This window comes from Schistocerca cancellata, chromosome 2 (genome assembly GCF_023864275.1).
Source record: "Schistocerca cancellata isolate TAMUIC-IGC-003103 chromosome 2, iqSchCanc2.1, whole genome shotgun sequence".
Taxonomy (NCBI): Eukaryota; Metazoa; Arthropoda; class Insecta; order Orthoptera; family Acrididae; genus Schistocerca; species Schistocerca cancellata.
In genome coordinates, this window is record NC_064627.1 from 33262499 (window position 1) to 33334587 (window position 72089).

Consider the following 72089-nt stretch of genomic DNA (forward strand, 5'->3'; position numbering starts at 1 on the left):
TCGGCACACGAACGATGAGATACAGCATCTCCGAGGCAGCGTGTACCGTGGTATCACGAATCCGGTAAAACATCAAATCTCCGACATCGCTGCGGGCGAAAAAAGGTCCTGCAGTTCAGCTTTTTCTTTGGTTAAGCCCAGATACCCAACCAAATCGTTAAGCTCGATCTGAGTAAACAATTTTGGCTCTGAGAGTTTCTGTATTACAATGGAATTCGTCATCATCATCTGGTTCATCTAAATAAGATTGTACATCAGAAAATACTTCTGTTGGAAGTTCATGGATGTTCATGAACCGGCAAATCTACACCATGCCCTATTGTTCAGATGGCAGATGGAAAGTTAGGGTAGCTTAATACCCTCTTGTTTTTCGAATTGTGACCAGTAATATCAACACTGCAAAAGTTGCAGTTTTTGGAATGATGTCTTGGCTCCCTCTTTATCATAGGAACAGCAAATATAAAAGCTTTTTCCTGCTTTTTCGACCATTTTCTCAGATCTTCAACACATACATAACATACCTTACGCAGCGCCCAAGATTTATCTTGATCACCAAGTTTAGATCCAAAGTGTGATAGACAAAGCTTTTTCACAAAGTCTGTAATGTTTCTTTGGTGTTTTTGTAATCACAAATTCACCACAAATATAACAAAACCTGTCAGCAGAGTTTTTACAAACACGATTAGACATTGTACTGAGCACATGTACAGGAAACGGGAAAGTGAGGTTAGGTTGACAGTAAACAAAGCACCATCTGTTAACACAAAAATAGAATCGACCTTATTTCGCCAGCAAATGTTTTTCGGCAGTGCTGCCAACATCATCTACATTCATTACACCTCCTTTTTAAATTATTTTAAGTATATAAAAGCTGTTAAATTCTTTAAAACATCGCTTAATTTAATAAATTTAACTGTAAAATTTGAAGAAATGGTGGATGATACAGTTTTTTAAGTATCATATCTGGATTTCCCACCCTAAGAAACATAATAATAAGGTATTTTCAGCAAAAAAGTTTTTCCATCATTGGCCTGTGATAATTTTCACCCTGCAAGAGATCCTGCATTCTCTCCATCTCGACTAGGGATTCCCATAGCTTTAGCTGAAGATCTAACAGTCTGTTCGGTTCAATAGTCTGAAGGAATCTACTGTTGGTTTCGAAGCCAATGTACCAGCCGCTGAAACATGGTGCTTGTATCTGTCCGTTATACTTCACAGCTACAAAGCCTTACCCGACCTATCCGTCCTCCCCTTACGCCGCTTTCGACGGGGCTTACACTCCACAAAACTGCTGTCAGGCACCCCCCACCAACCCCCCCCCCCCCAAAAAAAGAAGACACGAACGCCATACCCTCTGCCTAGCTTTCCATATCCGTCCATCCTCTTCCACTCGAATGCAGTATGAGTTTATTAATTCGCTCTCTCTTCTCTCCCACACTCAACACTTTTCTATTTTCCAGCCTTATCACAAACTTGACACCAAATAGTGAATAACTGTATCACTCATCACCGTCCCTCCTTCTCTGGCTCGCTTGTACCAACTTATCGCTCCTCAAGCTTACATCTACACCCTTTCTGTATCTTGTCCCAACGATACCCTAAGCGAGTGCAGAAAAGCGCAAGTGACTCCTGTATATAAGAATAGTAAAAGAACGGACCCGCAAAATGACAGACTACTGTGTTTAACATCGGTTTGGTGCAGAATACTTGAATATACTCTCAGTTCGAATTTAACAAATTTTCCTGAGAGGGGAAAGCTTCTCTCCACAAAACAGCACCGTTTTAGAAAGGATCGCTCCTGTGAAACTCTGACTGCCGTTTTCTCTCATGAGGGCCTGCAAAACACGGATGAATGGCAACAGGTGGACTCTATATTCCTGGATTTCCGTAAACCGTTTGACACGGAGCCACACCGCGGACTGTTAACGAAGGTACAAGCATACGGAAAAGGTTCTCAGGTATATGAGTGGCTCGGAGACATCTTAAGATGTGTTGTCCTCGATGAAGAGTGTTCATCTGAGACAAGGGTATTGTCAGAAATGCCCGATCGAAGCGTGACAGGACTCCTGTTATTTCCTAAACACATAAACGGTACAGTGCACAGGGCAGGCAGCAGTCTCTGGATGTTTGCTGATTCTGCTGTGGTTTATGGGAAAGTGTCGCCGCTGAGTCACAGTCGGAGGATGCAAGATGCAAGATGACATAGAGAAAATTTCTAGTTGGTGTGATGAATGGCAGCTCTTAATGTTATTAATGCGGATAAGCAGGAAAAACAATCCAAAATTGTCGAATACAGTATTGGTAGTATGGTCCTTGACACAGTTACGTTGATTAAACAACTAGGTGTAACGTTACAAAGCAACATGAAGTGGAATGAGCATGTAAGGATTATAGTAGGGGAGGTGAACGGTCGACTTCCGGTTTATTGGGAGAATTACAGGAAAGTTTGATTAATCTGTAGAGGAGGCGCATATAGGACACTAGTACAGCCCATTGTTGAGTACTGTTCGGGTGTTTGAGATTCGCAGCAGGTTGGATTAAGGAGGACATCGAAGCAGTTCAGAGGCGGGCTGCTAGATTTGTTGCCAGTGGGTGCGAACAAAACGCTTGTATTTTGGAAACCCTTCGCGAAATAAAATGGGAATCTTTGGAGGTAAGGCGACATTAATTTGGAGGAGCACTGCTGGGAAAATTTAGAGAACCGGATTTTGAACCTGACTGATGAACGATTCGTCTCCCGCCAACGTACGTTTCGCATAAGGACCATGAACTTGAGATTAGAGAGATGAGGGCTCATACGGTGGCATACAGACGGTCGTTTTTCCCTCGCTGTGTTTTCTAATGGAACAGAGAAGGATGTGAGCAGTAGTGGTACAGGGTACCCTCCGCCTCGCACCAGACGATATATTGCGGAGTATGTGTGTAGATGCAGACGTAGATGTCGCCATATCTGATCACGAAATCCGTTCAGAGATCTACGTATCGCTCTAGCTCCAACACAATATAAATTATCCTCTCAATTCTTCCCTTTCTTCTTCTTCCTTTTCCATCAGCTGCCTTCCCGCTCTCCCACAAAATCTTCTGCCACTAGTTTTCTTGTGCCTTTCTCAAATCAACTTTTCTTTCTTTCTTTTGCTCGTGCCTGTTTTCCTGCAGAGACGCAGGGGTCGGAATGGTTAATCTGATGTGGCAGTGTTAGTGTAAGGGCTGGCTGGATGCCCTTCCTGCCGCCACCCCTTACCCCCCGGGAAGGAATTAGTGTAGCCAACTGTCTGCGACTAGTGTAATCCATGGAATAGTGCGAAAGTGTTCAGATGTCTGAGAGCAGTGTATCTGCGGTGGAACGTGGGGATCGGCCCGGTATTCACCCAGGGAGATTAGGAAAACCGCCTAAAAACCACATCCCGGCTGGCCGGCACACTGTCCCTCGTCGTTAAACCTCTGGGCGGATTCGATCTGGGGCCGACGCGCCTACCCGAGTCCAGGAAGCAGCGAGTTAGCGCTGTCGGCTAACCTGGCGGGTTCCTTTCTCAAATCAACTAATACCCTTTTTTTTCATCGATCCCTAATGCCTAACAAACCCCTGTCCCGTATCAAGTAGTGTACGAGCACTATTAATGTCGAACACCAATGGAAACTTTATTTGTGTAAAGGTGTAGATAAAGATCCGCTTTTTGGCTATAGACCGGCTATCGGGGACCGACCGATCGCCGTGTCGTCCTCTGCCAGTAATGTCACTGGATACGCTATGGAAAGGCACGTGGTCTTCACTCTGCTCCCCCGGTCTTTGTCGGTTTTCTTGACCTCGTAACAGCTACTTCTCAGGTAGCTCCTCAATTGAGATCACGAGGCCGAGTGCACAATGTGCCAGTCCTCCCACGAGGAAAAATCTCTGGCATTACTGGGGATCGATCCCGGGTCCCCCGCATGGCAGCCAGCCATACTGACCACTCAGCCACAGAAGCGGACTTCCATTACGTGCCCATGAAAAAAATCTACTTTTATCTCTCAACAGAAAAGCAAAAGACGTCTCAAAATTTTTAGTAGTAAGTCAGACGTACGAGGGCAGTTCAATAAGTAATGCAACACATTTTTTTTCTCGGCCAATTTTGGTTGAAAAAATCGGAAATTTCTTGTGGAATATTTTCAAACATTCCCGCTTCGTCTCGTATAGTTTCATTGACTTCCGACAGGTGGCAGCGCTGTACGGAGCTGTTAAAATGGCGTCTGTAACGGATGTGCGTTGCAAACAACGGGCAGTGATCGAGTTTCTTTTGGCGGAAAACCAGGGCATCTCAGATATTCATAGGCGCTTGCAGAATGTCTACGGTGATCTGGCAGTGGACAAAAGCACGGTGAGTCATTGGGCAAAGCGTGTGTCATCGTCGCCGCAAGGTCAAGCAAGACTGTCTGATCTCCCGCGTGCGGGCCGGCCGTGCACAGCTGTGACTCCTGCAATGGCGGAGCGTGCGAACACACTCGTTCGAGATGATTGACGGATCACCATCAAACAACTCAGTGCTCAACTGGATATCTCTGTTCGTAGTGCTGTCACAATTGTTCACCAGTTGGGATATTCAAAGGTTTGTTCCCGCTGGGTCCCTCGTTGTCTAACCGAACACCATAAAGAGCAAAGGAGAACCATCTGTGCGGAATTGCTTGCTCGTCATGTGGCTGAAGGTGACAATTTCTTGTCAAAGATTCTTACAGGCGATGAAACATGGGTTCATCACTTCGAACCTGAAACAAAACGGCAATCAATGGAGTGGCGCCACACCCACTCCCCTACCAAAAAAAAGTTTAAAGCCATACCCTCAGCCGGTAAAGTCATGGTTACAGTCTTCTGGGACGCTGAAGGGGTTATTCTGTTCGATGTCCTTCCCCATGGTCAAACGATCATCTCTGAAGGGTATTGTGCTACTCTTCAGAAATTGAAGAAACGACTTCAGCGTGTTCGTAGGCACAAAAATCTGAACGAACTTCTCCTTCTTCATGACAACGCAAGACCTCACACAAGTCTTCGCACCCGAGAGGAGCTCACAAAACTTCAGTGGACTGTTCTTCCTCATGCACCCTACAGCCCCGATCTCGCACCGTCGGATTTCCATATGTTTGGCCCAATGAAGGACGCAATCCGTGGGAGGCACTACGCGGATGATGAAGAAGTTATTGATGCAGTACGACGTTGGCTCCGACATCGACCAGTGGAATGGTACCGTGGAGGCATACAGGCCCTCATTTCAAGGTGGCGTAAGGCCGTAGCATTGAATGGAGATTACGTTGAAAAATAGTGTTGTGTAGCTAAAAGATTGGGGAATAACCTGGTGTATTTCAATGCTGAATAAAACAACCCCTGTTTCAGAAAAATAGTGTTGCATTACTTATTGAACTGCCCTCGTATTTTAGCACATTTATCTTTAAACTTCCTGTCACTCGAACATGTAACCTTGCCTTCTGCAGGCATCTCAGAGTCTGCCGCACATATCACGTGTGCCAGAATGTTTCAAAGCAATGCACACTCCACTGCTAAGTGGAAAACCCATTCGGGCACTTATTTATATTTTAAATCTTGCTGGCTGAAAAGCAAGTGTTACCGCTGACAGCCCCCTCCCCCTGACGTGTGTGCTGCGAAGACGGTGAAATAACAATTCACGAACAAAATGATGATGCCAGCTTTTTTGTTATAAAATACCTTCTCCTAAAAATTGTTGTCTGCTGAACTTAGAGTTAGATGTCTGAGGGCGACTGATCTGCAGAAAATGCGAGATGTGCTTCGTCATTTTAACCAAGCTTCTTCACAACTTTTGCTTTGCCTTAGTGGCGTGCGTGTGCGCTTCTCCGTATTGCAGAAGATCCAAAATATGTCCTCAGGGTCCTTTATCTTCAGTGACAAGCATCAGTCTTGGTAGCTTTAGAAGTATCACTCCCTTTAAATAGCCAGTAGGTACTGCACGACGTGTTACTTGTTTCTCTGGGCGCAAACATTCCTTTTATTCTTGATTTAGATGTCTCTCTCTCTCTCTCTCTTCTTTGCCACAGAAGTAATGTATATAGCTGGCAAGCCGACAGCTACAATCTCAAATAATTTTTCACTCATTATAAATATGTAAATATAATCATTTTTCACCGAGCGGGGTGGCGCAGTGGTTAGACACTGGACTTGCATTCGGGAGGACAACGGTTCAATCCCGCGTCCGGCCATCCTGATTTAGGTTTTCCGTGATTTCCCTAAATCACTCCAGGTAAATGCTGGGATGGTTCCTCTGAAAGGGCACGGCCGACTTCCTTCCCACTCCTTCCCTAATCCGATGAGACCGATGACCACGCTGTCTGGTCTCCTTCCCCAAACCAACCAACCTATAATCATTTTTCACTTGCACGAGTAGTGAATGGTCGCAGTTCTTTAATTACCGAGATACAGCTAGCAACATTTTTGTGATGGAACTCTGGTACCTTTTGCGCCTATATGTGCTGATCTACAAGAGAGAAATTATTCAATGTAATAGAATGACTGGGGACTTCTGTGCTGTTGATACGGCCGTTAGAGCAGCGAGCTTCAGCGAACTTCATTCCACTCTACGTACAGCGTGACTTCAATGTCACACATCGCTTGAGTCGGTGGCACCAGTTTCCGCACAGACTGAAGAAAAGGATCACTACACACTTGACTGCCATATGATTCATAAATGATCTCTGGTAATCGAATTCAAGTTATAAAATGCCCTTGTTGTTCTAATTAGAAAAAAAATACACGAAAGACCCAGAAAGGGAGGAAGAAACCAAATAAAACTTCACAGTTAGAGAGGGTACGTAGTGTTAATTCTCTGATTACAAAATTCTATAAAATTTACAATGAGCTTGCCAGTATGAGCACAGTACGACTTTGCAACTGCTATGGTCTGGATACACGCATTGATTCGCTGGGGAGGGGTGTCAGAAAATCGGTGTTTCCTCTCCTGAGGCAACCTGGGACACGGCTATTGTCTGTCGTAACTGGTCCTTGTCATCTTGGGACGGAGTTGACTACTACACGCATGTTCTATCGGGGGCAGATCTTGGGATCTTATTGGCCACGGGGTATCTCAATATCACGCAGATATTTCATGGAGAGACGTGCCATTCGTGGACGAGCATTGTTGTCTTGAAAACTAGCATCACGATACCGTCACGTAAGAGCTAACACATGGCTACCAGCTGTAACCTGAAGTCACACCCGATGGCGACCCACACCTTGATGCAAGGAGTAACAGCACTGTCTTCTCTAAAAGATTTCACGAATTAGATCTCTCTGATCACCGCCATGCTCACCGACGATGGACTATGAGGTCGTGCAAAAGCGCGATTCGCCGCTGAACACAATGCGACGTCACGCAACAGCAGTCCGAGCTTCACGGTCGTGGCACCACTCGAAACGCACCTGTTTTCGTTGTGGTACAAACGACAGTAATTCCCTATTCCGACTGCTGCTAGTCTCCGACCACTGATGCTCAATGACACAGAATGTTGCACAAAACCTGTTACTTGTTCTGGGATGGCTGGTGTGACGGTACGTCACATAAATATTGACATTTTTATCGGTTGTAAACCGTAATTAAGTGTTTTATGAATATAATTAGTGTAAAAGATATAGGTAATGTTCTTGAAACAACTGATATACAGCGATAACATTTTTATTTAATGTCTATGAAAATAAAAAAGGATCGAAAGAGACGCGATTGTACGGCCGAGGAGGAAGGACGTATTTTGTGGTACGCACACTGTTTTGTTTCGCTATACGGAAGGCAGCCATTGAGCGGCTACACATATTTTATGTAAGTTATTCGTACTTCTGCTTAAATAAACTTGTTATTATTATTATAAAATGAATTTCTTTGTAATAGTTACCACCTCAAATGCTCGCAGTGGCTAACTATTTTTAATAAGCATTTTTTCAGTAATTTGCGCTGCGAGAAGCTCATCTTCCTCCGAAGTATTAATTTATTTTTCAATGTTAACAGTAACTGTAAATGCGAGAGATTTCGTTATGAGAACCTTTTTAAATTGCAACAGATAATTAATTTACGTTAAAGTTAATGTTTTTAAATTATACAGATTCCATGAGTTCAGTAAGTTTTATCTTGGCCGCTCCACGGCAACAATCGAAATTCTCTCAAGCCTTGCTTTGCAGTCAATAAATAGAAATTAACAAGATTACATTGAAGTCAGTTAATGGCAGCTATATTTTAGTCATCGCGTTCAAAATCTAAAATTGGTACATGAATAACTGAGGCCCTTCAAGAACCCGTTTCATATTTACTTATGCACGTAAGTATAAGTGATAAGAGAAGACAATATCCCTGAGAGAATGAATCATGCTGATAAATTAAAAATAAAAATATATAAAATATATATGTAATAATTTCCTTTGTATGTGACGTAATGAAGCCCAGAGGGACGTCACACTGGCGCAGATGCGAAGGGGTTACAATGTGCTATATAACAACATGCAAAGCTATCTTGTTGCGATCGGCTGGTTGACTGAAACCTTACAAACGAGTATTGCCTGCTCTCTCGTACCTATGAGGTCCAATATCGGGCCGTAATTACATAGGATTACGCCACAAATCTAGATACTGCAGGATTCGACTATGCGGGCAAATAGAGACTCAGAATGAGCCACATTTCGAACTGACTGGTGTTCATAACCCTGTTTCACACAGTTACACAGCATTTTCATATCCTTCGCAGGGATAAGTCAACGTCTGACGCTCTTCTCGTTCCTTATATACGCCACTGCGCCCTTTAAGGGCACGAGATAAAAGTACTATCATTCTACCTGTCACAGATAATTGCTACTCCAGTTATTTTTACATCTGCTGATGATGTGTACGTGTATGAAGGTACCACCCGTTCACGTCTTGTAAGTCAATGTATAATTCATCTGTTCATACCTCTCGACATTGCTGGACTGAAATACCGAATTATCACTGAACCTGCTGATGCCTGGTGCACGAACTGTACGAGGGTTGCCCACGAAATAATGCACCGCACTTTTTTTCAGCCGAAAACAATGCTACAAATGCGAAACTTAACGTATGTATTATTTGAAGTCGCCTGAGTGAGCGCGACAAGTTTCTGTCACTTCCGACAGATAGCGTAGCTGCAGGACAGTTTCAAAATGGCGTCAGTAGGTAATGTAAGTTACAGGCAACATGCCGTCATTGAATTTCTCACTCCAGACAAAGAAACTGTGGGGAATATTCGCAAACGCTTGTGCAAAGTCTATGAAGCATCTGCTGTCGACAGAAGTACAGTTGGTCGCTAGCCATGGAGGGTGAGGTTATCAGAAGGCGGTTCGGCGGAGCTCCACGATTTGCAGCGGTCAGGGAGACCACCCACGGCTGTCACACTTCACATGTTGCTGCGAGCTGACGTTGTCATTCGCCATTAAAGGACGCCATTCGTGGAAGACATTTTGAGGACAATGAGGAGGTGATTCACACAGTGAAGCACTGGCTCTGACACCAGGCAGGGATTGCTACCGACGGGGCATACACGCTCTTGTTTCGCGCTGAAGGAAGGCCATAGAACGGGATGGAGATTACGTGGAAAAATATGGTGTGTAGATAAATCACCGTTCTTTCGTATGTGTAGTTCCCATTATGTTCAATTTAGAACTGTTGAAGAAAAAAATGCGGCGGATTACTTCCAAGACAACCCTCGTGTGCCAGCAATACCATCAGGAAAATTTACTGAGAATCCCTGTCACAACCGAGTGTGTAATTTGATAAAACAAATTTTGTGCTACGATGTAAAAGACAAACATACAAATTTCAGTTAGGGAACATTGGTCCAAAAAGGACAAAATCGAAGGTTATGAACATAAATGAGAACATTTCAAAAACAAGCGTTCGCTGAACACTCACCAAAGCAGACACAGAGGGGCAGCAGTGATCCAGAGTAGGATCAAGAATGAAACACCTCAGCTACCTGGGTCGTCTTGTTTCATTACTGCACTACCGCCCCACTCGCCGGCCTTCTGTTTCCTTCCAAAGTGTAGCACTTACAACAGGCTACACTGCTTAGCTCACTGCCGTATATATATATATATATATATATATATATATATACGTGTAGCCATATGTGGTACGCCTGGAGGAGCTGAAGGACTCTGTCCTGAGAGAGCCAATCGGGGGCTTATCACGAATTTCAGTTAGCGAGGGCACTGACTGCCGGAAGTGACACGACTGTGGATTTAGGTTTGACGTAGAACGGACGCAGATACGCCGTTTCATCATGCTCCGACACTTATTTGCACGAGATTGCCATACGCTCTTGAGATAAACCACGTCTCCACGAATGGTTCACTTAACGTTTCTTCCAGGATCTGCTACTTGTTATTTACTTCGGAGTTAATTTCTCACGTTACCTGCTTATTTAGACTGTACAGAAACAAGGAATTCCTTTGTGGTAGGCTCGGAAACACTGGTCCGCGTGAATAAAGATATCCATGCCCGAGGCAGGATTCGAAACTGCGACCGTAGCGGTCGCGCGGTTCCAGACTGTAGCGCCTACAACCGCTCGGCCACTTTAGTCTATACGCCGTATTAAAATTTTCTTTTGTGTACGCTTTTGCTACAAGTAATGCACACACTTTCTACCGCCTTGCTCTATTTCGAATAATATTTTCAGCTCCACAGTAAGTTGCAGTTGGTCGCTGAATGCAGTTCCGCCAGCAACCAAGCTACACTGGAGCGCCTAAGAAACTGCCACAGGCATGCGTATTCAAGTACAGATATACGGGGTTATTACAAATGATTGAAGCGATTTCACAGCTCTACAATAACTTTATTATTTGAGACATTTTCACAATGCTTTGCACACACATACAAAAACTCAAAAAGTTTTTTTAGGCTTTCACAAATGTTCGATATGTGCCCCTTTAGTGATTCGGCAGACATCAAGCCGATAATCAAGTTCCTCCCATATTCGGCGTAGCATGTCCCCATCAATGAGTTCGAAAGCATCGCTGATGCGAGCTCGAAGTTCTGGCACGTTTCTTGGTAGAGGAGGTTTAAACACTGAATCTTTCACATAACCCCACAGAAAGAAATCGCATGGGGTTAAGTCGGGAGAGCGTGGAGGCCATGACATGAATTGCTGATCATGATCTCCACCACGACCGATCCATCGGTTTTCCAATCTCCTGTTTAAGAAATGCCGAACACCATGATGGAAGTGCGGTAGAGCACCATCCTGTTGAAAGATGAAGTCGGCGCTGTCGGTCTCCAGTTCTGGCATTAGCCAATTTTCCGCGGGCTACGCGTGAAACTTGCCCGCACGCGATCAACCGTTTCTTCGCTCACTGGAGGCCGACCCGTTGATTTCCCCTTACAGAGGCATCCAGAAGCTTTAAACTGCGTATACCATCGCCGAATGGAGTTAGCAGTTGGTGGATCTTTGTTGAACTTCGTCCTGAAGTGTCGTTGCACTGTTATTACTGACTGATGTGAGTGCATTTCAAGCACGACATACGCTTTCTCGGCTCCTGTCGCCATTTTGTCTCACTGTGCTCTCGAGCGCTCTGACGATAGAAACCTGAAGTGCGGCTTCAGCCGAACAAAACTTTATGAGTTTTCTACGTATCTGTAGTGTGTCGTGACCATATGTCAATGAATGGAGCTACAGTGAATTTATGAAATCACTTCAATCATTTGTAATAGCCCTATATAAACAGGTAGAATACGTTGCTGCGGTCGGCAACGCCTATATAAGACAACAAATGTCTGGTGCAGTTGTTAGATAGGTTACTGTTGCTACAATGGCAGGTTATCAAGATTTACGTGAGTTTGAACGTGGTGTTACAGTCGGCGCACGAGCGATGGTTCACAGCATTTCGGAAGTAGCGATGAAGTGGGGATTTTGCCGCAAGACCATTTCACGAGTGGATAGCGAATATCAGGAATTCGGTACAACACCAAATCTCCGACATCGATGTGGCCAGAAAAATATCGTGCAAGAAAGGGACCAACGACGACTGAAGAGAATTGTTCAACGTCACAGAAGCGCAACCCTTCCGCAAATTAATGCACATTTCAATGCTGTACCAACAAAAAGTGTCAGCGTGCGAACCATTCAACGAAACATAATCGATATGGGCTTTCGGAGCCGAGTGGCCACACGTGTACCCTCGATGACTGCATGGCACAAAGCTTTACGCCTGGCCTGGGCACATAAATACCAAATTGGATAGTTGATGACTGGAAACATGTTGCCTGGTCGGACGAGTCTCGTTTCAAATTGTATCGAGCGGACGGACATGCACGGGTATGGAGACAACCTCATGAATCCATGGACCCTGCATGTCAGCAAGGGACTGTTCAGGCTAGTGGGGGCTCTTTAATAGTGTGGGGCGTGTGCAGTTGAATTGATAAGGGACCCCTGGTACGTCTAGATACGACTCTGACAGGTAACACGTACGTAAGCATCCTGTCTGATCACCTGCATCCATTCAGGTCCAGGTCAATTGTGCATTCCGATGGACTTGGGCAATTACAGCAGGACAATGCGGTACCCCACACGCTCAGGGTTGCTACATGGTGGCTCCAGGAACACTCGTCTGAGTTTAATCCCTTATGTTGGCTACTAAACTCCCCAGACATGAGCATTATTGAGCATATCTTTGATGCCTTGCAACATGCTGTTTAGAAGAGATCGCCAGTCCCTCGTATTCTTACGGATTGGTGAACAGCCCTGCAGGATTCATAGTGTCATTTCCCTTAAGCACTACTTCAGACAATAGCCAAGTCCATGCCACGTCGTCTTGCGGCACTTTTGTGTGCTCGCGGGGCCCTACTCGATGTTAGCAATAGAGATGGGGGATCCGCTCTTGAACTGATTCATAAGTTGAATCTTTCAAAGGACTGAACAATCAGTGATTCAGAAAAAAAGAACGGTAGCTCCAAACGTTTCCCACGGCAGAGAGAGAGAGAGAGAGAGAGAGAGAGAGAGAGAGAGAGAGAGACGGAGCATATCAGCAGCGCCTCTGCTGGTCACAGCACAGTGCACGCCACACAACACAGCCAGCGCCGGCCTCTGCCCTGCTTCTACCTTGGCTGCCTGCATTGTGCAGTGCCCCATTGGATTTTGTGTTTCACATATGCCGTGCCGTCTCTGTGCGTCGTCGTCTGCCACGTGCAGTGTCTGGTGCAGCTTAACTTCGCATCGCACTCTGTCGGCGATCGTTTCAGTCGCACGTCCTGCCCTCTGGGCAGTTGATGCGAGCAACAGGACAGAGAGCCACCTAGCGGATAACATAGGAACTACTTGCAAGAACCTGCTCGCAAGGGAATGGACGATTTGTCTCGGAGCGGGTGAGTTCACCGCTCCCCCCACCCTCGGAACTCGCCCGCTCTACGCTCACCCCACCGTTCTCGACTCTAGCCAGAGCGTCAAGCAAAGCAACTCAGGTGTCACTCTGGTCTCTGCCGTCTTAGCTCACGCAGTAATACAGCTCGCGGCTCGACCTGCTCGACTCAGTGCTTCTGCATCGGAGTTCGTCTCTACTGGATATTGTTCTTCATAGTAATACCGCTATGTATATTACAATATTATGTTATGTATACATCATTTGTTTTTATTTTATTTTTATTTGTTTAAACTGATCAGATTAGGTTCCTGACGACTCCTCTTACTATAGGATTTTTATTATGGACACTCGAATTTACGCTTTAATTACGAGCGAACCGATAAACGTATCGCAAAATGTGATACACCAATATTTTCCTTGTTTTATTCTGGGTAAGGCTATATGCAGCACTTTCGTTTTACAGTCAAATTTATATTTTTTTTCTTATTCTGGTACGGATTTTTCGATTTTAGGCGTCTTCGGAAGGAAACGTTCACTTTAAAAATATATGCCTTGCGATGTATTTGTATGAGGTTAATGAAATTTTAATACATTATAGCCAAATATATTGTTAATGTAAATCTCAAGTTACAACATTTTCCGATCACCCAAAAAACCACAATAGTGCAAAATAAATCAATAATCAAAAACTTTGTCACATCGTGGAAATTTCAATAAACAATACAAAATTCTTACTCATTATCTGTGTTACTTCAAAATAGGATCAAATAAGATCAAAATACAGGTATAGTACAGGAATAAACCAAGTTTAAAGGGCAATGTGTCTTCCATTTATTTTCTATTGTAAATGAGTGGTGAGTCATGAAAAAGAGCTAATTCATTTCAGGGACTGAACAGTTCTGATCTGATCTCTGAAAAGAACAGTTTTGCCCATCTCTAGTTAGCAAGGAGTACCAGTTCCTTTGGCTCTCTAGAGCAAAAGGAGGTGGGAGTATTGTCAGTAACAGCAGGATAGGACGGTCAGGAACATTCTGTGACGTCGAAACTGGACCAGTCATCGGATATGACCTGAGCAACAAACGTATGAGGGACATTTAAATCCTTCGACAGTTCCCTAAGTCGACTGGCCGTGATGGAATTGTCTACTGGAAATGCGAAGGGACAATCACAGCTAAACAAAGACCAGGAAGACCTCATATACTGACGGACTGGGATTGTCGAGCATTGCGCACAGTCGTCGCAAAAAAGTGAATTAATTCATCTCAAGGAGGACTCGTGAGTTCCAGTGTGACAACAACAGTTCGGTTAGCACAATGACTATGCGTATGGAGTTAAAAAGGATGGGATAGAATGGCCGACCAGCTGTAGTCGGTGCTAACTGACCCCTGATGTAATGTAAAGAGTGACACCACTGGACAGCGGATCACTGGAAGCGAGAGTTTTGGAATGATGAATCAAGCTATCGTTGTGGTAACCTGTTTGAAAGGTTTGCTTTTGACGAACGACTGGAGAAGGTTACTTTCTGTCATGTACAGTGACAACTCTGCTGTAGAGAGGAGGTGGTGTGCTTCATAAAACGCTGAATACGAAAGGATGTCAACACATTTTCCGACATTGTGTACAGTCCGCAGTAGAGGAACAGTTCGGGGATATGACTGTCTCAGCAGGAAAATGCACTCTGTCATAAAGCAGCATCTTCGAGGCATTGCTCTGGGGACAATAACATTCCTGACATGGACTGGCCTGACCAGTAACTCGACATCAACCGAATGGAACGAATTTGGGATGAATCAGAACGTCGACTTCTGGTTTCGGATATTGAGGAAGAATGGGCTCCCATTACTCCACAGGTATACAGAAACCTCATTGAAAGGGTCCCCAGTAGAGTTTAAGCTGAACATAAAGGGTGGACACAAGCCGTGCTGACGTCCCCTAATAGTTGTGCGGATACCTTTGGACACATACTGTACGTGTATATGCGGGGTATAAGAAATCGGTTGCGTCAAACTTTGAGAAATTGTAGAGTGTCTCGGGAAAGAAATGGGGATAGGAATCTGTCTTCAGGAATGTCATCTATCCTCGCTACGGGATGTGGAAGCTAAAGGGGTTTAATCTTTATAGACCACTCCTTCGACAGAAAATGTGACTTTTTACACTGGCAGATCGGAGCGTCTCACAATGGGCCTACGATCGCTGATAGCGACTGACTGTCAAAATCTCCACTGCAGAAGATTAGGATAGCCGTCGCTTAGGCAGGTGTACGTCGCTGCAGTTTCTACACTCTTCACAACGTGGTTGGATGACATTTCTGCACATACCACTGTCGTTTTCTTATTCTCTGTTTATCTAAAATGTGTATAATTTTCGGCAAATATTCCAGAATAATTCCTGAAAAAGTAATGGTATTGCGAACTACTAGCTGGAAGTATGGAATGAAGATTTGACATCGTTGTCATTGGTAAACGAAAAACAGTAATGAGAGAAGCCTCTAGGCACTCACCTAAATAAGACAGTATTAATTCCGAAATACTTACGCCATAGCAACAGTATATTAATGTTCGTAGCTAATTTGAACATAAAAATGTCCGCTTTTATAAGGTTGGTTGGTTGGTTTGGGGAAGGAGACCAGACAGCGTGGTCATCGGTCTCATCGGATTAGGGAAGGATGGGGAAGGAAAGCGGCCGTGCCCTTTCAGAGGAACCATCCCGGCATTTGCCTGGAGTGATTTAGAGAAATCACGGAAAACCTAAATCAGGATGGCCGGACGCGGGATTGAACCGTCGTCCTCCCGAATGCGAGTCCAGTGTCTAACCACTGCCCCACCCCGCTCGGTTTTTATAAGGGTTCCCTGGATACTGGAGGGGGTTGCTCTATTTGACAGCCCGGAAATCTACTCCAAACATAATTAGTATTTCTATGACCAGATACAGTGTGGGACAACTTATACCAAATGAGTATTTCTAGGAAAAGTTACAGAGCGTGTGAAAACCTAGGTCATAAGATAAAAAAAAAGTTATGCAACAGATTGTCATGTTACTTGAGGTCCTACGTATTGGCTGTACAGGCTGCAGATTAGGAAAGATATGTTACTCTTTGTATTTATTTGATGCAATCACATGGGTATATAACGCGGTAACGTGTTTTGAGTTTCCTGTAATCATCTCCAGACTGCCAATAGTTAGAAAAAGGAGACAAAAGGTGATTATAGAATGTATGAAATACACTGGAGTCCAAAATTAAAGCAAAAAAAGGCTTTTTCTCCGTACTGTGTCTATTTCACGATATAATCATACCAACTGTCAACCAGATGTCCGGACGATCGTGTTTTGCACGGAAGATGCCATTCTGGTCAACGGACAACTATGCCAACGATGACGACATGGTATATATGAAACGATGTAGTGTTTGGTGGGTTGCGCCACAATCTTTATGTGCACATCACAGATGGTGCAGTATCGCACTCAGAAGATTCCTACCAGATTCTCTGCGGTGGAGAGCCATAGAAAGAAAGGAATCAGGACACTTGCAAACTGATTTGGCCCCTCTGGTTTAATGTGAATTGTGTTGTTTCTCGCATGTGGGGACAGTTTATAGAAACCGATACTGCTTCCAGAAGACCAGGGAAGGGCCGACCACGTGTGACTTCAGAAGAGAGGACCGATATTTGACTGTAAGGGTACAACAATAACGCCTTAGTACCGCACAGCAACTGCAATATGAGCTCGCAATATCCACTGGACGTGTTGTATCGAGACAGACGGTGTGCAGAAGGCTTTCGCAGAGTGGCGACTACCGTTGGGGACATGCTGCATGTCTACCTCTGACGCGTCTTCACAGCAGGGAACGTCTAGAGTAGAGTCATCAACAAGCCACCTAGACGGCCGAAGAGTAGGCCTATGCTGTTTTCACGTAGGAGTCCCGATTTGGTCTGGAGAGTGAAATCGCATCTGGAGTCGACGTGGAACACGATATCGGGAACCAAACATTGTGGAAAGAGACCGATATCGAGGTGGATCCCTAGTGATGCTGGCGGGGATTGTGTTGACAACTCGAACACGTCTTCGTGAAACTGTACGGCTGAATCGGAAAAGTTTAACTGCTGTCAGATATCGTGACGAGATCTTGGGACCTCATTTGCGGTTGTGCGAGGCGATATGGGCCCGGACTTCGTATTGGTGGACGGTAATGCTCCACCTCATAGTGCACGGGTGGTCGATGTTTTCCTGGAAACGGAAGGTACTGCACGCATGGCGTGGCCTGGTCGCTCTCCTGATCTGAATACCATCGAGCATGGCAGTGATGCACTATGCCGGCGGCTTGCATCACGTCAGCAACCGCCAAACCCTCTCCAAGACAGCGAGCAGTTCTGCACGGAGAATGGGCGTTATTGCCTTAACATGAGATTGATGACATCATCCACAGCATGCCCCGTAGTTGTCAGGCCCGTATTGCTGCCAGAGGTGGTCACACATCACACTGAGCAACATTAACCAGTTGTCGGACTGTGTGTGCAAATACGTTAAGTAAGAAAAAACGAAGAACATCTTCGTTTACCGTTATGCATGTTGCAGTCGTTTACGTTCTGTATTCTTTACATCGTTTCCACTTTGCGATCAACTGTTTACGCTGTTTTGTGGCAACATTAACACAAACATTCAAGATTTCCGTTGGTTACTTTAATTTTGGACACCAGTGTATGACAATAACTATCTACGTAGGGATGGAAAAGAATAGAACCATACCTAATGGAACATACTGCGAACCGCATCCGTTGCATTGTCAACAATACTGGAGGTGACAGGAGGTAGAGGTCGAAATTTTGTAGGCGGAATGAATTTGTCTTTATCACATGTATCTATTCACAAAAGGAATAGCTACTTCCGCAACTTGTTTCGTTGGAGCATCAAGGCACGAGTTTTTACAATTTGTAAAATTCAAAGAAAAGTTAAAAAAATTGTTTTAAATATGTGCGTTTGTAAAGATGGGGGATTAGGCATAGTGGAACGGTGGAAGTGGTTCATAGATAGCTGACGATGTCGGTGCATTAAACGAGGATAGTGTAGGAGTAATAATTATGTATACAAAGCTGTTTCACAGAGGAGGACTGCACTGTAGTTCTCTCTCTAGATTGTCGCACAAGTGACAAAATGGTAGATATCGAAATAGACGAGAGAGGGATAGAGAAACAATTAAAATCACTCAAAAGAGGAAAGTCTGCTGAACCTGATGGGATACCAGTTCGATTTTACACAGAGTACGCGAAGGAACTTGCCCCCCTTCTTGCAGCGGTGTACCGTAGGTCTCTAGAAGAGCGTAGCGTTCCAAAAGATTGGAAAAGGGCACATGTCATCTCCATTTTCAAGAAGGGACGTCGAGCAGATGTGCAGAACTATAGACCTGTATCTCTAACGTCGATCTGTTGTAGAATTTTGGAACACGTATTATGTTCGAGTATAATGACTTTTTTGGAGACTAGAAATCTACTCTGTAGGAATCAGCATGGGTTTCGAAAAAGACGATCGTGTGAAACCCAGCTCGCGCTATTCGTCCACGAGACTCAGAGGGCCATAGACACGGGTTACCAGGTAGATGCCGTGTTTCTTGACTTCTTCAAGGCATTCGATACAGTTCCCCACAGTCGTTTAATGAACAAAGTAAGAGCATATGGACTATCAGACCAATTGTATGATTGGATTGAAGAGTTCCTAGATAACAGAACGCAGCATGTCATTCTCAATGGAGAGAAGTCTTCCGAAGTAAGAGTGATTTCAGGTGTGCCAGAGGGGAGTGTCGTAGGACCGTTGCTATTCACAATATACATAAATGACCTTGTGGATAACAGCGGAAGTTCACTGAGGCTTTTTGAAGATAATACTGTGGTATATCGACAGGTTGTAACAATGGAAACTTGTACTGGAATGCAGGAGGATCTGCATCGAATTGACGCATTGTGCAGGGAATGCCAGTTGAATCTCAATGCAGACATGTGTAATGTGCTGCGAATACATAGAAAGGAAGATCCTTTATCATTTAGCTACAATGTAGCAGGTCAGTAACTGGAAGCAGTTAATTCCTAAGTTATCTGTGAGTAGGCATTAGGAGTGATTTAAAATGGAATGATCATACAAAGTTGGTCGTCGGTAAAGCAGATGCCAGACTGAGATTCATTGGAAGAATCCTAAGGAAATGCAATTCGAAAACAAAGGATGTAGGTTACAGTACACTTGTTGGCCCACTGCATGAATATTGCTCACCAGTGTGGGTTCCGTACCAGATACGGTTGACAGAAGGGATAGAGAAGATCCAACGGAGAGCAACGCACTTCGTTACAGGATCATTTAGTAATCGCGAAATCGTACAGAGATGATAGATAAACTCCAGTGGAAGACTTTGCAGGAGAGACTCTCAGTAGCTCGGTACGGGCTTTTGTTGAAGTTTCGAGAACATACCTTCACCGAGGAGTCAAACAGTATATTGCTCCCTCCTACGTATATCTCGCGAAGAGACCATGAGGATAAAATCATAGAAATTAGAGCCCACACAGAGGCACACCGACAATCTTTCTTTCCACGAACAATACGAGAGCCGATAGAGGTACTCAAAGTACCCTCCGACACACATTGTCAGGTGGCTTGCGGAGTATGGATGCAAATGTAGAAGTGTAGTAAAGAGGAAAAATACGTAGTTGCATATAAATTCGTTGGTAGAAATGAAGACGAGACGCACGCTACTGTCGGTTACCAGTCATAACTACCAGCGCACCATTTCGTCACACCAGGAAACACGCCGGCAAATACACTCCTGGAAATGGAAAAAAGAACACATTGACACCGGTGTGTCAGACCCACCATACTTGCTCCGGACACTGCGAGAGGGCTGTACAAGCAATGATCACACGCACGGCACAGCGGACACACCAGGAACCGCGGTGTTGGCCGTCGAATGGCGCTAGCTGCGCAGCATTTGTGCACCGCCGCCGTCAGTGTCAGCCAGTTTGCCGTGGCATACGGAGCTCCATCGCAGTCTTTAACACTGGTAGCATGCCGCGACAGCGTGGACGTGAACCTTATGTGCAGTTGACGGACTTTGAGCGAGGGCGTATAGTGGGCATGCGGGAGGCCGGGTGGACGTACCGCCGAATTGCTCAACACGTGGGGCGTGAGGTCTCCACAGTACAATCGATGTTGTCGCCAGTGGTCGGCGGAAGGTGCACGTGCCCGTCGACCTGGGACCGGACCGCAGCGACGCACGGATGCACGCCAAGACCGTAGGATCCTACGCAGTGCCGTAGGGGACCACACCGTCACTTCCCAGCAAATTAGGGACACTGTTGCTCCTGGGGTATCGGCGAGGACCATTCGCAACCGTCTCCATGAAGCTGGGCTACGGTCCCGCACACTGTTAGGCCGTCTTCCGCTCACGCCCCAACATCGTGCAGTCCGCCTCCAGTGGTGTCGCGACAGGCGTGAATGGAGGGACGAATGGAGACGTGTCGTCTTCAGCGATGAGAGTCGCTTCTGCCTTGGTACCAATGATGGTCGTATGCGTGTTTGGCGCCGTGCAGGTGAGCGTCACAATCAGGACTGCGTACGACCGAGGCACACAGGGCCAACAACCGGCATCATGGTGTGGGGAGCGATCTCCTACACTGGCCGTACACCACTGGTGATCGTCGAGGGGACACTGAATAGTGCATGGTACATCCAAACCGTCATCGAACCCATCGTTCTACCATTTCTAGACCGGCAAGGGAACTTGCTGTTCCAACAGGACAATGCACGTCCGCATGTATCCCGTGCCACCCAACGTGCTCTAGAAGGTGAAAGGTCAACTACCCTGGCCAGCAAGATCTCCGGATCTGTCCCCCATTGAGCATGTTTGGGACTGGATGAAGCGTCGTCTCACGCGGTCTGCACGTCCAGCACGAACGCTGGTCCAACTGAGGCGCCAGGTGGAAATGGCATGGCAAGCCGTTCCACAGGACTACATCCAGCATCTCTACGATCGTCTCCATGGGAGAATAGCAGCCTGCATTGCTGGGAAAGGTGGATATACACTGTACTAGTGTCGACATTGTGCATGCTCTGTTGCCTGTGTCTATGTGCCTGTGGTTCTGTCAGTGTGATCATGTGATGTATCTGACCCCAGGAATGTGTCAATAAAGTTTCCCCTTCCTGGGACAATGAATTCACGGTGTTCTTATTTCAATTTTCAGGAGTGTAGTAAGTTAAGAAAATTCCAGAAAGACAATCACTCACTCGCTCTGTGGGACAGAAGGATGTCCTCGGCCAGCTGCGTGGTTCTCTTCGCCTGGGACACTGCTGATTCGCAGGCTGTGGCCATGCAGACGAGCCTCGCCACGGCGAACACGATGAACGACTGGTCGACAAGTGCCTCGACTTGTAGCGCGGCTGCCGAGGAGACGGTAATGAGCAGGTAGAACGCAAGTCCAGTTATCAACAGGAAGTCCTGGACAACAATGGCGACGATGGAGACAGCGTACATGTCATTCACCGAAGAAGCTGCGTGCGTGAGCACCTTGTATATAATTTCGAAACGTAGGCATTGTCGATGAAGCGTATGGTGGCCGATTACGGACGCGTGTCGTTGTGTCACCGTCCGTTTAGTGGCACAGAACGGCCACGATTCGTTCGGTTCTTCCCAGATATCGGAACCGGCACCAAATGTGCTAATCAGCGCTTCGTTCAGTAAGCAAAATCTTTGACTTAGCAGCGCCACCAGTGTCGCAAACTGCGCCGCAGTCACCGTCGCCACGACACTGGCGAGACTGAAGAGCACATAATCGTCCTTGAACGTCTTGTAGACGGCGAGCGAGCCGTGGTACAGCGCCGCTAGGGACGTGGCCAGCGCGGAGTAGAAGAGAGTGCTGCGGTGGAGGTGGGGGCGGTCCGCGCCGAGCAGCTGGTCGACCACCTCGAGGGCGGCGAGGGCGCGCGAGAAGGCGTCGCGACGCCCGAGCAGGGCGGCCAGCAGGCAGGCGACGCCCCCGCAGGAGCAGGCGACCGCGCCGACCAGCGCTGGGGCGAAGAAGGACTGGCACGCCGCCCCCCGCATGATGCGCCAAAACCCGCAGATCGCCGCCCCCGCCTGCCAAGCCAGCAGCGCGAGGAACGCCGAGCAGTAGCCGCGGGAGGCGGCCCGCAGCCAGCGCCGCCCCCGGGGGTGGGCCGGCGCCGCCCCGACCGCCAGCGACAGCACCCGCAGCGGCCACAGCGCCGCCCCCAGCGCGCCGTCCGCACGGACCGCCCCCTGCCACCTGCCGGTATACGCCCAGTCCATGACGGCTATCAGCACTGCCGCACTACTGCTTGTCACGCCGCCTCCATGCCCGCGGGCAGTCCTAGATAAGATCGTCATATTTGCTATCCTTATCTTCCGCGAAATCGCTTCGGGCGTCCCGTGACTTTGCTGTAGTTACACGGTTCATTGCTGTAGATACAGGCTGATAAGCGTAATTATTAAAGACCGTTCCAGTTGCTGATAAGAACTTCATGGTATATTTCCGCCTCCACACACGGCACATTTTGATCTGAAACTGTCATTGTTAATATTTAATATCATGAAAACAGTCCGCGGCTCGGTGGTTAAAAAAAAAAAAAAACTGGATAGAACGTTGCCATGTAAGCAGGAGATCCAGGGTTCGAGTCCCGGTCGGTGCACACATTTTCACCTCTCCCCGATGATTTAAAAAAAAAAAAGTGGTCTTGCGGTAGCGTTCTCGCTTCCCGCGCACGTGGTCCCGGATTCGATTCCCAGCGGGGTCAGGTATTTTCTCTGCCTCGAGATGACTGGGTGTTGTGTGTCTTTCATCATCATTTCATTCTCATTCACTCGCAAGTCGCCGTAGTGGCGTTAAAGAACTTGTGGAGCGGTAGCCGAACCGCCCCGCGAGGGGTCTCCCGCCCACCAATGCCATACGCTCATTATTATGAATACATACAAATTTTAGATGACAATAAATGAACAAAAATGTACATCTTACACTCTGCTTTTGTGAAGCAACGTTAAATATTCTAAAGGTCTGGTGGATTTAAGAGTTATACGCTCAACGATACCTTGAGAAAAATAAGCGTGTCATAATTATAAAAACTGTATAATTCGACACATTAAAAGTACTGGTATGTTACCAATAGTGAGGTAAAAGTAATTATTAGATGTAATAAAAATCTAAAGTAGTTACAGTGGACCTTGCGACCAGATAGAGACTAAAGTTAAGTCCTCCAAACCTGACAGAAAACGAATCGCTCAGTACTCGAGGTAGTTAAGCTTACCTCTCTGTTCGTCTACACAACCTCACAGCTCCTCAAAAATTTTAAGACTTGCACCGAAATATTTATTTCATTTATATATCTAATCAGACCTCATTACGGTCATTATGCCCTCTCTTCAATCGCACCAGGTTTTCTCACATACAGTATATTTTTAATATCATAACTTCCGAAAAAATAATTTTAAGACGACAGATAGTATTAGAATGATCTGGGTGTCTGAAGTGGCTATGTGAGTAAATAATGCAGACCATGAACTAAGAAAGTTAATGCTGATAGTACTTGTACTACCTCAGTTGTTGCCACTAATACTAATAATACACTCCTGGAAATGGAAAAAAGAACACATTGACACCGGTGTGTCAGACCCACCATACTTGCTCCGGACACTGCGAGAGGGCTGTACAAGCAATGATCACACGCACGGCACAGCGGACACACCAGGAACCGCGGTGTTGGCCGTCGAATGGCGCTAGCTGCGCAGCATTTGTGCACCGCCGCCGTCAGTGTCAGCCAGTTTGCCGTGGCATACGGAGCTCCATCGCAGTCTTTAACACTGGTAGCATGCCGCGACAGCGTGGACGTGAACCGTATGTGCAGTTGACGGACTTTGAGCGAGGGCGTATAGTGGGCATGCGGGAGGCCGGGTGGACGTACCGCCGAATTGCTCAACACGTGGGGCGTGAGGTCTCCACAGTACATCGATGTTGTCGCCAGTGGTCGGCCGAAGGTGCACGTGCCCGTCGACCTGGGACCGGAACGCAGCGACGCACGGATGCACGCCAAGACCGTAGGATCCTACGCAGTGCCGTAGGGGACCGCACCGCCACTTCCCAGCAAATTAGGGACACTGTTGCTCTTGGGGTATCGGCGAGGACCATTCGCAACCGTCTCCATGAAGCTGGGCTACGGTCCCGCACACCGTTAGGCCGTCTTCCGCTCACGCCCCAACATCGTGCAGCCCGCCTCCAGTGGTGTCGCGACAGGCGTGAATGGAGGGACGAATGGAGACGTGTCGTCTTCAGCGATGAGAGTCGCTTCTGCCTTGGTGCCAATGATGGTCGTATGCGTGTTTGGCGCCGTGCAGGTGAGCGCCACAATCAGGACTGCATACAACCGAGGCACACAGGGCCAACACCCGGCATCATGGTGTGGGGAGCGATCTCCTACACTGGCCGTACACCACTAGTGATCGTCGAGGGGACACTGAATAGTGTACGGTACATCCAAACCATCATCGAACCCATCGTTCTACCATTCCTAGACCGACAAGGGAACTTGCTGTTCCAACATGACAATGCACGTCCGCATGTATCCCGTGCCACCCAATGTGCTCTAGAAGGTGTAAGTCAACTACCCTGGCCAGCAAGATCTCCGGATCTGTCCCCCATTGAGCATGTTTGGGACTGGATGAAGCGTCGTCTCACGCGGTTTGCACGTCCAGCACGAACGCTGGTCCAACTGAGGCGCCAGGTGGAAATGGCATGGCAAGCCGTTCCACAGGACTACATCCAGCATCTCTACGATCGTCTCCATGGCAGAATAGCAGCCTGCATTGCTGCGAAAGGTGGATATACACTGTACTAGTGCCGATATTGTGCATGCTCTGTTGCCTGTGGTTCTGTCAGTGTGATCATGTGATGTATCTGACCCCAGGGATGTGTCAATAAAGTTTCCCCTTCCTGGGACAATGAATTCACGGTGTTCTTATTTCAATTTCCAGGAGTGGAGTAACAATAAAAATGACAGACGGCCGGTGTGGCCGTGCGGTTCTAGGCGCTTCAGTTTGGAACCGCGTGACCGCTACGGTCGCAGGTTCGAATCCTGCCTCGGGCATGGATGTGTGTGATGTCCTTAGGTTAGTTGGGTTTAAGTAGTTCTAAGTTCTAGGGACTGATGACCGTCGCAGTTAAGTCCCATAGTGCTCAGAGCCAAGCCAACAACAATAATTATAGTGGCAGATATGAAAAGAATTTAAAGATGAGAAAGATAAATGTTTTGTGATAGAGCGAGTTCTGGGGAAACGAAATTTATGGAGATTGCACCAAATAAGAATTCTGGGTAAACAGGAAGATCTGGTTGGGAACAGAAAAGGGGTAACGAGTGCCCACAGTAACAATGGTAATTTTTATTGTTGTTCTGGTAGACATAGCACTAACTTATGAAGCTGGAGATGTTATTCAGTTCTCCAATGTGATGCGGGGGGTTATTGCAGAGTCGGTTTCCTGCTCCTGAGAAGGACTTCGGGAAATTGGTTTAACGATGGAGTGGGACAGGAAGGATTTTGCTCTGAGGGTAACGGGTGTTTCTGCCATATTGTCCAGACAAGAGAATTAAGGCAGAGGAGACATATGAGGGACATTGTCCGTTGATAAGACATAGGTTGTGGAAATCTCTATGTTTCTCCGCACGCAGCCAGGATAGCTGTGCATATGATGGTGAAATAAGATCAAAGAATCGAACATCACAGATGTAAAGAACACGGCATTCATAACTAGTTGCAGGCGCCGTCAGTTTTACTGAGGAAGGCTTTGTACGATAACATCGCTGTAATCAATAATTGGAAGTGTAAGCACTTTTACAAGTTCCTTTTTCAGGCCAAGAGGGAATAGCTTTTTATATTTTTGTAAAGCATGGCGAGATGCTGAAGCATTCTTGCACATTGTGGTTATATACTCAGTCAAAGTTAGATTTTCATGTATTATTACTCCTAGGCTCTTGGCTAAAGTTGATATTTGTCCAGTTTAGGGTTAAACATGGTAGGGATTCCTGATATTTCTGGATAATGGGCGTAGAGCGATGGGTTGAGATTTAACCGTATATCCTGAGCCCGGTTTGACAATGCACACAGGTCGTTAACGAGACTCTCCATAGCTGTCTGCAAGTTTACTAGATTCGCACTGGAGGTCATCAGCATACATATGGTATTTGTAGCGGGACAGAACTGCTTACACATTACTTACGTACAATAAAAAGAGTGTAGGACGTAATACCGTGTATTGGGGGCACCTGATACTCCTTGCATGCACTATGACTTTATGGGACAGGACAGGATGAATTGCTGGCGAGACGTCAAGTACGAGTGAAACCACTGGACTGCACTTGGAGGGATATTTAGGCTGGTAGATTTGCCAAGTAAAATGTCGAAGTCGACAGTCCAGAGACTTTGCTGAAATCTAAGAAGCACATGGCAGTGGCCTCTTGTGCATCCATGGCAAGCTTCAGGTCATCTGTTACCTTCCTTAAGGCAAAAGTTGTGCAGTGATGTTTATGGGAAGCTGGTTACATGCATCTTGTAGGTTGTTTGTGGTTAGATAGTTTGTTACACTCATGCTCATAAATTAAGGATAATTGCAGAATGTGGTGCCACACAATGTGGCACTACACAAAACAGGTGCTAACAGCATAGGCACATATGGAACACACGCAACACAGATCTGTAAGTCCACGGTATTGGTGCTAAGTTGAGAAAACCGTACCGAAACACATATGCTACAAAACGCCACTGTTTCCTGCGCATGTACCCCGACTTCAATATGGGATATGATCACCATGCATACGTACACAGGCCGCACAACAGGTTGGCATACTCTGGATCAAGTGATCGAGCAGCTGCTGGGGTGTAGCCTCCCATTCTTGCACCAATGCCTGTCAGAGCTCTTGAAGTGTCGTAGGGGTTTGAAGACGTGCAGCGATACGCCGACCGAGAGCATCCCACACGTGCTCGATCGGGTTTAGGTCTGGAGAACAGGCAGACCACTCCATTCGCCTGATATCTTCTGTTTCAAGGTACTCCTCCACGATGGCAGCCTTGTGGGGCAGTGCGTTATCATCCATCAGGAGGAAGGTGGGACCCACTGCACCCCTGAAAAGGCGGACATACTGGTGCAAAATGTCGTCCCGATACACCTGACCTCTTACAGCTCCTCTGTCAAAGACATGCAGTGGTTTACGTGCACCAATCATAATCCCACTCCACACCATCCAACCACGACCTCTATACAGGTCTCTTTCAAGGACATTAAGGTGTTGGTATCTGGTTACTGACTCAAGCCAGATGAAACCCGGCGAGAATCACTGTTCAGACTATACCTGGACTCGTCTGTGAACATAACCTGGTGCCACTGTTCCAATGACCATGTATCGTGTTCTTGAACCAGGCTTTACGGGCTGTCCTGTCACAAGGGTTCAGTGGAATGCACCTTGCAGGTCTCCGGGCGAGTAAACCATGTCTGTTCAGTCGTCTGTAGACTGTGTGTCTGGAGACAACTATTCCAGTGGCTGAGGTAAGGTCCCGAGTAAGGCTACCTGCAGTACTCTGTGGCCGTCTGCGGGCACTGATGGTGAGATGTCGGTCTTCTTGTGGTGTTGTACACTATGGACGTCCCGTACTGTAGCACCTGGATATGTTTCCTGTCTGCTGGAATCGTTGCCATAATCTTGAGATCACACTTTGTGGCACACGGAGGGCACATGTTACGACCTGCTGTGTTTGACCAGCCTCCAGGCGCTCTAGTATTCTACCCCTCATAACGTCAATATGTGTTCTTTGAGCCATTTCAACACACAGTCACCATTAGCTCGTCTGAAAACGTCTGCACACTTACTCGCCGCACCGTACTCTGACATGCACCAACACACCTCTGCTTATGTGGACTGCTGCCAGCGCCACCGTGCGACGACCGCAGGTCAAATGCACCGCATGGTCATACCCCGAGGTGATTTGAACCCGCAAACCGCCCAATAGAGCGTTGTTTCACCATGTATCAGCATTATCCTTAATTTATGAGCATGAGTGTAGATGGCTATCAGCTACATACTCTACGGCCTTGGACAGTTCAGGAAGAGTGCATATGGGTCAGTAATCACTGGGAGTTGTGGCAACGTCCTTACGTGGTAGTGGTTTAGCTAATCCATGTTTCCACGACTCAAGGAAAACATTTGTGGCCAAGGAGTGGCTGAAGATGTCTATTATAGTGGACAATAATGGTTCAACAAGTTTCACCATTTGGACTGTGATGCGTCGTGTCCAGTAGATGCTTATCTGATACGCATTACAGCCTTTTTAGGATATTGCAATTAACATGCTTTAGATTGAATGCTTGGTGGCTACAGTTGCTTCCTATGAAACAAAGATAAGGAATAAAAAACACTGATGTGTCTCACACATGTGATTAGCTTTCTGGTGGGAACAGGCTAGCAGAGGAAATGGTACCATTTCTCGCTAAATGATTAGTAATACTAAACATAGGCTCGCTTTTGACAAAGAAATGTCTGAGACTGAACTTCTAGAGTACAGCGCTGGTTGGAAGTGAATAGTGTACTGTAGGAAAATAAACTTATCAAAAAAAGTTTTGCATCACCTCGGTTCCGAGAGTGTTGGAACCTGAACAGAAAATTTGAATAGAGATCAACATAAACATCATTTTCCATTTTTATTACTCAGGAAAACCATACATTGCATGTTGTACCATCAGACTGCGAGACCTTCAGAGTGGTGATACAGATTGCTGTACACACCGGTACCTCTAATACCCAGTAGCACGTCCTCTTTCATTGATGCATGCCCCTATTCGTTGTGGCATACTATTCACAAGTTCGTCAAGGCACTATTGGCCCAGATTGTTCCAGTCCTCAACGATGATTCGGCGTAGATCCCTCAGAGTGGTTGGTGGGTCACGTCGTCAATAACCAGCCCTTTTCAATCTATCCCAGGCATGTTCAGTAGGGTTCATGTCTGGAGAATCTGCTGGCAACTCTAGTCGAGTGATGTCGTTATCCTGAAGGAAGTGATTCACAAGATGTGCGCGATGAGGGCGCGAATTGTCGTCCATTGAGACGTATGCCTTGCCAATATTCTGCCGATATGGTTTCACTATCGGTCGGAGGATGGCATTCACGTATCCTACAGCCGTTACGGCGCCTTCCATGTCCACCAGCAGCATAAGTCGGCCCCACATAGTGCTACCCCAAAACAACGGGGAACCTTCACCTTGCTGCACTAGCTGGACAGTGTGTCTAAGGCGTTCAGCCTGACCAGGTTGCCTCCAAACATGTCTCCGACGGTTGTCTGGTTGGAGGCATATGCAACACGCATCGGTGAAAAGAAAGTGATGCCAGTCCTGAGCGGTCCATTCGGCATGTTGTTGGGCCCATCTGTACCGCGCTGCATGGTGTCGTGGTTGCAAAGATTGACCTCGCCATGGACGTAGGGAGTGAAGTCGCGCATCATGCAGCCTACTGCGCACAGTTTGAGTCGTAACACGAGGTCCTGCGGCTGCACGAAAAGCATTATTCAACATGGTGGCGTTGCTGTCAGGGATCCTCAGAGCCATAATCCGTAGGTAGCGGTCATCCACTGCAGTAGTAACCCTTGGGCACCTTAACTTTTCCCGGCGAATCGAATGTTCAAATAATTTACTGGTTTGAAAAGAACATATGGTAAACACTGACAAGAAGAAGGGACGGGATGATAGGAAATGTGTTAAGACATCAGAGAATAACCTCCATGGTACTACACGGAGCTGTAGAGTGTAAAAGATGTAGAAGAAGACAGAGAGTGGAATATATCCACCACAAAATTTAGGATGTAGGGGGCAATGTGCTAAACCAGATCCCTTCACCCCCACCTACCTACACCCCCACACGTGGGAAATCTGTCCCCATTACTGTATAAAATCTAGACGAACACGAACTAATTGCTGTATGTACAAAATCTTTCTTCTACACATGTGACATAGGACATTCTGCACAGTTTAAAACACGTAAGAAGGCGCAGATGAGCTGATGAACAGCGCATAAAGACTTGAAAAAATATTACCATGTTAAACTCGTGAATGTCAATGTTGTACAAACACAAAGCTCTGCACATAACCTGAGAAGCAGAAAATCTTAATTTAGAGCGAAGAGATCATTTTCTGTCTTACTGTAACGTACATATGTACCTGCGAGTGAAGCTTGACTGTTAAAATGAAGTTAAAGTGTGTTTGTTTGGAAAAACGTCACCTGCACATGACCCGTTTTTTGTGTTTCTGTGCAAAAGAATGCACAGCATCTGACTGGAGAAATTATAGAACCTCCTCTGAACGGACCGTGGCGAATTCTGACAGGTACTTACGACAACTGACATTCAGCAATATAAAGGGTGACTCAGCTGCCCCTATCGTTGTCGTTTTATGCAACACGCTATGCTACATCTGGCCTTCACAAACCGTGCGTGAAATTTTCATATTCTCTCGCACGCGCACGCTATGCTCAAGCTACACCCCTGCAAATGGAAAAAAGAACACATTGACACCGGTGTGTCAGACCCACCATACTTGCTCCGGACACTGCGAGAGGGCTGTACAAGCAATGATCACACGCACGGCACAGCGGACACACCAGGAACCGCGGTGTTGGCCGTCGAATGGCGCTAGCTGCGCAGCATTTGTGCACCGCCGCCGTCAGTGTCAGCCAGTTTGCCGTGGCATACGGAGCTCCATCGCAGTCTTTAACACTGGTAGCATGCCGCGACAGCGTGGACGTGAACCGTATGTGCAGTTGACGGACTTTGAGCGAGGGCGTATAGTGGACATGCGGGAGGCCGGGTGGACGTACCGCCGAATTGCTCAACACGTGGGGCTTGAGGTCTCCACAGTACATCGATGTTGTCGCCAGTGGTCGGCGGAAGGTGCACGTGCCCGTCGACCTGGGACCAGACCGCAGCGACGCACGGATGCACGCCAAGACCGTAGGATCCTACGCAGTGTCGTAGGGGACCGCACCGACACTTCCCAGCAAATTAGGGACACTGATGCTCCTGGGGCATCGGCGAGGACCATTCGCAACCGTCTCCATGAAGCTGGGCTACGGTCCCGCACACCGTTAGGCCGTCTTCCGCTCACGCCCCAACATCGTGCAGCCCGCCTCCAGTGGTGTCGCGACAGGCGTGAATGGAGGGACGAATGGAGACGTGTCGTCTTCGGCGATGAGAGTCGCTTCTGCCTTGGTGCCAATGATGGTCGTATGCGTGTTTGGCGCCGTGCAGGTGAGCGCCACAATCAGGACTGCCTACGACCGAGGCACACAGGGCCAACACCCGGCATTATGGTGTGGGGAGCGATCTCCTACACTGGCCGTACACCACTGGTGATCGTCGAGGGGACACTGAATAGTGCACGGTACATCCAAACCGTCATCGAACCCATCGTTCTACCATTCCTAGACCGGCAAGGGAACTTGCTGTTCCAACAGGACAATGCACGTCCGCATGTATCCCGTGCCACCCAACGTGCTCTAGAAGGTGTAAGTCAACTACCCTGGCCAGCAAGATCTCCGGATCTGTCCCCCATTGAGCATGTTTGGGACTGGATGAAGCGTCGTCTCACGTGGTCTGCACGTCCAGCACGAACGCTGGTCCAACTGAGGCGCCAGGTGGAAATGGCATGGCAAGCCGTTCCACAGGACTACATCCAGCATCTCTACGATCGTCTCCATGGGAGAATAGCAGCCTGCATTGCTGCGAAAGGTGGATATACACTGTACTAGTGCCGACATTGTGCATGCTCTGTTGCCTGTGTCTATGTGCCTGTGGTTCTGTCAGTGTGATCATGTGATGTATCTGACCCCAGGAATGTGTCAATAAAGTTTCCCCTTCCTGGGACAATGAATTCACGGTGTTCTTATTTCAATTTCCATGAGTGTATTAATCCTAAAAGAAGGAGAGAGAGAGAGAAAAGAACATGACGTTTTTGTAGGAAATTTGATTTAGTTAAATTTTGTTTTCGCTAGAGGCCGTAGTTTTCGAGTTTTATAAGAAAAACATACAGAACTGACTTTCAAACGCAATCCCTCTACCACAGTCTCATCGGGTCAGAAATTCTAGTATGTTGTTCACGGCACTCCCTCCTATCACTGTGCAAGTATTTGCGACTGCACGAATTATTCCCCACACTCGACCTTTTATTGGTTTTCATCGACTGGTCCTATTAAGCAACCTCCATAGTCCAGCATGTACAGATTGTAAAAATAACGTTTGTGTAAATTTTACCTAGCTGTTTTGTTGATTTTGATAGCATAAAATAAGCAATTACATCGCTGTATTCGTCGGGCTTCTGACTACGAAACTTCTGTGCTCGTAACTTTTAAGTTTGGTTCCAATTGTCAACGTCATTAGATTTAGCATATCTTTTACAAAAGTTGTTTCTCGTTAATTACTCTCACGGGCACGTTCGAATTAATAATGCTAATGAAGTAGCCGACTATGCTAGTGGCGTAATAGCCCAATAAATAGACCAAAGAAGGTCGAAAATCGGGAATAGTTCATGTAGTCAAAAATTTCTGTCCAGTGATAGGAAAGAGTGGCACGAACAACATACTAACAACCCTGACTAGTGAGGGATGAATGAGGGTTAGAGGTGTGTTTGGAGGCCACTTTTGTGCGTTTCTCTTGAATAAGTTGATAACCGTTCAAATGGTTCAAATGGCTCTGAGTACTATGGGACTTAATATCTGAGCTCATCAGTCCCCTAGAACTTGGAACTACTTAAACCTAACTAATCCATGCCCCGGCAGGATTCGAACCTGCGACCGTAGCCGTCGCACGGTTCCAGACTGCAGCGGCTAGAACCGCTCGGCCACACCGGCCGGCTTGATAACCGTGGTCTACAGCGAAAACGTGTTCCAGTACGAAATTTAACTACATTAAATTTCGTGCAAAGAGGCCCTGCTCATTTTCCCTGTAACTTCCTCGAGCGTGGGAGAGAATATGATAATCTCGAGTGTGGTTTATGAAGGCCAGCTACAATATTGTGGGCTGCACAAAACGTCAGCGGTAGGGGCAGCTGAATCATGCTGTTCGCTGAATTACGAACATAACACACTCAGACGTCATACTGAGCGAGTTCGCGCAGCAATTAAATCACTGAATACACATTCAAGAGGAAATCGGTTCAAACCCTCGCTCAAGTATCCAGATTCAGGTTTTTGTGGTCCTTCAGTCTTTCCTCCTTTTATTTATTCCTGTTTTTTTCCTTCTTTCACTCTACAGACGCCAGGTGAAGGACAGAATCAGAAGCTGTCGAGAAGAATTAACTGGATAAATTACATCTGAAGTCTCTTGCATGCCCATGAAATCCAGACGCCCAGATTCAGATCAAGAAAGTTCCTCTTGAGGACTGGATAGCCGTTTCCATTGCATCCTAGATATCAGCTGGCACAGCACTTGGAGCTTAACTCTAGGATTTCAAGAAGGTACCTGCTGACGGTCACGAGAGACAGTACATGACATGGATGTTTGTCAACAGACTGAGGGCTTGAGTGCTGTACAAGAAAAGTCTGAAGAGTGGAAATATATCAGTGCAGAGGCACTCCGAGATTGTGCAAAACTACACGAGTGCTATTTTGTGGAAGATCTGTTGAAAACAGAAGAAAACTATATTTAAGATGTAGAATTTTGCACTCGATGGTCAATCTGATCTGTTTGTTTTAATTCATTTAGATAGCTGTTTACTAAATATAATTTTGTAATCTGATACTATGTACACAAAACAATAATACTAAGCGAGATGATGCACTTTGCCACATGATGCAACATATCTGCAAACTCTGAAACAACAAAGTCAGTTTTCCGATGTACTAGCCTACCTCCGAAGTTCGCGAGAGCTTAACCCAGCTTAACATTGGAGGGAAACTCTCACTCATTGTACTGCCTTTGTAGACGTTCAGCTATTCACGTTTATTGGTTTCTATAACATTTCACATAGTGTGGCTCCAAATATTCAATGACTCCGTTTGTACTCGACTGAGTCACTTCCATTGTTGTGAGAAATGATAGATGTCTTAGTATTATTATTTTTATTATTTACTTGCATTAAATTCTTACCACACTCTGAGTTATCTAAGTAATCTTATGCTGTATAGAATGTAAGCTTAATAGATAGCTAATAGATAATTTTAAGTACCTTTATAAGTTCGTTTTAGGAATTCTTTATCTCCTTGGCCAATGTTTTATTTCTTGGTATAAAAATGTTGTTTTGAGCCTTATGTTTACACATTCTTGATAAATGTAAGTTCAGCATATGCGTACAGTTTGTTCCGTTCCATGGTCATGGATACAGTTGTTCATGTAGTAATTAATAATGTTATTCTTTTATGTGCACTGACATTGACATTGTGTACTTAGATCCAGTGTTTTGAATAGATCCTTAAAATGAGCTCGACAACCATTTTTTGTTATTGTTCCTATGGCACTTTTTTGTTATTTGAAATTTGAAAATTGTGTTTATACCGTACGCATTTTGCCAGCTAAGAACTGAGTGTGCACGTGAACAGTAAGTAATTAAAATTCACTGATTGTTGCACACTGATGACAATCTTCTAATGGCATACTTGCTGATGACATTCTACATGCAAGTACCTTTTTGTGTTCACGCAACTAATTGACAATCAATATCTCTTCTAGAAACTTTGTGTTCGTTACGCAGTCTATAGAGGTACAATCTACATTTAATTTAACAGTGTCATTTTCCCTCTTTAGACTGAAATTCTTATTTGTTTTCTTTTGTGACCTATGTCACTTTATTGCCTATTGACCACTTGTAAACTTCCTTGACGATATCATTTATTCTCTTGTCTTATTGTTGACAGTAATACTGCTGTCATCAGCAAACATAATTTATTCCTTATGGCTAACCCTGTTTGGGAACTCATTGATGTATGTTAGGAACAGTGTTCGTCTTCATATGCAACCTAATGTATTCCTATATTAATGTTTTAATTCTGATAAGTTTTTCACTAATAGTTCAGACTTAATAGAGGTTTAAGGTTTTTTGTGATCTGTAGTTCTTGTACCCTGACAATCCTGATAATTCTGGGTACAGAATTATGGTCAACAGTACTATAAGCCTTCACAGCTTCTAAAAATATGTCTGTGACACATTCATCCTTGCCAAGGGCAATAAGTTCCACTTTTATGAGTTGATTCTTTAACTCTACTTCTTAGGAACCCAAATTGTGATTCACTTACAAGACTTAAATTATTCCGGAAATTGCTTAATCTGTATTTTTCTCTACCTGATAAAAAAGTAAAGCATCCAAAAGACATTATCTGACGCCAGTGTTTCTTTGTATACATACACACGGTAGGTGGGTGCATAAATGATTTGAAGAGCGATTCTCTGCTACAGGTATAACAACCATCACAATGGAGTAGTATACCTCATGTTAATGGTAGTCATCGGATCTGATAGGGTAAAAAAATTGTGTGAACAGCGTCAGAAGTTGAGTAATCACTGAACAGGACACGGAGATGCTGGGTACTCACACGAGACAGCATTGCTCTTGTCGTGGTCTTCAGTCCTGAGACTGGTTTGATGCAGCTCTCCATGCTACTCTATCCTGTGCATCTCCCAGTACCTACTGCAGCCTACATCCTTCTGAATCTGCTTAGTGTATTCATCTCTTGGTCTCCCTCTACGACTTTTACCCTCCACGCTCCCCTCCAGTACTAAATTGGTGATCCCTAGATGCCTCAGAACATGTCCTACCAACCGATCCCTCCTTCTAGTCAAGTTGTGCCACAAACTTGAGACAGCATTATCAGCACCTAAAAGACTCTGAAAGCGCCCTGATTGAGGGTCCCCTTGTGACTGGCCGATCGAATCATGCAACGTCCAGATTTGTTGCGTATAACTTGGACTGCACGGAAACGTGGTGGGGACGTTCTCATCATCAAGGTTCTGGTGGACTGTGTCTGACCATTACAACAGATGGTCACTGTATTGTGCATTATGCACATCGATAATCCTTCTGACCCAGGTGTGCCATCTGACAACAAGTAATGGACTCCCTGCCACATTCTGCATCATCCTGCTCCATTGGTCAGAGACTAGCACCAGCCGACTATGGAAATACTGTCCCATGTGTAGGCTGCCGTTAATATCACAACACAAACGGCAGTGTTTGGAATGGTGCCATGATTGGGAAGCACGGACTGCTGATGAGTGGCATTGCACTCCATTCAATGATGACTCGCGGTTCTGCACAACCCCAAACGAGCAATGCGGGTGAGTATGGCAGGGCTACCTGGGAAGAGGTTCCAATCTTCCAGTGTTTTGGAGTGGCACAACGGTATTAAGGTGTGGGGAGCCATCAGGTACCACTTTGGATCACAGCTGGTAGTGATATGGATAACTCTGATGATGCAACAGTACACCAACGTTATTCTGCACCACCATGAGTTACCTCTCATCGGACCGTATCTGGTGCCGTTTTTCAACAGGACAACGTTCGTCCACGCATAGCACTCTCTGCATGACTTGAGGTACTTACATAGCCAGCGATATCGCCAGATCTGCCCCCAATAGAACATGTGTGGGGAAGCTTCAACGTCAATTCCATCCCAATGTCAGTGTCCAGTATGAAGCATCAGTTTCAACAGTTGTGGTCTGGTTTGAATCATGAAAGGATAAAATATCTTTATGACACGGTTCACAAGTAAATAATTCCTTACATCCAGGGTAGAGGGGATGTTGTGTCATACTGATAAGGGGCCCATACTGCCATGTTGTTCCAAAACTTAACATAGTTTTTTAATGACTGCAGTAGCTTCACATATCCTCTCAACTTGCCAAGTTTCTTTTCTTCTTTCCCTTCTGTTATGACTACTTCACTTTATTCAGACAGTATATGATTATATTATTTCTGAGATTAGCGACAACGGGTACGTTGGCAGCTTACCTCAGATATAGCTCTCAGGACAGCGCTGACGATTATCCGCTAAGGTTACTGGATCTCTGAGGAGATGAACTGGAGCAGGATGACGGTGTAGGTGAGGATGGTGGCCGCCATGGTGGTCAGCAGGCCGGCGTCCACCGTGAAGAGCGAGCAGCCGCTGAAGGTGACGGGGCGGAGCCGCGCCTGCCGCGACAGCTGCCGCAGCCCGCGAGACACCGCCGGGCTGCCCTGTCCTGCGCCACATGAATCCGTTTCAGCCTCCCGAAAAACAGGGTGTTATTCTCGCACTTTACTCTCTCCAAACCAGGCTGAACCTAAGCAGTGAGGCCAGACCTTTCTTCACTGACGCTGTTTTTCACAGCAGCAGAGTGAGTATGAGTCTGGTGTTGCGGGTTGCATACATCAGAGATCAAGGCACCGCTGTTACGTCATCGCTTTACTGGCCGAGGCCCAAGAGAAAGACAGGCCGCGGCGCACACGTCACGAAGGTAGTCCTGAACTCGCTCGCTCGCTCAGCTCAGCAGACAAAATGCGTTTCTAAACCTGTTAACTCGCAGCTCGGCGTGTAAGTAATAACGAGAATTGCATCTTCCCCTGGAATCTGCTTTTATGAAGTTTTACTGATGAACAGTACTACAGCAAAATTTAATTTAAGATCAGTACTCGATATAAATGGTATAAAGGCTTGTTTGTAACATTTAGTCTCATCTGCTTAACAGTACTCATTACATGCTGGAAGTGGTGCCTTATGCAACTGATAATCATTTTCGCGTGATTTTATTTTATTGTACACCAGTACAGCCGTAACAAATTATAAGTAGGCCCATGAGCCCATCATTATACGACTAATAAGAGTAAGATTCCATGATAGCGGGTTGTAATGGTCGCCTAGTCGTAGATATTGCTAATTGCTATAATCGCACTATTTCACTCCCATTTACGGAGCTTGTTAGCACTTGATGTTAGGTTGGCGCCATTGAAATGCATTGTGTTGTGGTAATGCTGCTACTTGCTGGATGGCTGCTGTGTCTCGATGCTGATGCTGGCTCTAAATCTGGTTGTCTAGGGTTAAAAACATGAGGTCCCGTGTTTTTTATATGCTTTTGATGATAAAGAACGAGCGAAACCAACAAATATGTAAACTTCAAATATTTATTACTCTGGTGGCCATCTTAATTCCACTGTCCACCAAAGACCATGACACAACACAAAGTAGTACTTCCTTTACATGTTCTTTGCATTGTTTCTCCACTTCAAACAATAACACACAAACACACTTTACCAAAGTGACATTCCGACTGTGCCCCGACCCTTCTTGCTGCTTGTATTTATAACATTGTCAAAGAACTACTAAAAAGAGATATAGTTTATAAGTCACATGTACATCTGTTATCATAATTTGTGCAGAAAAGTTATTAATTTGCATCGAATGACATAATTTAACATGTTATTAAAATGACAGACAGATTTGTTGACTTGACAGAATAATTCTTTGTTACAAAAAGGCCGTTTTTTAGAAGTTTGTCAATTGACTTCTCTAATTTGCATAAATAAGTAAATAATATGATTATTAAGAATTACATTGTTTTTCGTCTAAAGTAGGATTGATTTCGTCAATACTGAGTTAAACCGCTCCTAGTGAACAAATAGGGTGATTTTTATTTTTTATTTAAGGAGATCCAAAATACTTAAGTTGGCCGCTATTTTTCGTATTTCATATTAATTATTTAAGATGAACTTAGTGTTTTTACATGATGACATTTGCTGTATCAGTGATCAAGTGATAGAAACTTTTGTGTGGGTCAGTTATTTAGTATAATTTAATGGGTTGACTGTTTATGGAGACATGTTATGCAATCATTGTTAACATACACAATAACTTTTCTATAATCATAAATACTCGTTAAACTGGTTGAATTTGGAGAGTATCGCATACTTCGGTAAAGTAAAGTCTTTAATATGTTCCGTTACAGGGTTCCAGTAGAAGATTCAGTTTTCTTTTGTACGGACACGCCTAGTTACGAGTTAACAGGTGTAGAAACCTAGTTTGTCTGCTGATTTGAGCGAGCGAGCCACCGAGCGCAGGACTACCTCCGTGACGTACGCGCCACGGCCTGTCTTTCTCGTAGGCCTCGTATACTGGCTTTTTTCTTCCGACTAATTTCCGTATGTAGGCCGGCTGGCGTTGCTAGGGTTACCGTAGAAGCTGCTTAGGCCTTTTCGCGCCTGCTCTGTTTAGCGGCGGTGGCATCGCCGCCTGTCTGCCGTGAGTCGAACGCCGTCTGATTCATGGCCGCGAAACACTGTGCGCCACGGTTCTGTGATTGATGTTACTGCAAAGTGTATCTTCAAGAAACAAATAGAGAAAGAGAGGGAGAGAGAGATAAACAGAAAGATTGCAGCAGGCATTATACTACCTCTGTTAGTACTTCTCTCTTCAGATGGTTCTAAGATTAACGGTAGCCTAACATTGTGTCGGTCCAGGTGAATGTCCCTCATATCTTAACACCTCCCCCAGCGGTCTATGTCTATGGCGTAAGGCATCAGCCGTTTTCTTGGATGACACAGTATCCAGGCACGACCATCGAGCTGATGTAAGAAGTGATTAATCCTATACGGCTAAGACTTGTTCCAGTCTCGAAGATCCCGTGCTCACTGCAGTCGTAATAAATGGTATAGTCTCCATACGAAGCTATATACTCAAGAACATATGCTGCATGGTGTGCTCCGATACACTTGTGCCTGCCCTAGCATTGTACACTTTGTTCAAGTATACCACAGACAGTCGTTTATCCTCCTTTATGAGCAAGTCTCCGGCCTTCAGGTTGTGTGATGAGGCATGGACGTCATGTGACTTGTAGCCTACTGATGATTTCATCATCCTTAAACCACGTAGCACTCGAACAGCCGACCAGGTTCGGCATTTCGGAGATGCTCGTTCCTTGGTACAGGGCAATCTCAAATCATTCGTCGTCAGATTCGACGATGGCAGTGGAGTTCCCCACTTGTCGCCCGTATCGTCGCGGTAATTATTCGCCATTCGCCTCTGGTCAGCTTATACGCTTTCCCTAGCGCGTCACATTATAGCACAAATACGGTGAAAAATATACCGAAATGAAAACCAGCAGTGGAAAGTGATGTACACTGCAGATTATTAAGCCTTTGTATACCCGTATTACACTCGGCAGCGGGGTCCTATGACGTCATCTCCGACTTCGGTGTCTCCGTACGCGAGATGATTCGACTCGCCAGTATCCACCGCTGCCCATTTAACTGAAAACTCGTCGCTTGGATCTGTTGTCGGCTACAAGTGGACTATAGCGGCGTAGAAAGGGGTATGTGTACCCGAATTCATAAGCGTATCCGAGGAATCGTGACATTTCTGCCAAATACGGGCAGCCCTTGGGGATGATGCTGAGGTGCAGCGACGGCAGAGGGTCTGGCGCGTCGCTTGAGATACCCCAAGTGTCGCTTGCTACGCCTGCTGGCTCAGCCGCCGAGGCACCTTCTAGTGTACTCGGCGCGTTGGGGCCGCCCTCACCTCATGGTGAGTGGCGGTCTGCAACATTCGAGTAGCTCGAGGCGGAGGGTCAATGTGGAGGCTGGTGGGCTGGCTTCGCCCGTTCATCCTGTCAGTGGGCAGGTGGCCGCTCCTTCAGCAGGGCCCGAGCAGGCAGACGGGGGCAAAGGCTTGCTGGTTATTGGGAGCTCCAACTTTAGACGGGTGATGGAGCCCCTTCGAGAAATAGCGTATAGGGCTGGAAAGAATTGCAACATGCACTCGGTTTGTCTGCCGGGTGGCCTCATCCAAGATGTGGAGGCGGTCTTGCCTGCGGCTATCTAGCGTACGGGGTGCAGTCGTCCGCAAGTAGTTGCTCGCGTCGGCACCAATGATGCCAGTCGCTTGGGTTCTGAGGCGATCCTCACTTCGTACAGGTGGCTGGCGGATTTGGTGAAGACCGCTGGCGTCGCACGCGGGGTGCAAGCAGAGCTCTTTATTTGCAGCATCGTTCCCAGAGAGGATCGGGGTCATCTGGTTTGGAGCCGAGTGGAGGTTCTCAACCAGAGGCTTCGTCGACTCTGTGACGGTCTTGGCTGCAGATTTCTAGACTTGCGCTATTAGGTGGAGAACTGTAGGACGCCCCTAGATATGTCAGGGGTGCACTGCACAAAGGAAGCGGCTACTCGGCTAGCAGAGTACATGTGGCGTGCACGTGGTTTTTTTTTTTTTTAGGCTAGGCAGTAGTGCGAGGTGTCCTGATGAACACTCACCAGTCGACGTGCAGGCAGGGAAATCAGGACGCGCTCACTGTAATGACACTTCAGCTATCAAGATATTACCAGTAAACTTTCAGAGTGGTCGGAATAAAGTTCCTGAATTTACTGTCCTCCAGGAAGCGTGTGGCGCGCAAATTATTCTCGGGACTGAGACCTGGCTGAACCCTGAGATAGGAAGTTCTGAAATATTTAGTGAGGGTTGCAACGTGTATCGGAAAGACAGATTAGGCGCCGTAGGAGGTGGTGTCTTCATTGCAGTTGACAAAAATATTGTGTCTACTGAGGTCGAAGTAGAGTGTGATTGTGAAGTTATCTGGGCACGTTTAACAGGGGTAGGAGAAATAAAGTTAATTGTTGCGTGTTATTACCGGCCACCAGGTTCCCCCCTGACAGTTCTAGAATCATTCAAATGGAGTCTACACTCTGTATCGCAGAAGCACCCGGATCATGCTATATTGGTCGGGGGCGACTTCAACCTACTTAGTATAGACTGGGATGTCTGGATTCATTACAGGTGGTATAGACAAGTCGTCGTGTGAATTACTGTTGAACACATTGTCCGAAAACTGTCTTGACCAGCTAAATCGACAGCCAATGCTTAATGGAAATATTTTAGATCTGGTAGCCACGAACAGACCAGACCTCATCGACGGTGTCAGTGTTGAGACAGGGATTAGTGATCATGATGTTGTCATTACGACTATGGTTACGAAAGTTAAAAAGTCGGTCAAGAAGGCTAGGAGAGTATTCCTACTAGAAAGAGGAGATAAGCAGTAGTTAGCATCCCACTTAGTAAATGAATCGACTTCATTTACTTCCGGTACGATGGACGTGGAAGAATTATGGGCAAATTTTAAACACATTGTAAATCACGCATTGGACAAGTATGTGCCGAAAAAGTGGGTGACGGACGGAAAAGACCCACCGTGGTTTAACAGCGCAATTCGGAGAATGCTCTTGACGCAATGACAGTTTCACTCGCTGTACAAGAAAGATAGGGAGAATGAGGACAGGCAAAAGTTAGTAGAGATTCGTGCTGCTGTAAAAAGAGCGATGCCCGAAGCATACAACCACTACCACCGTCATACCTTGATCTTTCTGAAAACCCAAGGACATTCTGGTCTTACATAAAATCGGTAAGGGGGTCCAATCATTCACTGATCAGTCTCGCCTGGCAACGGAAGACAGCAAAACGAAAGATGAAATTTTAAATTTAGCATTTGAGAAATCTTTCACGCAGGAGGATTGTACAAGCATACCGACGACAGCTGAAATTTTAAATTTAGCATTTGAGAAATCTTTCACGCACGAGGATCGTACAAACATACCGCAGTTTGAGTCTCGTACAGATTCCCGTATGAAGGACATAGTGATAGACATCCCTGGGGTTATGAAGCAGCTGAATGGGTTGAAAATAAAGAAATCGCCAGGTCCTGATGGGATTCCAATTCGGTTTTACACAGAGTACTCAACTGCATTGGCTCCTTACTTAGCTTGCATTTATCGCGAATCTCTTGCCCAAAAGCATGGTCCCGAGCGACTGGAAAAAAGCGCAGGTGACGCCTGTATATAAGAAGGGTAGAAGGACGGATCCTCAAAATTACAGACCAGTATCCATAACATTCTCGAACATATTCTCAGTTCGAATATAATGAATTTCCTTGAGACAGAGAAGTTGCTGTCCGTGCATCAGCACGGCTTTAGAAAGCATCGCTCCTGCGAAACGCAACTCGCCCTTTTTTCACAGGATATCTTGCAAACCATGGATGAAGGGTATCAGACGGATGCCATATTCCTTGACTTCCGGAAAGCGTTTGACTCGGTGTCCCACTGCAGACTCCTAAGTAACGTACGAGAATATGGGTTTGGTTCCCAAATATGTGAGTGGCTCGAATACTTCTTAAGTAATAGAACGAAGTACGTTGTCCTCGATGGTGAGTGTTCGTCGGTGGTGAGAATATCATCTGGAGTGCCCCAGGGAAGTGTGGTAGGTCCGCTGTTGTTTTCTATCTACGTAAATGATCTTTTGGATAGGGTGGATAGCAATGTGCGGCTGTTTGCTGATGATGCTGTGGTGAACGGGAAGGTGCCGTCGTTGAGTAACTGTAGGAGGATACAAGATGACTTGGACAGGATTTGTGATTGGTGTAAAGAATGGCAGCTAAATCTAAATATAGGTAAATATAAATTAATGCAGATGAATAGGAAAAAGAATCCCGTAATGTTTGACTGATCCATTAGAAGTGTAGCGCTTGACACAGTTACATCGATTAAATATTTGGGCGTAACATTTCAGAGCAATATGAAGCGGGACAAGCATGTAATGGCAGTTGTGGGGAAGGCGGATAGTCGTCTTCGGTTCATTGGTAGAATTTTGGGAAGATGTGGTTCATCTGTAAAGGAGACCGCTTATAAAACACAAATACGACCTATTCTTGAGTACTGCTCGAGCGTTTGGGATCCCTATCAGGTCCGATTGAGGGAGGACATAGAAGCAACTCAGAGGCGGGCTGCTAGATTTGTTACTGGTAGGTTTGATCATCACGTGAGTGTTACGGAAATGCTTCGGCTAGCTCGGGTAGGGGGTCTCTGGAGGGAGGGAGGCGTTCTTTTCGTGAATCGCTACTGAGGAAATTCAGAGAACCAGCATTTGAGGCCGACTGCAGTACAATTTTACTGCTGCCAACTTACATTTCGCTCAAAGACTACAAAGATAAGATAAGAAAGATTGGGGCTTCTGTGTGTAACAATGCTATGTTGGATGAGTACCTCAGCTCTGTATGTCTAACGCTCACATGTACTCATACACACACACACACACACACACACACACACACACACACACACACACTGACGCTGACGCTGAAAAAGACGAGCCTATCCTTGGCTCAAGGTGGTGCAATGTGGACAAAAATTTGTCATTCCTGCGGTTCCTGTGGGAGAGAGAAAACTATCTTACCACTCTTGTTGATCTGTCCTTGCTGCTGTAGCCTGAAAAAGAGAGAGATACTCTCTGATGGGAGATTAGTAAAACTTAATCCCTCAGCAGGTCAGTCCAACGCGTGGTTGGCCTTTGATGAGGTTGTTGGCCCAATCCACGGATGAGCCGGTTGCGGGAGCGTCCCGTCTTCTCGTAGAACTTCCTGGCGATGGCGCGAACCCTGTTTCGAAAAGCAGAATCCCGGTGTCCTCGTGGAGTTGGCGCGTCGAGAAGCACCTCGGAAGATGCATAGCAGTCCGCTGCAGAGTCACAATGTGAGCATCTGCGGCTTTCCCCCAGCCCTGAATGCTTCGCTGGGGTTCTGAAGTTTGGATACTGTCTTGTGTCGTTTGTTTGCCAAGCACGTCAGTCTTGAAACATCTCTTCCTGAAATACGAATGTATGAGATGTACGAGTCCATCGGGGAAAACAGCATCGCTCAGCTTGCCGGTGTGCCAGAGACGGTCGAAAGCTTTCTCGATGCCCAGGAACACGGCCTCTGTGGCTTTGTTCGTGTTGTAGCTGTGTCTTGTTGTTCCTAAAGCCGAATTGCTTCGGTCTTCGGGTGTCATTGGCGATGCAGTGCCTAGTGATGCGTTTTGTATTTCCTTCTCAACAATCTTGATGAGTGAGCGTAGCAGACTGATGAGTTGGTAATTTTGTGGAAGGGAGTGGTCTTTCTCTGGCTTTCTGAACATCAGGACATGGTCGCCTTCCAAAAGTCAGGGAAGCGTTGGTGTTTTAAGATGGCAGTCGTCATATGTGCAAGGTATTCTACAGCTCTATCCGTGAAAAGGAGAACACTGTTTTGAATGCCATCGGGCCCAGAGGCTTTTCCCAGCACTAGTATGACTGATAGCCCAAGCAATTTCGTTTGTACTAGTACGTCTGATTCCATCGCGCTTGTGCTGGGCTACAAGTCGTGTAATCTCGTGGTTCGTTTCAGGTGTGAATACCAGGTCTGAAGGAGCCTAATTTGGAATGAAGAACGCTGCAGGTGTTGTGGCCAAAAGCTCTGCTTTCTCCTTCACGGAGTATGCGGGATCGTCTGGTCCTTGTAGAGTAGGAACGTAATGTTTCTTCTCGTGGAGCGACTGGCTATCCTTGCACGTGACTGGAAACTATCTAACATAAATTCACGAATACAGGCGGCACTCAGAACTGCCGAGCCCTGGTTGCAACCATGACGTTTTAAAGTAAACGTCGAAAGTGCGAAGTTTCCGAGAGAAAATCAGATACATCGGTATCTGGCTGAGCCGGGAACTTAAGTGGGGGGGGGGACCACACAGTATACTTTGCCAACAGAGCGCACTTGAGGCTCAAGTGGTTCATCTGTAAAGGAGACCGTTTATAAAACACTAATACGATCTATTCTTAAGTACTGCTCGAGCGTCGGATTGAGGGAGGACACAGAAGAAATTCAGAGGCGGGCTGCTAGATTTGTTACTGGTAGCTTTGATTATCACGCGAGTGTTACGGAAATGCTTCAGGAACTCCAGTGGGAGTCTCTACAGGAAAGGAGGCGTTCTTTTCGTGAATCGCTACTGAGGAAATTTAGAGAACCAGGATTTGAGGCTGACTGCAGTATAATTTTACTGCCGCCAACTTACATTCCGCGGAAAGACCGCAAAGGCAAGATAAGAGAGATTAGGGCTCGTACAGAGGCATATAGGCAGTCATTTTTCCCTCGTTCTGTATTTGGGAGTGGAACAGGGAGAGAAGATGCTAGCTGTGGTACGAGGTACCCTCCGCCACGCACCGTATGGTGGATTGCGGAGTGTGTATGTAGATGTAGCTGTAGATTATATCAAAACAATATCTGTTCAGTTAGCAGTGAATATTGCTCTGAAAATGGTGAGTGTGTGTGTGTGTGTGTGTGTGTGTGTGTGTGTGTGTGTGTGTGTGTTTTGGAACAGTCTTCTGAAGAGTTACAGAAATTAATGATAAGCAGCACAACTCACAATTAGGCCATAAAGCGAAGTTGCCGTGACCAAAATAATACACTCGCGACTACTGGCCAGTCACGCAATGCCACGCCACCGCGGGATCGCCAGCGGCCTGTGTAGTCCAGCTCCCGGACGTGTTAAAAGCGCACGCCCCGGCGGACGTCCGCCATGTACGTGCCAGTACAGGCCCGACACAGGCCACACATGTTACACACAGCCCTCAGCAAGGGCATCACATGCACACTGACCCTTACGCTTGGAAACGATCTGGACCCAGACCACAGGCCTGTAATACTGCACAAGGAAGAAACACTGAAGGACACAGAACTACGCAGAATACTGAACAGCAAGCGCGCGAATCGGACCCTCTTCAAGGAACGCTTCATAATCGTATTCCGGACACTCACGAAATTAAGAACGCACAACAAGTTGATGAGGCAGTGGAGGCTCTTATTACTGCTGTCCAAGACACAATGACTGACACCATTCCACATACAACACAACAACACTCGACAGCCCTGCTCCAGAAAATCCTGGGCCTCATCTCAATGAGGAACCACCTCAGGAGATACTGATAGCGTACCAGGCGCCCGTTCTATAAACTGCACGTCGACAGACTCCAGGGTCTAATACGGGAGAAGATACGAACATTTGGAAACGATAAATGGGGCAGAAACTCGCAGGGCTGGATACCACACGTCCTGACGTGCGGAATCTAGCCAGTCGCTCCAAAAGAAGAAACGTTACGTTCCTACTCTACAAGGACCAGACGACCCCGCATACTCCGTGAAGGGGAAGGCAGAGCTTTTGGCCACAACACCTGCAGCGTTCCTCATTCCGAATTCGGCTCCTTCAGACCTGGTATTCACACCTGAAACGGACCACGAGATTACACGACTTGCAGCCCAGCACACGCGCGATGGAATCTGACGTACTAGTACAAACGAAATTGCTTGGGCTATCAAGCATACTATTGCTGGGAAAAGCCTCTGGCCTCGATGGCATTCAAAACAGTGTTCTCCTTTTCACGGTAGAGGTGTAGAATACCTTGCACATATGACGACTGCCATCTTAAAACACCAACGCTTCCCTGACTTCTGGAAGGCCACCAAGTCCTGATGTTCAGAAAGCCAGAGAAAGACCATTCCCTTCCACAAAATTACCAACTCATCAGTCTGCTATGCTCGCTCAGCAAGGTTGTTGACAAGGAAATACAAAACGCATCACTAGGCACTGCATCGCCAATGACACCCGAAGACCGAAGCAGTTCGGCTTTAGGAACAACAAGACACAGCTTCAACACGAACAAAGCCACAGAGGCCGTGTTCCTGGACATCGAGAAAGCTTTCGACCGTCTCTGGCACACCGGGCTTTTACGTTAGCTGAGCGATGCTGTTTTCCCGGATGGACTCGTACATCTCATATACTTGTATTTCAGGAAGAAATGTTTCAACACTGACGTGCTAGGCAAACAAACGGCACAAGACGGTATCCAAACTGCAGAACCCCAGCGATGCATTCGGGGCTCCATCTTATTCATCCTCTCCATTAATCATTTTCCAGCAACACAAAACTCGACGTTAGCCATCTACGCGGATAACAGAGCTATCCATGCACGAGACTGGAAACTATCTAACATAAATTCACGAATACAGGCGGCACTCAGAACTGCCGAGCACTGGTTGCAACGATGACGTTTTAAAGTAAACGTCGAAAGTGCGAAGCAGTTCTGTCCACACGCAGACTGAAGCTACTGCGCAAACCTTAACACTGCAAACAGGTAACGCTACATGAACGCTCAGGAAGTTTCTGAGAGAAAATCAGATACATCGGTATCTGGCTGAGCCGGAAACTTAAGTGGGGAGGGACCACACAGTATACTTCGCCAACAGAGCGCACTTGAGGCTCAAACAATTCTATGCAATGCTCAACAGGGAAAGCACAATGAATAGGGGCGTGTCGAGGTCCTTATACATGACACTGATTAGACCTCTGATGACGTACGCAGCTCCCGACTGGGGATATTAAGCGCCTACATGCCTGCAGAGCCTGCAGATCATACAGAATGTGCTACGCATCATTAGCAACGCTCCACGCTACACCCGCACCGTAGATCTTCACAATGACTACCACCTTGAAAAAGGAAGTATTCAAAAAACTCGCCACACGACTGACTATACAGGAACTCGACACATTCGAACAATCCTTTCATCCTTACTCTGGGCAACTGGGATCACAACCATAGTTGGAAGCCAAAGACACTGTTAGCGAGGGCATAACCAGCTATGGCGAGCCAACATACACCCACAAGCGACAACACCTGCAAGCCACTGCCAGTCAGCAACACTGACTGGATATGCCAGCTGCTATTAAAGCCGACCTACAGGCTACAGCAGGCAAGCCGACAAGCTCGCACAGTAACGCACAAACAAACTGCCGACGCTACCCTGCACTGTGAATCCAATGTATGATCTATCGGACACTAAACAATGATGAACCCACCTGCTACAGGTACGCTGATGGTGACCGCGAAGCCAACACCGGTACCCAGCTGCTCTTGCGAGTAGGGCATGCGTGTGTGTGTTGTCATCAGCGTAAGTTAGTTTAAATTGTATTAAGTTGTATGTAAGCCTATGGAGCGATGACCTCAGCAGTTTGGTCCCGTAGTCCCATACGAACTTACCCCCACCATCCATCCTGCCGAGTAACACCGCTGCACAACGCCAAACATATCTGAATGCTTGATACCCACTACTGAAAGACCCTACCCTTGCATGACCTGTCGCAGCCACCAAGAAAACCGCTACTACTCTTACAACCCGACCCAACAATCGCAGAAGTTTTTTTTTTTCCCCCGTGGCTCTCGCCTTGGCGCTTTTTTTCCTCTGCCCTTCAAATAGCTACCCCTTGTTCAGCTTTCGACCTCACTTAGCGAAAACTAATTAATATGCATATATGGCAGTAGACATTTTGTGTTGGCCGTCATGCCGGTGTGGGCGTGGAGGGGCTCCACTCCTAAAAAAAAAGGTGTTTGGTCTCACCGCTTGTAGCTACGGACATGTACAGACTTGAAGTGACAGTGTTCAGTGACTGTGATAGGGACACAGCGTACAGTTCCGTCTGACATTGTTTGTATTCAGATCCTGTGTGAACTTCAATTGAGAGATTAAATTTGTTTTCCACTCGCGCCTCCAGTCTTTGTTGTTCTGCTCTTCCTGGGTAGCACACACTTCTTTCCTTCTTCTCGTAGTACACGCGCATTGAGCTTACGTTCGTAAACGTTTATTAATACTTGCGATGCCTTCATCTCGTATGTGACGTTAACTGATGTCCATTAAAGATCATAAGTACATGTGTTGTATTGTGAGCCCATCTTACACAATTTACAAAACTGACACATTCCAGCAAGAGTTACGAACACTTTCTATCGCTTTTTCATCTTCACAAATATTAGAAATTTTTTTTTTATGTTTCTCGAAAAAAAAAAAAAACAAAGCGCCTACAGTCTGCATCGATGAACATGATGTGGTATCAGATTTCACTTTTCGTCTTTTTTCACAATCAGATGTATAAATTTCGCTATAGCTAAAACACATGCATGGAAATGGCCTGCGAAGCGGCTCCTTTACGTACTTCGGCTTGAATCTTTTTTCGGAAACGGAAGAGTTTTGACTTAATCTCTTTCAAATGACTTGCTTTCGAATGCACCTCCGCTAGTATGCCGAAACATGTCGACATCGTTTAGCTGCAGTGTTCTTCTTCGCCTTCTAAGCTGACCCAACTCTGAGAGTCGAACCAGTCTCCGTTCGTTCTCGGTTTAACCCCGAATAGAACATAGCGCTGTGTCTTCGTCCGCCCTGGTTGTCACGTCATAGGCTTCTCCTTCCCACAGACCGTAAGACAGTCACATCTCAGCATAAGAGTATACAGATACTGCAGATCGGCACTTAACCTGAAACTGTACTGCCCTCCCTGTCCATCGCTGGTGAAGAAGACGATTGCGCTGATGCTACAGGACATACATTTCCTAACAGCCGAACAACCAAACTTCACAGAATTAATTTCTACTCTGCAGCAGAGTGTCCGCTGATGTGAAACTTTCTGGAAAATGTCTGTGAACTTTGCAAGGCAGGAGAAGAGGTGTTTGTGGAAATAAAGCTGTGCGGGTGGGTTGTAGGCTGTTCTTGCTTAGCTCAATCGGCTAAGTCAGCCTTAGGTCGTGCGCGGACGTGCTGTTTACGTCCGGTCTGCGGTGTCTCGTTCGCGTGTAGTTGTTTACTTCTTCGTCGGACTAACTAACAAGGGAATGGTCAGACTTGTCATGTCGAAACCGGTGTTGCTTTTTTTACCACTGTGAGTTAACATTGCAAGAAGTCTGTATGCAGAATTTTAGCTGCTGACATGACCTGGAAGTATGTAAACAATTTTATGAAGTAAGACATTATTGTCGCATGGTTTCCGCGTTTATAACTGCCCTTGTACATCCCTGACCTCTCTCGCTACGTTATAACAACGCCATCTAGGGACAAGGTGGCGTTAGCTACGCGCCGCTCTCTTGCCACAGCAGTGAGAGAGCTGATTCCCCCAGTGAAAGCGATCGTATGATAATTAAACATTCGTTGACAAATATGGCTGATATGTTATCTACAACATTCTTTCCAAAAAGCTACGAAAGAGACACAAATAAACATACGGTTTAGGACACGTCCAAATTTTATTTCTTGTAATTACCGCAAAAGCGCGAAATATTGATACGATGTTCAAAAAATAGGTTTTTTGTGCACCAAGAACATACAAGCAAAGACGACATGTGACAGCCCTGCGAATCACAGACGTTGTTAGATGTCCGTAGACAAAACTGGGCTGGTGTTAGGAATGAATCCGGCCTAGTATCAGTATATTTCGAGGAGTGCCACGCATATTTAATCAAATTCTGAAACCGTGGGGGGCAACATTGATAACGTACTACTGATTGCAGCCTGAGAATATTGTCACGGTGATAGACAGGAAATTGCAGTGATCTGCACACAATAATTTTCTGTGTTAGTTTTCTGTAAAATGCCTTCCACTGACGGAAAAATTCTCTGTCTAAAAGTTGGATTACGTTCGTCGTGCCGGGTGGAATCTGAAGTATCTCTACTTCTTTGTCAGGGTGTGCTCGAAATACAGCTTTTAATGAATCAGACCTTTTATGACCTGACTACGATTCTAGAAGGAGAAGAGATTTGTTTCCGCAGAAAGGAAGAAAAGCATGACGTATGAAAAGTGTAACGATTTCATTTCCCATTTTTCCAGACTTCGATGCGTCTATCACAAGATTGTTTGCTTAGAACATTGTTCTTTTGACAGGTGATCCTAAACGTCCAGTTGGTTTTTGAAGACACACATATAGTTTAGGCAGCAATGAACCATCCAGACTAATTATGGGCATTATAGTGTATGAATGGGTGAGTGCAGTCATGGACTGCGCAATCACCTCAATATGTTTTTCCCCTTTGAATGACAGTGTTCTTTTCGCACGCATGTCTTTTTGAAAACCTGACTGATCTGCATTGTACACGCACGATTCACTAAAAATAGCGATCTTATTTTTTGCATTCGTAAGAAAAGCTTCTATCATTTCGATTTGTGTCACTTTATTTTCCGACCTGTTTCTCGATACAAATTTTGTTATTTTTCTTGCCACAATTCTATGTGATCTTTTGAAGCGACTAATCCAACTTTGAGAAGCTGTAAATTCTTTAGCGCCTATCGCGTTGGCAATCTCTAACGCCCAATCACGCAAAGTTGTATCGCTGACACTAAATGACTGTTGTCTGGCATCGGTAAACAGCTCAAAAAGTCGCGCATTTATCTCCGTCGCAATTTCCAGTCGACTCTTACGTCTTCCAGCGACTTCCTTTTTCCATCTATAGAATTCACGTTCAGAACGCACAAAGCGATACTTATTTTGAACAGTACTGACACGTAGGCGTTTCTTACCACTTTCGTTCAACCAATACGTCGCCGCTTTTTCTTTGTCTGGTAAGATAATTGTAGTTGCTGGTGTTACTTTCGGAGATAATTGATGATGATACGTGACACTATCACTTGAAGAGACTTCATGATTGCAACTTTTGTAGGTGTCCTCGCCGTCTGTAGATTCACAGTCTGCAATATCGAGTGTTTCAATTATTTCTAGCCACATGTCTGCGCCATTTACATGCTCGTCTAGAAGTTTAACAACCATGTTGCACAACACATAGTATTCACGCGTGTTTTCTGTTGATTGCTTCATTTGGCATCTGTGGTATATCTCCATGGCAAGCTGCAAAACATTTACTGGGTTCACCATCACCTGTGAGGGGAGATTGAATGTTCACCGTAAAGTGGCTTGAGGAGTATAGATGAACATGTACAGAACGTCTTTCACATCTCTAACCAGTTTCAGGACGGTATGTTTCGAAATACGTACCAGAAATTAAAAGGACGTGCGTGCCACAGAAACGAATATTCGTTTACCCTTTCCACCAAAACCGTGCAGCGATATTCCTCTTTAGTGAACGCCGCGATAAGACGGCCGCACTTCCCGACCATGCGCACAACGCTCCCGACTCGCCATTTCCAGGGGTGGTCAGCCGTCACTGCAAGCGCCAAGCAGGAAACACAGCCACGCTCGTGATTTTTTTTAGGGAACTTCCAGTTCATGTCAGCAGCTACAATTTTGCATACGGACCTTTTGCACAGTTAAATAACAGTGCTAAAAAAAGCAATACATGTTTCGGCATGACAAGTCTGACCATTCCCTTGTAAGAATCCATCACAGTGGCTCAAATGGCTCTGAGCACTGCGACTCAACTTCTGAGGTCATCAGTCGCCTAGAACTTAGAACTAATTAAACCTAACTAACCTAAGGACATCACACACATCCATGCCCGAGGCAGGATTCGAACCTGCGACCGGAGCAGTCACGCGGTTCCAGACTGAAGCGCCTTTAACCGCACGGCCACACCGGCCGGCTCCTTCACAGTGGACATAACATGGTGCACTAATACAGCAGACCACTATACAGATCAGTTTTCAACCCAATCATGCAGGCCGGAAGCTTTTGAAGTTGAATGTTTTATACATGATTTTAAAATTGACCCACAGGACGTCATCGGTATCCGCCTTTCTATTACAAGTAGTGTCGTGTACAAGTTCGTGTACATCAAGTAAGTCAGTGACGATGTGTACAACAGAAGAATCTGAAATTCGAACACTCTGATGGTCATACTTGATCCGTTTCTATCGATCACGCGGGACGCGGCTTCCGTACACTACGAGTTTTCCACCACCCGTTCAAAGTACCACCGGACGCTGTCAGCACTGCTTTTCAATCTTACGGCGAAGTGGTCAGCCATAAAAATGGACGTACCCTCAATGGAGTACGACAGATTGAAACTGAGTTGGCGAAACAAGTGCCGTCCTAACTCGTCACCGATGTCTGTAGGGCGATTATTATGTACCATGGACAGCCATGTACTTACCCCGGTGGTGGCCAAGTCAGACACGTCAGGTCGACGTGTCTACAATGGCGATTTGCTCAAATTCCGACAGGTGGAACTGTGACTGCGAAGTCGACACCCGTCATACAGACGCCCCCGACAGGACGAATAAGGCGGAGTCAGAAGTATTGGACGCATGCACTTCGACAGCGCCCTGTTCAGAAGACAATCAACGGCCGACCCCGCAGGAGGACACAGGTTGGAAGATGGATACTGACGCACAGGTGGTAACAAATTGCAGCCTTGCTTACCGAGAGCAGAGCAATCAAAGAGATCCGTGCCCATTCGAATACTGAGACACACGTCCGCAAACAGCATTCCCTGCGAAGACACCAAACAACGGCAGCGTGCTCCGTCAGACGACTGCATCCTGTGAACTTCTTGAAAGGACTGTGAACAGTTGTAAGTAGGCTGTTTAGGTTTTTATGTTGGTAACGTCACCTAGCGCTCTATATGAAAATCACTGACTGTGCTATGTGAAATCTGTGGCTGGTTGGCATTGTTGAAATAGTCGCTATTGTAGTGTTGGGCAGTTGGATGTGAACAGCGCGTAGCGTTGCGCAGTTGGAGGTGAGCCGCCAGCCGTAATGGATGTGGGGAGTGAGATGGTGGAGTTTTGAGAGCGGGTGATCTGGGCGTTTGTCCATCAAAGAGAGTAAATTTTTAGAATTGATGTCATGAACTGATATATATATATATATATATATATATATATATATATATATATATATATATACAGGGTGAGTCACCTAACGTTACCGCTGGATATATTTCGTAAACCACATCAAATACTGACGAACCGATTCCACAGACCGAACGTGAGGAGAGGGGCTAGTGTAATTATTTAATAAAAACCATACAAAAATGCACAAAAGTATGTTTTTTAACACAAACCTACGTTTTTTTAAATGGAACCGCGTTAGTTTTGTTAGCACATCTGAACATATAAACAAATACGTAATCAGTGCCGTTTGTTGCATTGTAAAATGTTAATTACATCCGGAGATATTGTAACCTAAAGTTGACGCTTGAAACCTCCAACATTCAGTTGCGTGTTGTAACATACACGGGCCACGGTCGGCGAGCAGCATCTGCAGGCCCTTGTTTACGATGACGACCATGTTTACGAGTGTGGCTTTAGTGCACAGTTGTGGTTTGGTCTAGCTGTCGCAGTGTACGCATGGAGCGCTTGCTGCTATTATTATTCTGCATTCGTCTTCGCACGCAGACCAACTGTAGTACACCGTGTTACCAGACGTCTGTGATAGTGTAGTGTTGTAGAAACTGTGACCATGGTATATTCGAACTCTGAAAAGGCGGCGATGATACTCATCTATGGCGAGTGTCGACGAAATGTAGCTGAAGCCTGCAGGGTGTTTGCAGAACGGTACCCGGACAGAGAGCATCCAACGTGCCGCACATTGTAAAACATCTACCGCTAACTGAATGCAACAGGTATGGTCGTAGCACTCAAACGGGTCCGTAACAGGCCCGTCACAGGAGAAGCGGGTGCAGTTGGTGTGTTAGCTGCTGTTGCCCTGAACCCACACATGAGTACACGGGACATTGCGAGAGCCGGTGGACTGAGTCAAAGTAGTGTCATGCGCATACTGCATCGTCACCGCTTTCACCCGTTTCATGTGTCGCTACATCAGCAATTACATGGTAATGACTTTAATCATTGAGTGAAATTCTGTCAATGCGCATTAACAGAGAATGCGTTGCAGTTCTACCTGTTTACCGATGAAGCGGGTTTCACAAACCACGGGGCAGAGAATCTACGGAACATGCATTACTGGTCCGCGGACAATCCTCGCTGGCTCAGACAGTTAGAGCAGCAGCGACCGTGGACTGTAAATGTATGGTGCGGAATCATTGGCGACCACCTCATTGGTCCTCACTTCATTGCAGGGGCCCAAACAGCTGCAACATACATCGCGTTTCTACAGAACGATCTGCCAACGTTGCTCGAAAATGTCCCACTGGAAACGAGTCGACGTATGTGGTATCAGCATGATGGTGCAACTGCACATTCCGCAATTAACACTAGGCTGATCCTTGACAGGATGTTCTACGGGCGTTTCATAGGACGTGGAGGACACATAAATTGGCCAGCCCGTTCTACTGATCTTACACCTCTGGACTTCTTTCTGTGGGGTACGTTAAAGGAGAATGTGTACCGTGATGTGCCTACAACCCCAGAGGATATGAAACAACGTACTGTGGCAGCCTGCGGCGACATTACACCAGATGTACTGCGGCGTGTACGACATTCATTATTGCAATTGTGTGCAGCAAATGATGGCCACCACATTGAACATCTATTGGCCTGACATGTCGGGACACACTCTATTCCACTGCGTAATTGGAAACGGAAACCACGTGTGTACGTGTACCTCACCCCTCATGGTAATGTACATGTGCGTCAGTGAAAAAGACCAATGAAAAGGTGTTAGCATGTGGACGTAATGTGCTGTTCCAGTCTCTTCTGTACCTAAGGTCCATCACCGTTCCCTTTGGATCCATACGTAATTCGGTGCTCTCCGATACACACGATCGAACAGCGGAGGAGTGGTACTCAAGCGTCAACTTTAGGTTACAATATCTCCGGATGTAATTAACATTTTACAATGCAACAAACGGCACTGATTACGTATTTGTTTACATGTTCAGATGTGCTAACAAAACTGACGGGGTTCCGTTTAAAAAAAGTAGGTTTGTGTTAAAAAACATACTTCCGTGCATTTTTTTATGGTTTGTATTAACCAATTACACTAGCCCCTCTCCTCACGTTCTGTCTGTGGAATCGGTTCGTCAGTATTTGATGTGGTTTACGAAATATATCCAGCGGTAATGTTAGGTGACTCACCCTGTATATTATGACTTTTGAACATTATTAAGGTAAATACATTGTTTGTTCTCTATCAGAATCTTTCATTTGCTGACTATGCCTATCAGTAGGTAGTGCCTTCAGTAGCTAGAATCTTTTATATAGCCGGCAGTATTGGCGCTCGCTGTACGCAGTAGTTCGAGTAACGAAGATTTTCGTAAGGTAAGTGATTCATGAAAGGTATAGGTTATTGTTAGTCAGGGCCATTCTTTTGTAGGGATTTTTGAAAGTCAGATTGCGTTGCGCTAAAAATATTGTGTGTCAGTTTAGTGTTGATCAGAATAAGTAAAGAGAGCAATGTCTGAGTACGTTCATTTTTGCTCAGCTGTTTGAAAATCAAATAACGTAGAGGTTTATCAGCACAGTAATTCATAAATTTTTCTAAGGGGACTTTTCACAGCCTGACGGTGGTGACGGCGATAAAGGAGTCGCTGTAGCACCATACACTGTAGTGATATTCCATCAACAGTCGACGGAATCTCATGGAGTCTGGGCAAACGATTCTGAAGAAGACCCATCGCACATAGTGTCAGACACCGCACCAGTGACTCCATCCGAACAGTGGTGATCCTCTGCCGCTGTCGGTGACTACGATAAGTCATCCTGACGTAACGCCGGCCGGGGTGGCAGAGCGGTTGTAGGCGCTACAGTCTGGAATCGCGCGACCGCTACGGTCGCAGATTCGAATCCTGCCTCGGGCATGGATGTGTGTTATGTCCTTAGGTTAGTTAGGTTTAAGTAGTTCTAAGTTCTATGGGACTGATGACCTCAGCAGTAAAGTCGCACAGTGCTCAGAGCCATATGTACCTGACATAACGCGACGCGCCCACATCACTGTCGCTGGTGCCGATGGCCAACAAGGGTGCGATGGGCCGACTACAAACTTACCGCGTTGGACATTACTACTATACGAACGTGCAGTAAGCTATCTTCACTTCGGGATATGCTACACGCTCCTGCCATCAATATAGCCTATCTCCGGCAAGTATATGTCGAACTATGGTATCTTCGCTTCGGGATATGCTACACGCTCCTGCCATCGATATGGCCTTCCTCCGGGAAGTATATGTCGAACTAAGGTATCTTCGCTTCGAGATATGCTACACGCTCCTGCCATCGATATTGCCTTTCTCGGGGAAGTATGTACAGGGTGTTTCAAAAATGACCGGTATATTTGAAACGGCAATAAAACTAAACGAGCTGCGATAGAAATACACCGTTTGTTGCAATATGTTTGGGACAACAGTACATTTTCAGGCAGACAAACTTTCGAAATTACAGTAGTTACAATTTTCAACAACAGATGGCGCTGCGGTCTGGGAAACTCTATAGTACGATATTTTTCACATATCCACCATGCGTAGCAATAATATGGCGTAGTCTCTGAATGAAATTACCCGAAACCTTTGACAACGTGTCTGGCGGAATGGCTTCACATGCAGATGAGATGTACTGATTCACCTGTTCAATTGTTTCTGGATTCTGGCGGTACACCTGGTCTTTCAAGTGTCCCCACAGAAAGAAGTCACAGGGGTTCATGTCTGGCGAATAGGGAGGCCAATCCACGCCGCCTCCTGTATGTTTCGGATAGCCCAAAGCAATCACACGACCATCGAAATATTCATTCAGGAAATTAAAGACGTCGGCCATGCGATGTGGCCGGGCATCATCTTGCATAAACCAATAGGTGTTCGCAGTGTCGTCTAAGGCAGTTTGTACCGCCACAAATTCACGAAGGATGTCCAGATAGCGTGATGCAGTAATCGTTCGGATCTGAAAACTGGGCCAATGATTCGTTTGAAAGAAATGGCGGCCCAGACCAGTACTTTTTGAGGATGCAGGGACGATGGGACTGCAACATGGGGCTTTTCGGTTCCACATATGCGCCAGTTCTGTTTATTGACGAAGCCATCCAGGTAAAAATAAGCTTCGTCAGTAAACCAAATGCTGCCCACATGCATATCGCCGTCATCAATCCTGTGCACTATATCGTTAGCGAATGTCTCTCGTGCAGCAATGGTAGCGGCGCTGAGGGGTTGCCGCGTTTGAATTTTGTATGGATAGAGGTGTAAACTCTGGCGCACGAGACGATACGTGGACGTTGGCGTCATTTGGACCGCAGCTGCAACACGGCGAACGGAAACCCGAGGCCGCTGTCGGATCACCTGCTGCACTAGCTGCGCGTTGCCCTCTGTGGTTGCCGTACGCGGTTGCCCTACCTTTCCAGCACGTTCATCAGTCACGTTCCCAGTCCGTTGAAATTTTTCAAACAGATCCTTTATTGTATCGCATTTCGGTCCTTTGGTTACATTAAACCTCCGTTGGAAACTTCGTCTTGTTGCAACAACACTGTGTTCCAGGCGGTGGAATTCCAACACCAGAAAAATCCTCAGTTCTAAGGAATAAACCATGTTGTCTACAGCACACTTGCACGTTGTGAACAGCACACGCTTACAGCAGAAAGACGACGTACAGAATGGCGCACCCACAGACTGCGTTGTCTTCTATATGTTTCACATCACTTGCAGCGCCATCTGTTGTTGAAAATTGTAACTACTGTAATTTCGAAAGTTTGTCCGCCTGAAAATGTACTGTTGTCCCAAGCATATTGCAACAAACGGTGTATTTCTATCGCTGCTCGTTTAGTTTTTATTGCCGTTTCAAATATACCGGTCATTTTTGAAACACCCTGTATATGTCGACGACTTCCCAGAGATGTGCATCTGCCGTTCATGCCTGTCCCACGCCTGTCCCTGTCCCACAGGCAACGGTGCCCCTAAACTTCTACGGGAAGGAGTGGTGGTGGTCAATACCCATTTTCTGCCAGGGACTCGAAAAATGGTACTCACAGTACTGTGTATAAGTCTCGTTGACATCTACACACCTTGTGGCACGAACAGACGTCTCGAACGTTCGCGTTTCTTTGCAGAAGAAGTCGCGGCGCTCTTCCAAGGGCGCCTCGTACATTTAATATTCGAGGGTGACTTCAGTTGGGTGCTGGCACTCCAAGACCAGCTCCTTCGACGTAATCCGTGCCCAGAGCTCAGGACGATAATCTGGGACCTGCAGATTTTGGACACTTGGGAAAATTTTCACGGCCATAGACCCGTGTTTACACGCTGTACGAATCACTCTGCCGATCACATTGACGGATTTATGTTTTCACGTTCTGTCACTGCTGAGATGCAGGATGTGGAAATTTGCCCTGCCGCTTTTTCGGACCATTTGGCTTACATATATGCTATCAACATTCGCCGGCGACGAGTGTGGAGAATCCGTGGGCCGTGGAAATTAACCGTCACTCGCCAAGCTTACACGCACTGCCCTCAAACCATTGAGGATACCTGGCTTTCGTGTGACATCCACCCCCGGGAATATCCTATGATGATCCACTAGTGGTTGGACCGCGCCAAAACGGGCCTACGACCAACGCTGATTAACTATGATCGAGATCACGCAGCTTGGTGCAGACGTACATTTGATTTCTATTACAAGGCACTGAGGGACTGTGATACTATGACATCATCTCCAGAGTGACAAATGGCGACTCACCACGCTAAAGCCGTCGGTCCGTGCATCCGAACGTTGAACGTTGAGCGTGCCGAGTTTCTGACGTCATAGCGTGGAATAGCACGCTCGGGAGTCTCTCCGAACGTGCAGAGCAATATCTGGCATGTCCTTCGACCATAAATATAATAGACTGGCCCTGACGTCATTTTCGTGGCTCCAACATCTCTGGGCTGAAGTCACGTGAATGTTGGCAAAACATGGTTGTTTCGTGTTGCGCTTATGGCTGTACTCAGCGTTTTGTCGGGGAAATGGCATTACATTTCACGTGTAAGTGTGTCTAAGATAGTGCAGATGCGTTTATTGAAATCTGCTGAAGTGACTTTTATATGTTTTTTACACTTGAAATAGAGTATCACGTAAATTAAAGTGTTGAAAGTGATGCCTGTAAAGTCAGACTCATATTACATTTTGGAAAGTATCTGTGATAATTCGGTTACAGAAGTAAGTATAATCGTTTCTCGTTGCTACTCACAGGTTCCGTAAGGATGAAAACCGAAGGCAGCTTTGGATACAGGCCCTGAAACGGAAAAACTTTAAGCCGTTTGCACATACGCGCCTTTGCTCGAAGCACTTCGCGGAGAAGTGTTTTGATAGGTTAGTTATTATTTACAATGTATATCTATAATTTGTATTTACAGTGTCTGTCATTTTTAAACCTAGGCTCCAAAATTATTTTCTCAAACTGCAAAGTCTCACCTTTCATCTAAAATATCATTTTTTTTAATCTGATAGTTTAAACTTTTGTAAAAATAGTGGGAACTGAACCTTTGAAGTGCACCTAAAATTGATACTATAAAATGGACTTGCTCCTAAAGTAAACAATTTTGACACCTATAGTTGACATAATTCCCATAGCCCATTTTCTTTTATAAGTGACTAAAGCTCGAAACGTGGCGAATACAATGTTTAAAGTTTTGACACGAGCCCACTCTTACTGTTTAAAAGAATTTTAACGACTTTTTACTATAATTGATAGTTTATAGTAATTTCGTCCCGCTGCCCACCAGAGTGGCGTTCGATGTATTTGTTAGATTTTATAAATGGTACTTTGAACAAATCCAGGTCAAATGTAGTCCTGGCATAATTTTTCACAAATAAAAAAGTAGTTTTTGTTGGATGCGTTTGGCAGTCAATTGAGAAATGTGGAGAAAATCCGATACAAACATAGGATGGCAGACCGCTGATTTGAAATCCCGCCACGTTTTGCCAACAGTCACGTGGTTTATGTTGGAGCCACACTAGCCCCATAGCTTCTGCACAGCAAGGCCAGTCTACTAGTATCTATGGTCGAAGGGCATGTCAGATATTCTGAGCGTGCGTCTGAGCGTTGACCAATGAGATAGCACAACGCTGCCTACGTCACACGCACGCCGTCTCCCTTCAGTACAGAGTTGTGAGGCGCCATATTGGCATTCATTTCAAGCCTATATGTATATATGCCGTTTCTGAGCACCAGCAAATTGAGAATCATTGGAAAACCCGTTGTTAATTCTGTGATTCGTTCCAATAAAATAACTAGAAACATCATATTCATGGCAAGAGAATTATTGTAACTTGCGTCTTATGGGAGTAGGCTATTTGAAGGCAGTGACACAAGGATGATGCACCCAAAACGCATTGTTCTTGTACAATTCGTTATAATTAAATTTCAATTAGTAACGTATCTACGATAACGTTTTCTGCAACGGGTAACATACTTGGATTACTTCCGAAAGGTGTCAACGTGTTGTTGGATTAGCGTAATGAGTAATGTAACTGTCTCGTACTTTATTAATAGTTGGGGTGGTGGTTCGCGTCTTGACATTTCCGTATTTTATTTCTTAACATTAGCGTTTTTATTAGGTTCTGATACTTTATTGTTAGTTTAATATAAGTATATACTATGATATTTGATATTATGTAAATATAAGTTCATCTTTTTTTGAGGGGTGCCTTTGTTCGATTGGCTTAATCTACAGGACAGCTTCCGCTACTTCCATAAAGATATTTTGCTCCTTTTCTTTTTCGCTTCGTAATTCACATGTTGCTAAGTTTCTGCTGTTGGGTAGGAACAGTGATTGAGTAAGACTGACCTTGGGGTTTTAATAAAATGTGGGAATGATGAAATAATGTTTATCTTATGCGGAGAAGTATTCCAAATTTGTACCGCCTTGTTTGTAATGGAACTTTTATATGTCTCTGTCCTTATTGATTGGACATGGTACTTTCCTTTTCGTGGACGATGGAGGAAATGTGCGTTTTGATAGTGCTAACGTGGTAATTTTACGCGCGCCCGTTGAGTAAACAGTGTGATTTACGAACTGGAAACATCACTCAACTGCCGCTGGAGTGCGTTGCGATCGCGTATACCACGTTGGGGCCCACGTACCGTATGCACAAGTCGCATCATTCCTGAGCGTTCAGCAGCGCGTTCAACTTGACACGCTCAACGTTAACGTTGGACAGCACGGTCCGTGTGCCGATGGCTTAAGGCTCAGAACATCGCCCACACACGGGGTCACCTAGACGGGGCGGTAGTCCGATCAAGGGCGCAGGATAGGCTAGCAAGTGAACGCCTGTCTATGTTCCGTGTACTTCGTGAACGTAAACGACGCCGAACAGCGCTGCAGACTCAATCGTACGGAGGTCGGTCGACGCCTCTCCACGCAACGTGACGTATGCATCGCACTCCACGACTGTTATTCCCGTGTTTATTCAGCGTTGGACCGGCAGCGGGCGCGGACGCATCTGGCGGCGGTCACGTGAGGCGACCACTCGCTTGCAGGTGGCGCGCGGTCCGGCGCGAGTCGGCGGCGACCATATGAACTACGAGGTGCATTCAAGTTCTAAGGCCTCCGATATTTTTTTTCTAATTAACTACTCACCCGAAATCGATGAATCTGGCGTTACTTCTCGACGTAATCGCCCTGCAGACGTACACATTTTTCACAACGCTGACGCCATGATTCCATGGCAGCGGCGAAGGCTTCTTTAGGAGTCTGTTTTGACCACTGGAAAATCACTGAGGCAATAGCAGCACGGCTGGTGAATGTGCGGCCACGGAGGGTGTCTTTCATTGTTGGAAAAAGCCAAAAGTCACTAGGAGCCAGGTCAGGTGAGTAGGGAGCATGAGGAATCACTTAAAAGTTGTTATCACGAAGAAACTGTTGCGTAATGTTAGCTCGATGTGCGGGTGCGTTGCCTTGGTGGAACAGCACACACGTAGCCCTTCCCGGACGTTTTTGTTGCAGTGCAGGAAGGAATTTGTTCTTCAAAACATTTTCATAGGGTGCACCTGTTACCATGGTGCCCTTTGGAACGCAATGGGTAAGGATTACACCCTCGCTGTCCCAGATCATGGACACCATCATTTTTTCAGCCCTGGCGGTTACCCGAAATTTTTTTGGTGGCGGTGAATCTGTGTGCTTTCATTGAGCTGACTGTCGCTTTGTTTCTGGATTGAAAAATGGCATCCACATCTCATCCATTGTCACAACCGATGAAAAGAAAGTCCCATTCATGCTGTCGTTGCGCGTCAACATTGATTGGCAACATGCCACACATGCAGCCGTGTGGTCGTCCGTCAGCATTCGTGGCACCCACCCGGATGACACTTTTCGCATTTTCAGGTCGTCATGCAGGATTGTGTGCACAGAACCCACAGAAATGCCAACTCCGGAGGCGATCTGTTCAACAGTCATTCGGCGATCCCCCAAAACAATTCTCTCCACTTTCTCGATCATGTCGTCAGACCGGCTTGTGCGAGCCCAAGGTTGTTTCGGTTTGTTGTCACACGATGTTCTGCCTTCATTAAACTGTCGCACCCACGAACGCACTTTCGACACATCCATAACTCCATCACCACATGTCTCCTTCAACTGTCGATGAATTTCAATTGGTTTCACAACACGCAAATTCAGAAAACGAATGATTGCACGCTGTCCAAGTAAGGAAAACGTCGCCATTTTAAGTATTTAAAACAGTTCTCATTCTCGCCACTGGCAGTAAAATTCCATCTGCTGTACGGTGCTGCCATCTCTGGGACGTATTGACAATGAACGCGGCTTCATTTTAAAACAATGCGCATGTTTCTATCTCTTTCCAGTCCGGAGAAAAAAAATCGGAGGCCTTAGAACTTGAATGCACCTCGTACATCGCACTCCACGACTATTATTCCCGTGTTTATTCAGCCTTGGACCGGCAGCGGGCGCGAACGCATCTGGCGGCCGTCACGTGAGGCGACCGCTGCTGGCTTGCCGGTGGCGCGCGGTGCGGCGCGGGTCGGCGGCGACCATATGAACTAATTCAGTTGGACTGTGGACTTCGTGCTTTACAGGCCCAGATCTAGGGGGGAGCGGAGGAAGGGGAAGAGAAGGGGGGCAAACCAGGGTATCTGCCTCGGGCAGCAATTTCACGGGGCGCCTAATTCGTATTTTTGAAGAAAAAAATCTTGTTTCACGAAGCGCCTAGCATCCATCGCAAGTTGGCCTATTGATTGTTCATGTGATTTTGAAACGTATCACTGTTGATTTTTGAACATTTTTGTACACATTCTAAGTTGATATCCGAAAGAATCATAAGTTGAGTTTTGAGTGGGTGCTCTGCCAGGAGAATCTCTTTCGCATCTAGAAATAAAATACTTCCCCGCAGGCAAAACGGACGAGGCTATACGAGCTGAGCTGAGTAAACCTAAATGGGTAAATGCCAGTAGCTATTTGTTTATGTGGTTAATTGGGTGTGCGAATGATAAGTGTTGTTATTATAATTATTAGCGAAATCCATAGTCAGACTCAAGAGTGGATATAAACGACTAGCAGGTATAACAGGTGAGAAAGATTACATATTACCTTCTCGGTTAGTAAAAAAAAAAAAAAAAAACGACATTTTGGCAGAAAAATTTTGCCATATCGCTACACCACAAGGCGCCAGTTGTACAGTCCCAGAGTAGCAGCCGTTTAATTCTATTTTGGGAATAACGTGGGAAACGCGTTGTATGAACACTTAATAACGCCTAACCGGGGAATAAAGGCGGGATAACTGAACCGGTGGTTCTGTCAGGGTTAGTGAACTTACCCGGAGAATAAGTTTCGACAATGGCAGGAATAGTTACAAAATTAGTGATGACAAGATCATTTGCTAGAAAGAGGAAGAAGAAGAAACGGGAACATCACACAAGTTATATGGAAGAATATGAGCCGCGCGGGATTAGCCTAGCGGTCTCAGGCACTGCAGTCCTTGACTGTGCGGCTGATCCCGGCGGAGGTTCGAGTCCTCCCTCCGGCATGGGTGTGTGTGTTTGTCCTCAGGATAATTTAGGTTAAGTAGTGTGTAAGCTTAGCGACTGATGACCTTAGCAGTTATTTCCCATAAGATTTCAGTCACATTTGAACATTTTTGAAGAACATGACGATTCCAAACGTACACTCCTGGAAATTGAAATATGAACACCGTGAATTCATTGTCCCAGGAAGGGGAAACTTTATTGACACATTCCTGGGGTCAGATACATCACATGATCACACTGACAGAACCACAGGCACATAGACACAGGCAACAGAGCATGCACAATGTCGGCACTAGTACAGTGTATATCCACCTTTCGCAGCAATGCAAGCTGCTATTCTCCCATGGAGACGATCGTAGAGATGCTGGATGTAGTCCTGTGGAACGGCTTGCCATGCCATTTCCACCTGGCGCCTCAGTTGGACCAGCGTTCGTGCTGGACGTGCAGACTGCGTGAGACGACGCTTCATCCAGTCCCAAACATGCTCAATGGGGGACAGATCCGGAGAACTTGCTGGCCAGGGTAGTTGACTTACACCTTCTAGAGCACGTTGGGTGGCACGGGATACATGCGGACGTGCATTGTCCTGTTGGAACAGCAAGTTCCCTTGCCGGTCTAGGAATGGTAGAACGATGGGTTCGATGACGGTTTGGATGTACCGTGCACTATTCAGTGTCCCCTCGACGATCACCAGTGGTGTACGGCCAGTGTAGGAGATCGCTCCCCACACCATGATGCCGGGTGTTGGCCCTGTGTGCCTCGGTCGTATGCAGTCCTGATTGTGGCGCTCACCTGCACGGCGCCAAACACGCATACGACCATCATTGGCACCAAGGCAGAAGCGACTCTCATCGCTGAAGACGACACGTCTCCATTCGTCCCTCCATTCACGCCTGTCGCGACACCACTGGAGGCGGGCTGCACGATGTTGGGGCGTGAACGGAAGACGGCCTAACGGTGTGCGGGACCTTAGCCCAGCTTCATGGAGACGGTTGCGAATGGTCCTCGCCGATACCCCAGGAGCAACAGTGTCCCTAATTTGCTGGGAAGTGGAGGTGCGGTCCCCTACGGCACTGCCTAGGATCCTACGGTCTTGGCGTGCATCCGTGCGTCGCTGCGGTCCGGTCCCAGGTCGACGGGCACGTGCATCTTCCGCCGACCACTGGCGACAACATCGATGTACTGTGGAGACCTCACGCCCCACGTGTTGAGCAATTCGGCGGTACGTCCACCCGGCCTCCCGCATGCCCACTATACGCCCTCGCTCAAAGTCCGTCAACTGCACATACGGTTCACGTCCACGCTGTCGCGGCATGCTACCAGTGTTGAAGACTGCGATGGAGCTCCATATGCCACGGCAAACTGGCTGACACTGACGGCGGCGGTGTACAAATGCTGCGCAGCTAGCGCCATTCGACGGCCAACACCGCGGTTCCTGGTGTGTCCGTTGTGCCGTGCGTGTGATCATTGCTTGTACAGCCCTCTCGCAGTATCCGGAGCAAGTATGGTGGGTCTGACACACCGGTGTCAATGTGTTCTTTTTTCCATTTCCAGGAGTGTATATAAAAATTTCGTACTACTACTGCTCTCATGGTTGAGAAACGAGCATGTGAATGAAATTTAAAACTATTTTCTAACGTAAAACCTTTTGCTTGTGGTGGATCTAATACGCATTTGATATTGATACTTAGTGAATGACATTCCGTCGTGTTATTTATGTAAATGAGGTAGATAAAAATGACCATCTGTGACAAAACATTCTCACTTATTAGAGGTGCGTTACAGTTGCTGCAATATGAGAAAGACCTACTTCGTTTTATCTAACAGACAGTGACAAATTTACATTTGATTTTTCACGTAGCAAAAGGTCTGACGAACTTTGGTGACGTAATAGATTCTTTTGCAGAAAGAAAGCCCGCCGTGTAAAGCTGTCACAAGATTAGAGAGAAAAGTGCTGGGGCCTAAGGATTGAAGAAATGTGTACTGTCTTGCCTGTCTGTTATGTTTTTGTCTTTACTGCTTTTATGTTCCCTGTATTTAAATTTTTTGTCACACAAAAGAGAAACTAATTAGCTGAGGCAATAAAGAGTGCAAATTTTCTGAGGAGTTCTCATTTTCACGACCACAAATAATCCCACCCGTATTAAATTTTTGTTTTCTTAAGGGTGGGGCATAGGATGTAAAACAGGCCGTCTGGGAGCAGGAGAAGTACCACAGGACATTTTAATTTCCACTGTGCCTGAATAAAGGTTTGATGGCTTCCCTCGTAAAATATACACGTTTGAATGCCACAGAGCGAAATACGGTGGCGTGTGGCAGAAGAATACATCAAACTCTTCAGAAAGATGTGCCCTACAAAATGAAAATATTTTTGAAAAATCAATTTTTTTTAAATTTTTTACGTCCTATATCAAAACTTCGAGGGGGAAGTGCTGGTGCCACTACCAAGTTTTTACCCCGGTTCGGAAATATCGTAGATCCGGGGATGGTTTCTCAGACGATTTACGGAACCCCGGAAATGGCGGCGGATTTAACTGGAAGAAATTTCGGAAGAAGAGGTGACAGATACCATTGGTAATTGTGCGTCCAGCAAGTCTCCGAACCCTGACTGTCTTCCTTTAAAATTTTACCGGACTTCTCAATATTTCTTAACCGCCCGATGGACGGACATCTGCCGCGAGCTACAATCTACACACATGCCGCTCCCTGCGACCTTTGTGGCATGGATGATTATACCAAATCAAAAACCGTCCTGTGGCTCGCGGATACAAGTGTACCGCCCGCTGACGCTCCTGAATTGTGACGTTAAGATTTTTGCAGGCTGTGGGTGGCACGGTTACGCCAGACCTTCCACCAAGTTGTTTCTGGAGAGGAGCGGTAAACGCCTAGGCCACGAAAATATTTAACAAAACTAAACAGTCTTTTTATTGATTCTTGAGAGCTTTTAATACAGCCAACACAAGTGAATCAATGAAAAAAGAGGGTAACATCTCACTACCGAATTTAGCATTTCATAAAAGGAAGAACACCTAAAATTTAATTTTATAATGATGCAGTTCCGACCCGCAGAAACCGTATTCTCAGATTTGCCTCTTGGACAGCTAAGGAATAAGTAAAACAGAAAAACGGTACATCGTAAACGATGCAAAACATAAAATCTCAAGGCCATAAATAACCTAGAGAGTGAAATTATAAGGATTCCTTTAAGAACTGAGCAACAAGACAAATAATGAAACCTTTAAGTTTAGCTCTAAATTACAAAATCTTCAAACCAAAGAACCTCTAAAAAACAAACAACATGAACAGTTTAAGACTTGTGACCCTAACTGTAGGTAATGAACACTTTAAGAGCATATAAATAACACTTACCTACTGGAAAACTTCAACTTCATGAATATAAGTAAGCTAAACCCTACAGCAAACACAATAATTCTGTTGTACCACACCAGACAAATGATTTACAGCAAATAGCTCCCGAATTTGTTGTCATACGTTGTTGAATATTCCCGCTTCAGCCCCTACAGTTTCATGAAGTACCGTAGATGGCGACCCTACACGCAGCCTTCAAAGTGACGTCTGTAAAGGAGGTGGGTTCCAAGCAGAGAGCTGTCATGGAGTTTCTTTAAGTGGAAAACCAGACCATCTAAGATATTCATAGGCGCTTGCAGAATGTCTACAGAGACCTGTTGTTGTTGTGGTCCTCAGTCCTGAGACTGGTTTGATGCAGCTCTCCATGCTACTCTATCCTGTGGAAGCTGCTTCATCTCCCAGTACCTACTACAACCTACGTCCTTCTGCCTCGCTTGGTGTATTCATCCCTTGGTCTCTCTCTACGAATTTTACCCCCCACGCTGCCTTCCAATACTAAATTGGTGATCCCTTGATGCCTCAGAACATGTCCTACCAATCGATCTATTCTTCTAGTCAAGTTGTGCCACAAACTTCTCTTCTCCCCAATCCTATTCAATACCTCCTCATTAGTTATGTGATCTACCCATCTAATCTTCAGCATTCTTCTGTAGCACCACATTTCGAAAGCTTCTATTCTCTTCCTGTCAAAACTATTTATCGTCCATGTTTCACTTCCATACATAGCTACACTCCATACAAATACATTCGTAAACGACATCCTGACACTTAAATCTATACTTGATGTTAACAAATTTCTCTTTTTCAGAAATACTTTCCTTGCCATTGCCAGTCTACATTTTATATCCTCTCTACTTCGACCATCATCAGTTATTTTGCTCCCCAAATAGCAAAACTCCTTTACTACTTTAAGTGTCTCATTTCCTAATCTAATACCCTCAGCATCACCCGACTTAATTCGACTACAGTCCATTATCCATGTTTTGTTTTTATTGATGTTCATCTTATATACTCCTTTCAAGACACTATCCATTCCGTTCAACTACTCTTCCAAGTTCTTTGCTGTCTCTGACAGAATTACAATGTCGTCGGTGAACCTCAATGTTTTTATTTCTTCTCCATGGATTTTAATACATACTTCGAATTTTTCATTTGTTTCCGTTACTGCTTGCTCAATATACAGATTGAATAACATCGGGGAGAGGCTACAACCCTGTCTCACTCTCTTCCCAACTACTGCTTCCATTTCATGCCCCTCGACTCTTATAACTGCCATCTGCTTTCTGTACAAATTGTAAATAGCCTTTCGCTCCCTGTATTTTACCCCTGCCACCTTTAGAATTTGAAAGAGGGTATTCCAGTCAACATTGTCAAACGCTTTCTCTAAGTCTACAAATGTTAGAAACGTAGGTTTGCCTTTCCTTACTCTAGATTCTAAGATAAGTTGTTGGGTCAGTATTGCCTCACATGTTCCAATATTTCTACCAGTTTTTCCATTCGTCTGTAAAGAATTCGCTTTAGTGTTTTGCATCCGTGACTTATTAAACTGATAGTTCGGTAATTTTCACATCTGTCAACATCTGCTTTCTTTGGGATTGGAATTGTAATATTCTTCTTGAAGTCTGAGGGTATTTCGCCTGTTTCATACATATTGCTCACCAGATGGTAGAGTTTTGTCAGGACTGGCTCTCCCAAGGCCGTCAGTAGTTCTAATGGAATGTTATCTACTCCCGGGGCCTTGTTTCGACTCAGGTCTTTCAGTGCTCTGTCAATCACTTCACGCAGTATCATATCTCCCATTTCATCTTCATCTATACCCTCTTCCATTTCCATAATATTGTCCTCAAGTACATCGCCCTTGTATAGACTCTCTATATACTCCTTCCACCTTTCTGCTTTCCCTTCTTTGCTTAGAACTGGGTTTCCATCTGAGCTCTTGATATTCATACAAGTGGTTCTCTTTTCTCCAAAGGTCTCTATAATTTTCCTGTAGGCAGTATCTATCTTACCCCTAGTGAGATAAGCCTATCAGTGGAAAAAGTCACTGCGAGTCGTTGGGCGAGACATCTGTCATCACCGCAGCAAGGTTACGCAAGCCTGTCCGATGTCCCGCGTACCAGTCGGTTGCACATCGCTGTGACTCGTGCAGTGTTGGACTGTGCGGACTCTCTCATTCGAGGTGATCTACAGATCACAATCAAACACGCCGCTCCACAGCTAGAAGTCTCTTGTTGGTAGTGCTGACACTCGTCTACCAGCTGGGGTACTTAAAGGCGTGTGCCCGCCGTGTTCTTCACCTTCCGACTTCCAACTGTTTGGCCCATTGAAAGATGCACTAAGTAGGAAGCAGTACGTAAATTGCGTTGCGGTTACTGATGCAGCAAGAAGACGTTGGCTCCTATTTGTTAACCTTTTCTACGGAAAACTCAGACCATTTTACTTTGTCACTTTCTCTTAAAGCTTGCAACATCTTCAGTTTGTAGGGTTTGAATGACAGGTCATTCCGTTACATCTTTCACACTTTAAGACTACGCATATTCAACTGTAAACTAACATGTTTAGTTGACTTAACCGAACTACGAACTTGTTCAATTGCTGCATCAGAAACTGCTGGCAGACCCTGACCTTGTGTGCTATGTGATTCATAGCCAGGTTTGGTAAAGCGGTTTTACCAGTTGCTAACAGTTGTCTTGAGGTGGTGACTTGCTATATATAGTCCTGGATTGTCTGTGAACTGTAGTAGCGGATTATTCCTGAAATCATGAACAATGCTGCACACGCCCTGCGCTGTTGAAATAAGTCATTCATGCATGCCACGTAGTGGGAACGTCGGCAACTAACCGTGTTAGGCGGGAATAAAACTTGATATACTGCATTCAGAGCTGTATCAAATATTTCTGTAACTTGTTTACC